At 40.1% G+C, this 70,515-nt stretch overlaps 8 protein-coding genes across 9 annotated transcripts in view; 5 read left to right on the forward strand and 3 right to left on the reverse strand.

Moving 5' to 3' along the window:
• Positions 1 to 1,962, forward strand: part of isoc1 (isochorismatase domain containing 1) — a 5,663-nt gene extending 3,701 nt beyond the window's left edge. Inside the window, exon 5 of the mRNA XM_079449286.1 lies at positions 564 to 1,962. Coding sequence (XP_079305412.1) covers positions 564 to 710 — 147 coding nt within the window. The 3' untranslated portion in view covers positions 711 to 1,962. The remainder of the gene's footprint in view (positions 1 to 563) is intronic.
• Positions 1,963 to 3,484: 1,522 nt separating this feature from the next.
• minar2 (membrane integral NOTCH2 associated receptor 2) lies at positions 3,485 to 7,772 on the forward strand. Its single transcript, XM_079449350.1, has 3 exons — positions 3,485 to 3,931; positions 5,548 to 5,787; positions 6,860 to 7,772. The coding sequence occupies exons 1-3, from the start codon at positions 3,725 to 3,727 to the stop codon at positions 7,043 to 7,045; spliced, it is 633 nt and encodes a 210-aa protein (XP_079305476.1). The 5' UTR covers positions 3,485 to 3,724; the 3' UTR covers positions 7,046 to 7,772.
• Positions 7,678 to 23,023, forward strand: chsy3 (chondroitin sulfate synthase 3). Its single transcript, XM_079449349.1, has 3 exons — positions 7,678 to 8,987; positions 9,457 to 9,740; positions 20,060 to 23,023. The coding sequence occupies exons 1-3, from the start codon at positions 8,471 to 8,473 to the stop codon at positions 21,629 to 21,631; spliced, it is 2,373 nt and encodes a 790-aa protein (XP_079305475.1). The 5' UTR covers positions 7,678 to 8,470; the 3' UTR covers positions 21,632 to 23,023.
• An 8,086-nt stretch (positions 23,024 to 31,109) lies between these two features.
• Positions 31,110 to 33,124, reverse strand: hint1 (histidine triad nucleotide binding protein 1). The gene is made up of 3 exons (XM_079448985.1): positions 32,939 to 33,124; positions 32,216 to 32,320; positions 31,110 to 31,648 (listed from the first exon to the last, which is right to left on the reverse strand). Exons 1-3 carry the CDS (start codon positions 33,047 to 33,049, stop codon positions 31,484 to 31,486), a joined length of 381 nt encoding a protein of 126 aa, XP_079305111.1. The 5' UTR covers positions 33,050 to 33,124; the 3' UTR covers positions 31,110 to 31,483.
• ubxn8 (UBX domain protein 8) lies at positions 32,805 to 36,527 on the forward strand. Its single transcript, XM_079448984.1, has 8 exons — positions 32,805 to 33,464; positions 33,709 to 33,834; positions 33,914 to 33,987; positions 34,066 to 34,188; positions 35,270 to 35,398; positions 35,552 to 35,593; positions 35,828 to 35,902; positions 35,980 to 36,527. Exons 1-8 carry the CDS (start codon positions 33,383 to 33,385, stop codon positions 36,148 to 36,150), a joined length of 822 nt encoding a protein of 273 aa, XP_079305110.1. The 5' UTR covers positions 32,805 to 33,382; the 3' UTR covers positions 36,151 to 36,527.
• A 4,356-nt stretch (positions 36,528 to 40,883) lies between these two features.
• On the forward strand, positions 40,884 to 45,955 carry ppp2cb (protein phosphatase 2, catalytic subunit, beta isozyme). Its single transcript, XM_079449033.1, has 7 exons — positions 40,884 to 41,305; positions 44,094 to 44,303; positions 44,383 to 44,556; positions 44,632 to 44,721; positions 44,903 to 45,064; positions 45,144 to 45,262; positions 45,356 to 45,955. Exons 1-7 carry the CDS (start codon positions 41,204 to 41,206, stop codon positions 45,426 to 45,428), a joined length of 930 nt encoding a protein of 309 aa, XP_079305159.1. The 5' UTR covers positions 40,884 to 41,203; the 3' UTR covers positions 45,429 to 45,955.
• Positions 45,956 to 50,137: 4,182 nt separating this feature from the next.
• tex15 (testis expressed 15, meiosis and synapsis associated) lies at positions 50,138 to 58,740 on the reverse strand. 2 transcript variants are annotated; one of them, XM_079448003.1, is made up of 9 exons: positions 58,619 to 58,740; positions 57,287 to 57,419; positions 57,003 to 57,168; positions 56,666 to 56,897; positions 56,444 to 56,587; positions 56,218 to 56,362; positions 51,523 to 56,120; positions 51,244 to 51,290; positions 50,138 to 51,106 (listed from the first exon to the last, which is right to left on the reverse strand). In XM_079448003.1, exons 2-9 carry the CDS (start codon positions 57,396 to 57,398, stop codon positions 50,458 to 50,460), a joined length of 6,093 nt encoding a protein of 2,030 aa, XP_079304129.1. In that variant the 5' UTR covers positions 57,399 to 57,419; positions 58,619 to 58,740; the 3' UTR covers positions 50,138 to 50,457. The 2 variants fall into 2 exon arrangements, with proteins under 2 accessions (XP_079304129.1, XP_079304128.1); XM_079448002.1 differs by having other exon boundaries at positions 51,523 to 56,126.
• A 6,063-nt stretch (positions 58,741 to 64,803) lies between these two features.
• purg (purine-rich element binding protein G) lies at positions 64,804 to 69,402 on the reverse strand. Its single transcript, XM_079448012.1, has one exon. It carries the CDS (start codon positions 69,160 to 69,162, stop codon positions 68,218 to 68,220), a length of 945 nt encoding a protein of 314 aa, XP_079304138.1. The 5' UTR covers positions 69,163 to 69,402; the 3' UTR covers positions 64,804 to 68,217.
• Positions 69,403 to 70,515: the final 1,113 nt, after the last annotated feature.

The following is a 70,515-nucleotide window of genomic DNA, read 5'->3' on the forward strand; positions in this document are numbered from 1 at the left end:
CTTCTACTCATTTGACATATCGCAAAACCTCTCTGGGCCAACAGGGTTAGGTTTTCTTCTACTACCTTGAATCGATGCTCCCAGGACGCTCTTGCCACACCTGGTGGTTAAACTAATTACTGCAGGAAATGTGTTGCATATGCACAACCTGCGCATACGTGGGGTGACAAAATTCCAGCAGTACGCATGTACAGTACAGCACACTATTCTGATAACAGAATTTGAGTCACACGCACTGTACACTGTCCCTCCATTACGTGTAAAAAGGGAACCGTACTTCAGCCTTAAGTGTCCTGTAGCTCAGCGGTAAGAGCGTTGTGTTAACAATGCAAGGTTGTGTGTTGGATCCCAGGGGATTGCAGATACCTGTGTATAAAATCTGTAGATTTTTAGGTTTGTATATAAATGAACACACACACAGTCAGGGAGGACACAGTCCACACAAACACACGGCCCCCTCACTGTTGGGATTCATTTCAATACCATCTGCATCCTTGCTAATAATCATCATGTATAAATGATAATCACTCCGTTGTTGTTGTTGTTGTTGTTTTTGTGTGAAGCGTCTGGCTCGCACTGGAATCATCATCACCACCAGTGAATCTGTCCTCCTGCAGCTGGTGAATGATAAAGAACATCCCAAGTTTAAAGAGATCCAGAACATCATTAAAGTCAGCGCTCCAGAGTCAGGCCTGCTGTCCAAAGTCTGATCTCACGCATCACTGATGACTGAAACATGTGTGTGTGAGACGCTACTGTACATTACTGATGTTTCTCTGCAGCTGGAGTCTCAGTGGATGGACGGGTCGTTTCTTTGTTCTTTTATTGTACAGACATCACACGCTACACCTTCACTACACTACACGTACACATAATGAAATCTAATCAAGCAAGCTTACTCAGAGATATTATGAGAGGTTTTTTTTGCAAATCTTGATTTAGTTTCTTTCCCTCACCGTATGTTTAAAGATGCTTTTAAGACTTTTCTGTGTTTGTGTTGATTTGGGCCTGTAGTGTGATGATGATGAGGATGTGTGTGTATTTGGTGATGAATGGATCGTAATGAGATGCGAATACATGTTCATGACATGGCAACATTACTTTGTGTAAACATGATTTCTATCACAGTTTTGTATCTGCTGTGACATCTGAAATAAATGTTTATATGCCCTTAATATTGAAAGTATGAAGTGTTTCATGTATATTGTCATCCAACATGGTAAAAAGAAGATGTTGCTTTGAATAATATTTGTAACTAAACTGCTTTCTTGCACCCGTTGACTGTTTGTCAAATTCATGTTTTGTCGGAGCGTTCAGATACTGATAATCTAACTCTAGTCTTTATTTTTGGTGGCAAGACCTGAATCTCATGTTCATGTGGGGAAACACTTCAATTTGCTTTTATTTATATAACATTACAGAAAATAGTTCATATAGTAAAGAGGTGTAATTATGAATTCATTCATCCTGATGGTTTCACTTGAAAGCCACACTCCCATCCGTGAGGTTTATGCAACATGATAGCAGGATAAACAGTATATAAACTCCATCTGTATTCATCTGAAAGTAGAAGGTCAGACACACCTAGAAAGCCTTGAGGGAGAGTAAAATTATAGAGATTATAGAGTTTTTTGGCCTTTGAATTATTTTCATCTTGTAGAGGTATATGGGCCACATCTTGAATTCTTTTTTCCCCAAGATTATTTTATGTAAGCAAGTTGTATAATTTCAAAGGAGCACATTTCTAGTATTTGTGCAGTTAAAATTTTCATATTGTAATTTCATAAAGTCTTGAAATATTCTTCCTCTTGCCAAATTTTGTAACTACAAAAACACAATAATATATAATTGAATAAAAAGGATTATATTAACACATCAAGATTTTGTTGAAATCTACTTTGTAAATATATGTTTTGCTAAATAAAATGTTTTCACGTGTAAATTACAAGTTACAATTGTCACAATATCTCAAGTGTAATGTATCAGATTTGTTGTATTTTTAATCCAATCTCTCTCTGTAAAAGGGAATTGATAATACTGATTTCAAAGTTAAGGATTCATTAGTTTACACTGTAAATGCATTGAATGATTTAATATACTTCATTTTTGACAAAAAACATCCCATGTTTGGGGTCGTGGCGCATTTTCAGTAGTGATGATAATGTTTAAGTAGGGACCACAATATTTCATTTGCACAACTGAATCAGACTTTCAACATGTTAATACAAATAACTAACTATGTTGCACATACAGTATAGCAGACACACATCACATGACAGTAAAAATAGATTAATAGATTATTTACAGCATCACTACTGTAAGACGAATGATTTGCAGAACTGTAAGGAGTTTTGTTTATTTCCCCAAATAAAGTGTTAAGTGTTCCTTTTTCTCACAACCGAAACAATGATACCCAGTGATTTGTTTGGGTCGTGACTGTTGTGATTTGTTAGTGACGGTTAGCAAGCACAGTTCTGAACAGATGAGTACAGTACACATAATAAAAACTACATTTTATGGAATAATGCAGAAAAAAGTTTGCTTAATTGCAGAAAAGAAGATGTGTGGTAGTGACATTCCTTAAAGTTACAGACAGATTTTCTGACTTTTGAACACATTTACTTTAAATAAATGTGATATGACCATGTACAGTACACTGCCCTCCACTATTATTGGCACCTTTGGTAAATGTGAGTAAAGAAGGCTGCATTGTGTCTCTGATGAGGTTTGAGAATATACGGCATCACTCCTTCATACAGAATCTCTTCAGATCCTTCACATGTTGGTTCTCTCTCATCTTCAGTTCATCCCGCTCATGTTCTATAGTGTTCAGATCAGGGAACTGAGATGTTTATGGCAGGATCTTGATGTTTGTTTTGAACCAGTGTGCTGATGGAAGATCTAACCACGACCCTTTTTAATATTTCTAGCAGAGCAAGTCAGGTTTAGGTGTTTTATCTGATGGTATTCCGTATAGAACCTGATGCCATGTATCTGATCAAGATGTCCAGGATTTAAAAACTATGGTATATTAATCCAGCGGTATATTAAACTGTGGACATGGGTCATTTTTATCCCTGTGTGCGCCAAACTTATCTTGTGTTATTGCTGCTCTTTTTCATTTCATACGGACACAGACCTCAGTCCTGTTGTGGCAGATTAACATTTACATTTAGTCATTTAGCAGACGCTTTTATCCAAAGTGATTTACACAGAGTTCAGGGAGCAATAAGTGATATGTCATAATAGAGCAATAATACATTAGGTGCTAATACAAAGATACTGGTTTCAACAAAAGCTAGAACACTACCTGTTGAGAGAAGAGAGAAGAGAGAAGAGAGAAGAGAGAAGAGAGAAGAGAGAGGGTTATCATTTGTTTTTCATTTGTCTGTCCAGTATTCACAGAAGAGGTGTGTTTTAAGTAGTTTTTTGAAGGTTGTGAGAGATGTGGTTGACCGGACCGAGTTAGGAAGAAGGTTCCACCAGGAAGGAGTTGAGAAGGACAATGAACGGGAAAGAGATTTAATGCGCTTATGAGAAGACATTACAAGGCACCGCTGGTTTGCTGAACGCAGGGATCAGATTGTTCATTTTGTTCACGTCTGTGGGTTTATTTCATCATTCGATGTGAGATGTGTGGGAATGTGTCACATTATTAAAGCCTGTGCTGAGTCAGCGTGTGTCATGAGCAGGTTCAGATAGAGTTACAGCGAGCTGTGTCTTCATGAATAAATCAACTCTCACGCTGAGATCACACTCACGCCAGCCTCACAACACTTACAACATGGACATCACAGTCCTGCCCAACAACAATCATCCAGAGAAATTCCTGCAGCTGGATGTGGGAATTCTGCCGGTTACACATGGGATGTTTCAGATCGGTTCTGCGCTCTCTCGACAGAGACAATGGCACAACCGTATGTATTCACAGGTAAATCATGTCTCTTATCATGACGGAACATGGCACTGTTTGTCATCATTTCCCTGTCAGATACAGGTGTAGTCTGAAAAATGAATACATTTCTTGAATGTAAACTGTTGAGAACACAAGAATATGTTGTCATTCTGTAAATGTGTTAGTTATACAGCTTTCAAGTCCATTTCTGATTCTGTAAGTAGGAGGCATAAAATAATCATTTCAACAGATTGTCTTTGACTTCAAATGTAGGCCTTCACGTCAATATATCCTCATTATTGATTTATTATTTGATCTCCCGCGGATATAACTGCGATTCGGCTTCACTAGACAACACAAGTCACTCTTTAGCTTGCAGATCAATTCTAGCTGTTTTCACTTATCCGCGGTCCTCTGACTTTCAGTGAATGATGTCTGATAGTATATTTGACTAGATCCTTTACCTTAAAGCACTTTGAGCACAAAAGCAGTTTCTTTACGGAAGTCTGAATAAAGAAGTTGCTTTTGAAAGACTCTCGTGAGACGTTAATGTCGTACGTGCGCAGCCTCAGAGTAATAACAGACAGTCGGACTCGGTTGAAAAACCATCCAAACTTCTCATTCAGCTGGAGGGGTGACCCGCGCTTTGACTCATCCAGATGTGTGTTATCATTATGGCTCATTTACAGAATCAACAGGAATGTGTTGCCCTTAAATGACCACAGCACTTTCTAGTGTGTGTATAGAGTTAAACGCAAACTGCACAGTATGTTTTATAGACTCTGTATTTATTTTCTCCTCTATGGCAGTAATACGATCTGACATTATTTAATAATATCGTCTCGTGTGTTCAGCAGAACAAAGACATTAATAACAAATAACTTGGTTTTCTGTGAAATATGAATTTATCAATATTTCTGCAACATCTTCTGTACATTATGGCCAAAAACATCTTCACTGGTCTTGTCTGTCCAAAAGACAGATTGTCCCAGAAGTCTTGTGGTTTGTTCAGATGTAAAGCATAAGCTGTGAGCAATGTTGTTTTTAAAGAAACTCCCGGAAAACCTGTTCAAACAAGTCAGAAACATGAGCTTAATTCACTAAGGGTGCTCACGCACACAAGGAATTTGTTCTGGTTAGATGAGCTCTATTGTTTTAAACACACAGTATATACAGTACATAATAATAAATATAAATTATAGGATGAACATGAGACTGAATGGAAAGAAACATATGTATAACCCAACTGTGTACTGTAACCATGAATATAAGAGTCCCACTTGTTAAGCCTTTTTCTAATTCTACCGTCCTGAACTGTAGTCCTGTCCAGAGTCTGACATGTACAGGAGCTCTTGGGCGTTTGACCTGAATTCATCCCCTTCAGAGAAGATTTGAACGTGTTTATCCTCTTTATTCCTGTAGACGCAGTAAGGTTGTTCTTTGTTTGTTTGTTACAAATGGCTTCTCCATTTCTAATACGCCTATCGACCACCTGAGCGTTAAAGGACGTCAATGGTTTTCTATCATGGTCTGTCTGAGTACTTGATTCTGATTGGCTGGGAGGTTTATGGATTCTTCCATACATCATACACATAGAACTTGAAAACTATAATAAATAAATAATGCTTCTGAAGTCTGTCTGTGTTGTGTAGGGACGAGAAGGGGGGCGCGACGATAAGCCGTCAGCAGATGGCGGTGGTGTGTTCAGAGACAGAGATCTGGAAAAACACATCACTCCACAAACTCTGAAACCCAACATCAAACAGAATCCTCTATATGCCCACATCAGCATCATCAACAGCACAGAGGAGAACATCAAATCCAAACCATCCTGGACCATTCAGGAATACGACGGGCACACTGCACACGGACCGCTGGGAGACTACATGAAGGTATTGAATATGAATACACACCATTGTTTGGGGGGGTGAGGGTTGCTTTTCCATCCTCCGATCGGACAGGTGAGTCTGAAGAGATGGGAAGGAGGATTGGGATCTAAGATTCGGTTCACCCGAGCATCACCGTCCACACGCCACGGCCACAGGCTATCACACAGAATTTGGCTTAAGCTTATTCTCTCATCATTCATTCTCTCTCATGTGGTCGGACATCTGTATGTGAGTCTTTCATCAGGGAACACAACAGAACATATTTTGAGAAATATCATCACGAGCGATCTTCTTTTGTCTTCTGAAGACTCCAGAAGGTTTGACATGACATGACATGATATTTGTCTTATTTTACTTTTTAACACTAAAGTACATGAAAAGTCTGCTTGAGTTCTGTTCACGGCGTTCATCCCTTTTTAAACTTCACGTGGCTTCACAGGATCCACACTGACATATCCCAGCCCAAGAGTTGAGATAAAACTATAAAATAATGACAAGATCAAAATCAACCATAACTTGAAAGTATAATAATATGAACAATTTGTTTCTCTATTTAACATTTGACCATTTTTTTCACATATTGTGATCAACTTGAATCAGAAATCTCTATTGAAATAATCTGTATTTCAGCTGCAGTGATAACACCATACAGAACAGATTTAACATCTTCAATATTTCACATTAAACAAATGAGATTTACACACAAATTTACTCACAAGGATGAAATGACAAATCAAACCAATCACAATCTTCAATATTCACCTTTTACCTCTTTAGACAGTACAAATCATACACATGAAATATATAAGGTCACTGAACGTATGTGAAACCATATCTGACTGACACCATAATAAATATATAATAGAAAGATGTTATTGGCCATGACATCATTGGTTCATGTCAATATTTCAATCTGGCATTTCTATAGCTTTGAAAAGATAGCACATAAGTAAAGTATGAATATAAATTCATCACAGAAGGAAAAGCAGAACGTTTTTTCTGTTGTAGCTAAAACATTTCAAAGACAAAACACATTTCTATTGGAATGAAACTGAAGGTCAATCTGATCTTTCAGGAAGATCCAAGAGATCTAAACTTCTGGCTGGAAGATCTCTACACCCCCGGCTACGATTCCCTGCTCAAGAAGACACAAGCTGAACTGAGAAGAAAGAAGATTTGTAAAATATTATCATTCATCGTTTTGTTGGTTTGTGTTATTGTGATCATTATTACTGTGCCAATTGTGATAACACAACCTTAATGATCATTATTTACATTGTCTAAAAGCATTTTTATATTTGATAAACACTATAAAATGTCAATTTGATTTGCTGTTTTTGTAACATATTAATAAGGGTATTCTGTGTAAAAAATGAATTTTCTGTTAGCTGGAGAGAAATCAGAATATAAGAATGTATGATTAATTGTTTCCTGTTTTTCTTGTAAATTAGCTCTTTTTCTGCAATTTGACTCTATTTCAAAATAAACTGTAAAAAACGTTTTCTGGGGAGCGATGCAGAAACATTTTTTTTCCTGTAAAATTATTTTCACATGTATCGTATAAATCTGTGTTTTTTCCGTAATTTTACGTTTTTTAATGTATTTTCAAAATCAGCTTCAAAAATAACAGACAGAATTCTGTAAATGACATTTACAAGTTAAGGCTACAGAAATAAATATTATTAATATTAAGAAATAGAAAGATGATTTTGTATTTCCAGATATAATGAAATCTATGAAATGTTCAGTTTGTAAACCATGTCCATTATTATAATGTAATGCATTATGTTGTCCTCATGCAAACACAAACTTTTCCGTACAGTTATGACTTGGAGAACATCATCTCTACATGTTACAATATTCTGGCATAATTAAGGTTTCATTCGTCACATTTGAATGATTCTTTTATATCTCATTAATAATGAATACAAAAACATGACATGTAACCATTAAAAACATTGAAGTATTTATTAAATGCTGTCCTCCTGAACATGCAGTGTACGGGTCAGATTCAGATGCGACACGCTTCTGTGTGTGTGTGTGTGTGAATGAATCCTCTTGTGCTCTTATTGATGATTATCATGAAACTTTAAAAAGTCATCTTGTGTGTTTTTAACGTGATTGAACCTGCTGTACTCAGATCATGTGGAATCTCTTTCAAGAATCAATGTTGGTCACTCAGATCCAACACACATCAGCTCTTTGGTGTTTGTTCCAGTTGTGTATGTGGATCGTGCAGATGAGGGTCGCTGGTCTGGTCTGGTCTGGTCTGGTCTGGTCTTGGTTTAAGGACGGTGGTCTTGACTCAGACACATAATAAACACGTGTGCGCTAAACACTCACGTCAATCACGCCGACTGAAGACCGCTCGGCTCCGCCCCGCCCCGCCCGTCCCGCTTATATAGGCACGAGAAAGCGCCAGAGAGGAGCCGAGAAAAAGAAAAGTTTCGTCGCGTCGCGTCGCGTCGCGTCAGACTGTGAGGGAAATGGCGAGTGTGTTGAGCGGGCTGTCGTGAGAAACCCGTGGAAACGATGCGTCAACTTCACAGACGCTTGACCTTCCGCGGACCTACTGAAAACAGGTTCGCTTCATACTCCCTCAATACCGGCGAGAGACGCTGAGCTCGCGCTTAACGGGACAACGGCACCTCCCGGTCGCGCGCTCTCCGCAGATGTGAGACCGACGATGGCACTCAGGTCCAGAAGACCGTGGCTGCGCGTGATCGTGGGGGTGCTCTTGGGCTTCACGGCCACGTCGTGGCTGCTCGTGCCCAGGCTCGTGGAGCTGAGCGCGAGGAACAGAAGGTCCTCCTCGGCGTGTCCGAATTACAGTGACGTCAGGAGTAAAGTTTCATTCAGTGACGTCAGACAGCAGGAGCCCGGCGATGGTGACGCACGCGCATCTCCGGCTCAAAGCTTTCTGTATGTGGGGGTCATGACGGCTCAGAAGTATCTGACCACCAGAGCCGTGGCAGCCCACCGGACCTGGAGCTCCAGCACACCGGGCAGGGTGGAGTTCTTCTCCGGCGAGGGCTCCGAGGAGGCGGTGCTGCCCTCTCCGGTGCCCGTCATCTCACTGTCAGGCGTGGACGATTCGTATCCGCCACAGAAGAAGTCGTTCATGATGCTGAAGTACATGCACGACCATTACCTGCATCAGTACGAGTGGTTCATGAGAGCCGATGATGACGTCTACATCCGGGGTGACTATCAGGAGAGCAGGGGTTCTGGGAATGTCCTTTTCATGACGTTTTCACTAAAACAACATTTGAATGCGATAGAAAGTTGTATTCAGAAGATGCTTTAATAGGTTATTTTGGTGAATATAATACAAATGTAATGAAATCAATAAACGATAATAGATATTTATAAAGCATACATTGCCTTAATCTCATTCTCATTGTATACATTTATAAGAATGTATTGTGCGGTAGCATTTGTCTCATTTATTCATATACCTTCATTTAAAGTCGTTGTTTTACAGTTAATAGAATAGAGAGATTTATTGAGAAATGTAATAAAATATTGAGTTTTTTGTAGTTTTGGGGGTAAAGTTTGACCCACTCACCTTACAAATGACCCGCATGAAAACATATGTGCGATGCATTGGGTATTTTATTTGACATTGTCCAGGTGTGTTCTTCTCTTAACTTCGTTTGTGTTTCTGTGTAGGTGAGAAGCTGGAGTCATTCCTGCGCTCTCTGAACAGCAGTAAAGCGCTCTATCTGGGTCAGACGGGTCTGGGTACTACAGAGGAACTGGGTAAACTGGCCCTGGAGCCCGGAGAGAACTTCTGCATGGGCGGTCCGGGGATGATCTTCAGTCGTGAAGTTCTCCGCAGGATGGTGCCACACATCGGCGTCTGTCTCAGAGAGATGTACACCACACATGAAGATGTGGAGATCGGACGCTGCGTCAGGCGATTCGGAGGGACTCAGTGCGTCTGGTCATACGAGGTAATGTCTGTTCACATCCCGCTGTGGTATTTTCAGGTTGGTCTTCAGATGCTGTCTGGGGTTTCACAGCTCATTTCTCCAGTGATCGTGTTTGTACAGTTGTGCGGTTTCTGCACGGCTAAACATTTCCTGAGATTTCACAAACCCATTTATATGACTGAACCACAGAGATCTCTTGCCAATGTCTGAATTTCTGACCATCTTACCTTGGCTGTTTATGTGTTTTTAACCTGTGCACATGAGGAAAAGCATAACAGTCTCTGAATCATTGGGTTTCTGAGAGTTGCTTTATGTTGATCACTAAAGCAATGATTACATTACAGCTTTCCTGTATCTCAGTGGTAAGAGGTTGTGTGTTGGATCTCAGGGGATTGCAGATACCTGTGTATAAATGTATAGAATAATGCAATGTAAGTCGCTTAAAGCGTCTGCCAAACCAAATGTAAATTACTCACTGAAAGGCCAAACGATCTAACCCTGATTCACAGATTTTATTTTGCGACAATTCTGTATCATGCACTTATTCTGCAAACTGAAAGTAAAACAGAAGATTTTGAGGATCAAATGTAGGAAGAGGACTTACATTATTCAATTTAGGCAAATGGGCAGATGTCTGCTATGCGATGAAATGATACTCCTTCTCCACCCACTCTTCTAAAAATGTTCATTTCATCATCTCCCCTCATTCTACAGGCAGAAACACATCAGATAAATGAAGCTTTCCGTTAAGACATGCCAAACGATTCTCTTACGTTTGTCTGTCTCTGTCTGCATCAATTTAAAGGAGTAGGTCACAAATCATTTACTCACCCTCTTGTCATTTCAAACCTGTGTGACTTTCTTTCTTCCGCAGAACACAAAGATATTTTGAAGAAAGTTGGCCCCCCGTGAGCTTCTATTGTTACCAACATTCTTCAAAACATTTTCTTTTGTGCAGTATTTCATCTGCAGTATTTCCTCATTTAGCGAATTTTTTCCTGGCGATCAAAGTGTGTTTTATGCAAGACGGATACTGACAGATGTGTTTCTGTGGTGTGTCTGTAGTGTGAATGCAGAATTGTGCTGTCAGTCTCTGTGGACCTGGACTCATACAGTAAAAGAGTTGATGTGTGTCAGGGACCGGATGGTAGAGGGTGACACGGCAGTGGATTTTTGTTTCAGTAAAAATACAGTAAGAGTGCACAGAAATGTCGGTGAGCATGACAAGTCAACGGTTCCATCTCCTTGAATGGTGAAAAATCACAATTAAACAGCATATTTGCGATCGGTAATTCAACCCAATATAGATGGCACAATAACTCTGATTTGCTAAGCTTAAAACTGCGCTACAAATAACCATTTTCAAGGTCGCTTCAGCTACTGTGCACAGGCTGGCAAGTGCCTCTCTTAAGCTCCTCCCCAGAGAATCATCAGTCTTTATCCATTGACGATTGGATCGTCTATAATTTATAGACCTTCTAATCTATTCTAGAATCTATCATTTGTTTATTAAAAAACGTTTAAAGAATCTTGAATTAGTGTAAAGTCGGCTTAGTACATGACTTTCAGGGGAAAAAAATATTTTTTCAGTCTCAGAAAATATTTATGTAGCCTACTGTATATCGGCCAATAAATCAGTTATCAGCTTCCAATGGTCAAGATTTATTGGTTATAGTTATCGGGCAAAATGTAGATATCGGAGCATCCCTCTGTATTGAATAGATCAGAATAGCCACAGCTCTTCCAATAGCTGAACAGCACATCACTGTAGGGATACAGCAGACAGGTGGAAACGGCCACATCAGACTGTACATGTTTCACAACAAGTGCAGTGTTTCCCATAGGATTTTAACAGACTTGTGGCGCTGGTGAACTAATTAGCATATTTGTGACGTCATCACGTCAAAAGCAATTTTTGGAAAAAATAAAAAAACAACACTTGCAGGGTATAGCAGCCGGACGCCATGACATCACACTCGAAGGCAGCTAAGAGAAGCATAGGCAGCGAAACAGAAGTCTATTTGAATTATCAACAGAGAGCGTCTTTGCAATAACTGATCACATATTTAAAAACTACAATACTCATTTCTCAAAAGAAATGCAATCAAAAGTGGTTGAAAGTGGAAATGAAACGTACATTTACAGTGCATCCGGAGAGTCATAACATCGCTTTACTTTTTCCCATATTTTGTCATGTTACAGCCTTATTCTAAAATGGATTCAATTTCATTATTTTCCTCTAAATTCTACAAACAATACCCCATAATGACAACGTGAAAATCTTTGCAAATTTATTAAAAATAAAAAAGGAAAAAAGCACATACTGTATATAAGTGATCACAGCCTTTGCCAAGACACTCAAAATTGAGCTCAGGTGCCTCCTGTTAAAATCTGTTTGAAACTTTACAAAACATACAAAGAAAAACAGATTACACATAAATAATCCTGTTGTAATAATTGTGCTTAAAACTTACCGTATGTTTGTGTGTGTTGGTTTTGTTCACGTCACATGAGCTGTAAACACATTAACAGTGCTCAGTGTGTGTGTGTGTATGAGCACCTGGAACATTCCCAGAACATCTCCAACTGTCTGGAAACATTCCTGAGCGTCTGATAGAGAAAGAGTCTGTCTGTACAGATGATGAGAACATCAGACCATTATACAGTATGTCCCAAAACAAACAGAAAAGTCATGAATCTGAAAGTTTAAAACAAATCCAGTGTCCATGTCTTCATCTGAAAGTGAAAGGAAGAGTTCCTTAGAGACATTACTGCTATCTGTTATTGAATTATTTTACAACTAACATAAAATCAACACAACCACAAAAACGCTTACATTACAACAATAACATCGAAAAAAAATTAAGATTCATCAACAACTGAACATATTGCATCATTATAACACCACTGTGTCGAAAAGAACATTAGGTCATTCATCATCTTCTAAAACTTCAAATCAACCCAGACTTTTGCTTTTATCATATTTTTTTAAATAGATATAACTTCACCTCCTTCTGATCCCTCAATTATATTTCTCCTACTTATATAAATAACCATTTTTGCTTCACCTATAATAAAGTTCAAAAGCTGCCATTTTATTTTCTGATTTGTACTGATACCCAATAATGAAACCCTGAATGCTAAAAAGTACATTGAACTTGCTAAAAAACAAACCCCAAAAATCTAATAAATAACACAATTTTGTACATTCCGAAAAGAAAAATAGTTTCCCTTTTTTCCCCATAAAAGAGACGTATATTGCAAAGACATATATAACAAAATCATTGACAGGAACTCCGCTGTGTAAAATCCTCCATTTATAAAACACTTGCCTTGTCGGATTAACATCATCATTCAAATGCAGTTTTTAAATTATATAATAACTGCTGGTGGGCCTGAACTAGATAATTGGTAAATATGGCCTCCGCCGGCCGCCAGGGTGCGGAGGAGGATCGAGCAGTCAACCGAGCGACCAGTACCGTCGCATGGCCCCGCGAGGAAGAGCTCCTCGGCTGGTTTATGACCGAGCGACAGTGTGTCAGGGAACCGTACCAGGATTCTTTTTCCTCCTTCTTTATTGAACTTTGCTACAAATCTGATTCAAACTTTAACACAGCATCTATACAATTTCTTGCTGTCAACCTCACAAAAATGTAATTTTTCAAATCATGAAGACTCTTAACAATTTTCCTTCACAATCTCCAAACCTCGGAGTGATTGTTTTGGAGGATTAATTAAGGACTGTATTTACTGGAATAGGTGGATTTGTATCCGCACTGGTTTGTCGGTAAGAACACATACGACTCAGATTTGAAGCAGAGTTTGTAGTTTACTCTCGATTCAGGTTGAATAGTAACAAAAAGTGGTGACAGTAAGTGGTCTGAAAATAATAAAGAATAACAATAATATTAGATATACAGCTAAATCAATAACATTCACCAAGGCAATAAACTGGTAACGTTATTAAAGTTATTGCAGTTCCTAGATAATCCACAAGGTGGCATTCAAGGGACGCACATAGAGTTAGTTGTTATGTGAGACGCCATTATAGTGTCATTACAGGCAGTAACATCCAATATAAGAAATGGCACATAACGCGATATTTACACAAATATAGGCAAACAACCATATAAACCACCATCCAGAGATATATCTCACTCTATGAACGTACTCATGTATTACTTATATTAAACATAAACGTATAAACATTGGCGCATGGGCGCTAGCGTGAGCTGCCGCGATGGTGAGCAAAACGAGCTCGTGCTAACTCAATAAAGTACACAGATCTACTTTAAACGCATATATAACATCACAGGATAAAGGAAATAAACAACTTACATTCTTGTCAGTAACTCGCTCACATAAACCACTACTAAAGGAAAGATGAGATATCAATCTCCTGCATGGGAGCATTCGTATTTTGTTCGTCTCTTACTGACTGACGTCATTTATTAAACGACGCTCTGATTGGATGAAACCTTCTTATCATTGCCGCCCCCAAATATGCCAAGCATATTTGCACTCTCTAAATTAATCAGTCTGAGGAGCTAAGACGAGTTCCCTTTGATCTGTGAATGCAGGAAGGGGGATCAAGCGAGAAACAGGCCGGGTATAGGTCTTATCCTTAACTTGAATCTCAGAAGATCTGATATGGCCATCAGAACCTGGGAAGGTCTTCGCAACTTTGCCTACCAACCACAATGCTCGTGGTAGTTGTGGATCAACCAGCATTACCACTGTTCCGGTAGAAATGTCACTGGCATATGTGTGCCACTTGTTGCGGGTCTGTAGTGTAGGCAGGTAGTGCTGGATGAAACTTGACCAGAACTGGTCGGCCAGAACCTGACTATGCTTCCACCTTCTTCGACCCATGAGCTCTGTAGCAGGATAAACTACGAGTGGTAGTGAGCTATCTGGCCGCCCCATCAGCAAATAATTTGGTGTAACAGGGTCAAGATCAGCTACATTACTGGAAGTGTAACCCAGGGGCTTGCTATTAAGCATTCCCTCAACCTCAATGAGGACTGTTTGGAGAACTTCCTCAGTTACGACTTGGGAGCTGACTGTGATGCGAAGAGCAGTCTTGACCGACCTAATTTCTCTTTCCCACACACCTCCAAAGTGGTCCAGGTGGGTTAAAGTGAAAAGAAATCTTTTGTTTAGCTAAATTTAGCTGGATCTGTGGAGTAAGCGATGCAAAGGCTTCTTGCAACTCTCTCTGTCCTCCGTGAAAGTTAGTGCCATTGTCTGAATATAACTCGCGAGGTGTGCCACGGCGAGCTATAAACCTCCTTAAGCCCATAAGAAAGGAATCAGTATCGATGGCTGTAAGGAGGTCTAGATGAACGCTTCGTGTCGTGAGACACTTAAAGATGATTCCCCACCTTTTCTCACATCGTCGGCCAATCTTAACTTGGAATGGCCCAAAACAGTCCATGCCTGTACTGTAGAATGGGGGTTTGAGCAGTCTGAGTCGAGCTGGAGGTAGATCTGCCATTCGGGGAATAACTGGTTTGTTCTTCCATTTTTGGCAGTCTTTGCACAAATGTTGTTGTTTGCGTATAGCTTCTCGTCCTCTCAATATCCAAAAGCTTCTCCTTATCTCTCCGAAGACTCTTTCAGGTCCTGGATGGCAGAGTTTACTATCAAAGTCTCGGATCAGTAACTTGGTAACCCAATGATGTGGGTCTAGGACTGCAGGGTGTATAGCTGGCATCTCTAGTCCTTCAACTCGACGTAAACGGCCACCAACTCTTATGAGCTGACAAGAGTCGTCAAATTCTGGGGCAAGAGCAAGTAGTCAACTAGTGGAAGGTACAGATTTGCCGGCTTTTAGCAATTTGTATTCATCTGGAAAACTATCAATTTGAGATTTCTGCAAGATATGCCATTCTGCAGTTTGGTAGTCCACTGCTGACGGTGGTCCTGTATCTTTCAGACCCTGAACCGTGGCCTCTACTAACTCATTCCAGGTGTTGTGTGTGGTAGGGTCAGGGATGTCAGGAACAACAACTTCTGTCATAAGGCCACAGAAAATTCCTTTACGCTGCTCTGTTTTGATTTCCGGTGGTCGTATTGGAGGAGTGACAGGCCATACTGACTCAGACTTAAGCAGGAATGATGGTCCCTGACTCCATCTGTTGGGCACTGATAACTGAGAAAGAGTTTTACCTCTGGTGAGGTCGTCCGCTGGATTACTGCTGGAATCCACATATCGCCAGGAACATTCTGCAGTCAGCTCTTGAATTTCGGCTATCCTGGTTCCAACGAACACCTTGAATCTGTATGATTCAGAGTTGAGCCCGGCTAGAACAGTAGTGGAATCTGTCCAAAGTGTCACTGTATTGATCTTTAGAGTGAGCTCAGTTTGCAAGAGTTTGGCTAATTGGGCACCATTCAGGGCAGCACACAGCTCTAATCGTGGGATGGTCAGACGTCGTTTCGGGGCAACCTTGGATCTTGCTAGTATAAAGGCTAACTGGACATGACCACTGTCCTCCTCAGTACATAGGTATGCGACAGATCCATATGCTTGCTCGGATGCGTCGCAAAAGATGTGAATCTGTCTGGTGGTGTGAGTCTGGTCAACCTCTAAGGATGTGACACAGCGGGGAAGTGAAATACTCGCTAACGTAGGGAGTTCTCCCATTCCTTCCAGGATCTCAAAAGGTCATCAGGTAGATTTGGGTCATCCCATTCTCGTTGCTTGTCCCATAATCTCTGGACTAAAACCTTGGCCCGTGTGGTGAATGGGATTATGAAACCTAGGGGGTCGTACTGGGTTGCAAGTACCTTGTAGATGTGTCGAAGGGTACATGCTCCAGACTTGACAGGACGATTATTATACCCAAGGAGATCTGATTTGCAGTGCCACCTTAATCCTAATGCAGATTCTTGCACATCGATACGATCTGCAGATATCAATCTCCTGCATCGGAGCATTCGTATTTTGTTCGTCTCTGACTGACTGACGTCATTTATTAAACGACGCTCTGATTGGATGAAACCTTCTTAACAGTGATGCAAACTCCCGGAAGGGATCATACATATTTGGAAGCATATTTCCTTAAAAAAACTCTCCTGTGGGAATCCTACAGGAAACATACAGGAATCCTTCAGGGATGCTACAGGAAAGCTAAAGTGTTCAGTTCCTACTGGACTTCTAACAAACTATTATGAATACTCATTCTGTTGGACTGCCGAAATTATTTTCAGAGCCTCCTTTATAACAAAACACTTAAAAATGAGTCTCAAATTTAAATAAAAACAAACTCGAAAAATCTTAATTGTGTATTGTTTAGTGCCCAAACGGGTTTGGAAAGATGTGAAGTCTGAAGAAAATGAATACTCTGAATAAACGTGGCCCATCATTCTGTAGAAACCAGTATGTCTGGACTCTGGAAATAGAGAGACATTTGTTGCCTTAACTTCGCTAATAAAACCTGTATAAATATAATGACATGGATATGTGGCCCTCACCTCTCATGTCCACTCAGTGTTGCAGTGTAACAGTGTCCTTCTTATGTAGCCTGAGACATATAAGTATACAGTATATATATAAAGTACTGTAAACAGGAAATGATCATCTTAGTTGATATGTAAAATATCAAAAAGGACAAGGCATTTGTTTAACTAGGATATATAAGTCACTTTCAAAAAAATACCTGAGTGCATCTTGAGGCAACAACAATGGAATGGACTTATTTTACAATATATCAGTGTTATTTTCAATTAATACATTAGAATGTATAACCTGCTAAGGAGTTGTCAAGTTTTTCAAAAAAGCTTTTCTTTTACACCCACAAATAGCATGGTCCATTCTCTCAAATGTGTCATCAATCAGAATCCTATAGGATGAATTTCATCTCAAAACTATAAACAAATGTATGCGCAGTCATGATACTCTCGTTTGCGATTTTGCGTTGGAAAATCCACACACAAATAACTTCTGATCCACACACAACCGTTGCCTAAGAAAAGCAACTACCACTAGATGACAGTCTCACTGAGCTTTACAGTACCCAGTGGCATGAAAGACTGCATATATTTGACATTCGGTTGACGGAATCTTTTTTTTATCACATAATCAACCAATACATACAATATTTATATTCTATGACATGATAGTGTATATTCTAAGATTTCATTGTAGAGCATGCTGATCAACCGCCACCCTTAGGCTGAATTGCATATAGACACAAGACGTCTGTCCAATGTGTTTTGTGCGTGTGCTCAGGCACACTATTCATATAAAGCCCAGAGTCTGATACACCTAAATTTGTAGTCATATTTACACAACAATGAACAATGGTCTGTGCTTTACATCCACTCTGGTCAAACTTTTCTGGTCAACCACTCTGGTCCGCCTTTCTGTGTCTTTGGTGTGTTATAAGCTTTCCTGTATCTCAGTGGTAAGAGCGTTGTGTTATCAACGTAAGGTTGTGTGTTTGATTTAAGGGGATTGCAGATACCTATAGGATAATGCAATGTAAGTCGCTTTGGATAAAAGCGTCTGCCTAATGCCTAAATCTAAATGTTATAAGTTGCCCATGCATGTATTAAACACTTAAAATAGCAAAAATTAAAGTGTCAGAAGAAAAGATGCGTTCTATGTAAAAGCGAATGCTCACCCAGACCTGACCGAAACGCCTCGTGTAGCCACACCCCCACAAATCTACATCAGCTCGTGGTATGATTTGACTAAGACCGCCCAAATGTAAACACAAGTAAGGTGGGTGTATCTATCAGTACAATTGAAGATGAACCTGATGTTCCAAATATGGTGAGAGCCGTTACATTCCCTTCATACGCTTGGAGTATTCCACCAATCACTACACACTAGTGAACTGGCCAATCACAGCACACCTCGCTTTTCAGTGCGATGAGCTTTGTGAAAAATCTGCACGTTTCAGAGAGGCGGAGCAAAGAGGAGATACAGACATGCACGTGTGTGGAAAACAGCGTTTTTGAACCTTAAATCATGTAAACACATTACATTACATCTAAAACAAAGGTTATATTTTTTCTGTCCTGAATCAGACGCTTACATACAACATACAGCTCACTTTAACTTAAGTCTTCAACAACTGATCTCTCTCTCTCTGGGTAAAAGTACTTTTTTTCTCTGAACTTGAATGAGACATTAACCAGATAAGTATACTTTTTTGAGAAGCAGACCGCAGACATGAAGTAAATAAAAAATAAAGTTAAAATAAATATAGCACAAGGGCAACTTTTCCTTTAAAGACACAGCTCATTTTCCATGATTACAGAGGCCGAACACGTTTTATAAACTGCCACAAATACGTAAAAGTGCAGTGGAGTGCTATATGGAACACAAGATATGATAGCCAATGCAAGGGTGACGAAAACACAATAATGTAAATCAGGAACGTTTGTGTCATGTAGCACATGGGTTTAAGACTTGTTTTATACGATGAAACTCCATTTTCACCTCGATTAACCAACAGTGTCTGGAAACCGTTAGGACTGCACATACTGTATCTTAGGAAACACAGAAAAAATCATAGTAATATCCATTCATAATGAGGTAATGGTCTATTCAACGCAGTTGAATAGCTGACAAAGAGTAAATCCTAAACTGAGTTACTTCTTTTTTAATAAAATTGAGGAATCAGGAAATTATTACAGCTGTGCAGCCGGCAAATAAAGAATTTACTCATACACATTGTAACAGAACCCAAGGTGAACAGCTTCAGTTTTCCACTGAAACTGCACAGAAAGAGCTCCCAAAACTGATCGAATCAGCCAAATGACACTATTCACAAAAATCTACTAAAAGAGGTCAATTTTAAAAATGACATACATCTAGGGTTAAATCTGGAGTGCCAGAGGGATCCGTTTTAGGCCCCATTCTTTGTTCACTGTACATGCTTCCTTTTTGAGACATTATTGGGAAACATAACATCAGTTTCCATTGTTTTGCTAATGATACTCAGCTTTACATTTCCTGGCCAACAACTTTCTTATGCAAAATTATTCTATTGAATGTATTATTACACCAAACGCCGGGAAATATAAACAATGTCCAGTAAAAGAGGTTTGAGAGTAGAGTCCTTAGATGATTGTTCAATTGTGTCGTCCCCCACAGTTAGACACCTGGGTGTGTTGCTAGATCTCAAATGTGTGTCGGACAGCATTCTTCCATTTAAGAAACATCTCTAAACTGTGGCCAATGCTTTCTGTTTCAGACGTGGAGAAACCTATCCATGCATTGATGACCTCACAAATACATTATTTCATATGTATTGGATGTTGAAGCATATGTGCTAATGGACTGAAATGAAAATACTGTCTATTTTTCTTCTTTCTCTCTGCAGATGCAGCAGCTGTTTTATGAAAATTATGAACACAACAAGAAAGGCTTTATTCAAGAGCTGCACAGCAGCAAAATCCACAAAGCCATCACACTTCACCCCAACAAGCATCCGGCCTACCAGTACCGGCTCCATAGCTACCTGCTCAGCCGCAAGATCTCTGAGCTGCGTCAGCGCACCATTCAGCTGCACCGCGAGAGTGTCACCATGAGCCGCCTCGCCAACACTGAAGTTCAGTGGGAGGACCAGCTGCTGGGGGGGACACCATCATACACACGCTACCGGCCCACCGACCGTAGAGATGTCATTGAGTGGGAATTTTTGACAGGTAGGTACCTGTACTCCACCGGTGAGAAGCAAATGCCCCGCCAGGGTCTTGGAATCCTGATCCGCACTGCGCTGGAAGACACTGTGCTTCAAGTGATGGAAATGATCAATGAAAACTCCAAAGGTCGAGGGCGAGTTATCGACTTTAAAGAGATCCAGTATGGCTATAGGCGGGTGGATCCGCTTCATGGCGCTGAATACATCCTGGACCTTCTGTTGCTTTACAAGAAGCACAAGGGCAGGAAGGTGACGGTGCCGGTTCGGAGACATGCTTACCTACAACAATCCTTCAGTCGTCCATTCCTCAGAGAGGTGGAGGAACTGAATGTTAGCGAGCTGGAAGACGTCATCAACAGTGAATCTCATTCCCTCTCCTTTCTCTCTAGTTCTCTCAAGATTTTCTCTTCCTTCCAGATCTCAGAATCCACAAAAGAGATGCACAGCCGAAGTCAAAGAAAGGTCCACTTTCTTGTACCTCTCAGTGGCCGCTATGAAATATTTATGCGTTTTATGGAAAACTTTGAGCGAATCTGCCTTATTCCAAATCAACATGTCAAACTGATAGTAATCCTGTTTGATAATGATGCAAACCAGGATAAAGAGAGACACCTGGAACTGCTTAAGGAATACCACAGCAAATATCCTAAAGCAGATATGTCCTTCATTCCCATGACCGGAGTCTTCTCTCGAGGTTTGGCTCTTGAAATGGGCTCTTCACAACTGAGGAACAACTCACTGCTCTTCTTCTGTGATGTGGATTTGGTCTTCAATACTGATGCCCTACAGAGATGTCGAGACAACACTATTGAAGGAAGTCAGGTGTACTTCCCTGTTGTTTTCAGTCAGTATGATCCCAAAGTCATCTATTCTGGTGAACCTACGGATGAAAGCAACTTTATTTTTACGAAGAAGAGTGGATTCTGGCGGGATTATGGGTTTGGTATCAGCTGTATATTTAAAAGCGATCTGCTCAAATCTGGAGGCTTTGACACGTCAATACAAGGCTGGGGTTTGGAGGATGTTGATTTGTTTACTAAAGTCATTCATTCTGGTTTGAAAGTGTTTCGCTCTCAAGAAGCAGGTATTGTTCATATTTATCACCCTGTCCACTGTGACTCACATTTAGAGCCCAAGCAATACAAAATGTGCCTTGGCTCCAAAGCCAGCACGTACGCCTCTACAACGCAGCTGGCAGAAGTGTGGTTGTCGAAACATTTAGGTGTGGGCTATAACAGAACTTCATCCTGATGTTCCAAACAATCCATCAGCATCATAGTAGTTAACATCACTTCTGCCAGGAGCGAACAGCAGTGAACTCACTGTTTGTGTGTGCGTGTTTAAAGATGCTATTTATAAAAACCAATCTCATGCAAATATGTAGACATGTCTCCATAATATCAAAAGTAGAAAGAAAGGAACGCATTCCGTTGCATTTCTTCTTTCACCAATGTTTTTATGGCAGCCCATAAAACCGTATGGTAAAAAGTTATAGAAATGTTCACACAGATAGTGAACAGTATGAAATGATACCAAATCAAATTTGGAGCCTTTAACTCAAACCCTGTTGTACCACCAACAGTCCAAAGTTTAAAGCTGTATCTGAGGTCTCCCCTTACGGTTTGCCCAGGTAAGAGATGCTTTGAAAACCACCATGAATAACTTCTATCCTAATAACTATCCTTAGCTGTTTTACTGTATATCACAGTGGCCGAAAATGCAAAAAAGAAAAGTTTGATATGGATTTGTTTTAATGCTTTTGAGATTAATTATAACTTCTTAATGAAATGCGATACTTTTACTATATTTGATACAATGATTAATGGGCAAAGTCTGAGAACAAGTGAGGAAAAGTGTGACCCCATAACTTAGACTTGCAACTATATTTTTCATCATTTACATTAATGCATTTGGCAGACGCTTTTAAGCGACTTGTATAGCATTATCCTATAAATCTGTTGCCAAGTACAGTATGTGTAATCCCCTGGGATCCAACCCACAACTTTGGCATTGTTAGCAGAATGCTCTTACCACTGAGATACAGGAAAGTAGCTCTAACTACTAATTTATGCTGCACAATTAATGCCATCATGAAGAACAAACACTATGAGCACTATGAGCAAAACATTTGAAGAACATTGACAATGCTTTTCTAAACAACAAATGAAAATACCATTACCATCTTATATATATGCTCCATGTTTAAACAAAGAAACTTTATTGTCATATTTATTTGAAATAACATAAGGATGAGACACAAATTAAATTTCATTGTCTCTATAATTGCTTGAAAATGATGTTACGATTTGTAAATATTAATGGTTATAAAATGGGCTATAAAAGAATTTCTTTAAGTTTTACATTATTATTATTTTAAATATGACTTTTCAGGTTTTCAGGCATGACTCACTTTTACATACTCACAATTTTGGTGTAATTTCTCTGTCTATTTCTGCATCCTCCAAAGCTGATTTATTACACAGACCTGAGCTGACAGTCACTGTAAAGCTTTTGTATACTGTATTTGGAACTACTTCTTAACAAGATGACATCATCCACCAAATACTGTTTATAACCTCAGGAGTCCTCTTCAACAGAGTATTTTTTATGTGATGAAAATAAAAGCGGTCACATTGCAATTATAATATTTTTGCCTTTTTAGTTTTGTGATGTTATGTACAGGTTACCATTATACATCATGTGCTTTAACTGTATGTGCTTTAATGAACATCTTGTTTTCCATTTACCTTCGGAAAAATCCTTCAGCAGAGCGAAGACATTTCAGATCATTATCTGGTATCATGCTTGCTTCAATACCCAATGGTGGCAAATCACTTCTAGTTACAAATATTGTAGAACAATAACTTCGACTACAAAAGGTGCGTTTCTTGATAATCTGCCTGAATTGTCTCAAATCTCTAGCACGAGTAATAACGTTGAAGATCTTGACTTTACCATTGAACTTTTGAATGCCACGGCCGACACCGTGGAATAATGAACTCACTCAGGCTCTAAAGAAAGCGGCACAAAAAATGGAGCGCAACTTTAAGAAAACTAAATTAGAGGTATTTCGTACTGCCTGGAAGGATAGTGTTAAAAAATACAGGAAAGCCCTAAAAACGTCTCGATCCGCCTACCTTTCATCACTAATAGAAGAAAACCAGCATAACCCTAGGTTTTTATTTGATACAGTGGCTAAATTAACCAAAAATAAATCGTCAGCGACTTCTGATTCTGTATACCAGCATAGCAGTGATGATTTTATGAACCATTTCACAAATAAAATCCAAGATATTCGAGAAAAAATTATAACTATGCAACAAGAAGTGAATCCCGCTGAACAAACGACTAACTACAGCGCCTCTAGGAGAAATTACATTTATTTTCTACTATAGATCACGATGAACTCTCTAAAATCATTAGATCATCTAAATCAACTTCATGCATGCTAGACCCTTTACCTACAAATCTACTGAAAGAGATGCTCCCAGAAATTAAAGATCCTCTACTTAGCATTATTAACTCATCTCTGACATTAGGACATGTGCCTAAAGCATATAAGGTGGCTGTTATAAGGCCCCTTGTCAAAAAAAACCCATCTGGACCCTGGAGAACTAGTTAACTACAGACCTATTTCGAATCTTCCTTTCTTATCTAAAGTTCTGGAAAAAGTATTTTCAACTCAAAAATGTTCCTTCCTCCAAAGGAGATGAGATCTTAATACATTTCGTTGCACTGTACTTGTATGTGTGTAATGACAATAAATTGAATCAAATCAAATCAAATCAAATAAATGAAGATTTCCAGTCTGGATTTAGAGCACATCACAGTACAGAGACTGCTCTGATTAGAGTTACAAATGATCTGCTTATGGCGTCTGACCGAGGTTGTATCTCCTTATTGGTGCTGCTAGATCTTAGTGCTGCATTCGACACCATTGACCACAGCACGCTCCCATATAGACTCGAAAATGATGTCGGTATTAAGGAAATAGCTTTGAAATGGCTTAGATCTTATTTATGCGACCGTTTTCAATATGTAGCAATAAACAATAAGGTATCACGCAAATTGAAAATCCAGTACGGTGTACCACAGGGCTCAGTCTTAGGGAATATGCTCTTCGCATTATACATGCAACCTCTAGGAGATATAATAAAGCGACACGGAGTTAGCTTTCACTGTTATGCTGATGATACACAACTTTATATTTCCAAATGAATAAATGTAAATGTAAATATGCTGTCACCATCAGACGCAGAGAAGCTTATTCATGCCTTTATGACATCAAGACTAGATTACTGTAATGCACTATTAGGTGGTTGCCCTGCAGGCCTGTTACAAAAACTCCAACTGGTCCAAAATGCGGCAGCTTGAGTTCTTACACGTACAAAAAGTATGAGCATATTAGCCCGGTTCTGTCAACCTTGCACTGGTTACCAATAAAGCATCGCATTAACTTTAAAATCTTGCTTATTGCCTATAAATCCTTGCATGGTTTAGCTCCTCACTACTTGAGAGAACTTCTCACGTATTACAGTCCATCACGTGCACTGCGCTCCTGGTGTCAGGTCAAGTGCAGGCAGCAGATCCTTTTCCTATCTAGCGCCTAAACTTTGGAACAGTCTTCCCTGCACTGTCCAGGAGGCAGACACACTCTGTCAGTTTAAATCTAGACTAAAGACGCATCTTTTTAATCTTGCGTACACTACACTATCATCATCATCTTCTTCCGCTTATCCGCCGCTGGGTCATAATATAACTATCATAATATATATATTCAGAAGGTTTAGGCTGCACTAGTTAGATCAACCGGAACCAAGAACACTTCCAATAACAACTGATGCATTTGTTGCATCAAAGAGTGCAGAACAGTACTCTACTCTCAGCCAGTCTTGTCTCATTGTTCCAAGGTTACTAGAACGGGCAGGACGCAGTCCATGCCCAGACCTGACAAATGCTGTGATGATAAAGCTGGACGAAGGACGTGGAGACTCTACAAAATTATTAATGACAATCTTAAATCTAATTTTTTTTATTTTGCCTTGTTGTGCAAGCACTGTCGAGCTTGTGCAGAGGGTGCAGCTTTTGCCAGAACTGGAATCCCCTGGTTAGGCCTGGTTTCCCTCTGAGGTTTTTTTCTCCTCCAATGGAGTTTTGGGATCCTCGTCACCGTTTGCATACTGTCTTGCACTGTTTGCCTGGTCAGGGCGGCTGGTAGGATTTTAAAATTTTATAGTTTTATTTAACTAACACTGCATATAGGAATTTATAGTCTTTCTGATACTAACCTGTGTTTTGACTTGCATACCTTATATGTTTTGCTTATAGACAATGTTTTCTTGTACAGCTGCTTTGTAACAATGAAAATTTTAAAAAGCGCTGTATAAATAAAGCTTACCTGACCTGACTTGACTTGCCTTGTACAGCTCCTACCATTTGACATCAGTCCCACCTTTAAATCAGTTCGCTCTTCCTACTGGTCCTCTGCAGTCACATTATAAGGGAATAGAAGGCCCTTAATTTCCTTATTTCACTAGCGAAGATGAGAGCCTATATATGATGTTAAAAATGGCCCTTTCCAATTTGTTGGACCCAGGAGAGTCAGAACAGTATAAATGACATTGACATGACATTTATTCATTTGGCAGACGCTTTTATCCAAAGCGACTTACAAGTAGTTTTTATACAGTGACACATTACTGCAGAGCAATCAGGGGTAAGGTGTCTTGCTCAGGGCACTTCAGTCATGACCTGCTGGCACTGAGATTAGAACCGGCAACCTTCTGATCACAAGCCCAAAGCTCTAACCATCAGGCCACAGCTGACTGGATCATTTAAAGGTAGATCAGGCAAGGAGACTTGCATTAGCTTATGTTCATGCCCCAGTTCCTTAAACTCAGTCTATACGAGCCTTAGATGAGTGTTAGGGTCAGCGTAGGTAGCTTGATTGAAAGAGCTTCGAGCTATAATGGAACTGCCTGCTATTCGCATAGGTGATGGTAGGGGGCTAGATCAATTTGCTTTTAGAGGGCAAGCCCTAGTTAGTCTACTCAGTCCATGGGCTTGGAAGGTCGATCTGAGCTTACCTGTGGCTCACATGTGGAACGACTTCTGGAGAAACTTCCTAATGATCAGTTTGGCAGTTTAAGAGGAATGCGAGTTAACATAGGTCAGGCCCCCTTTCTTATAACCTCCTAGATTTTTCCAATAGGTTACAAAAAGAAGCCTGTTGCAAACCTAGAAGACAGAAGATACCACAGATCGTCCATCAGAGGCCATTACCTTCTCATGTAATTTTCCCTAAACCTCAAATTGCTCCGTTTAAAGTTAATCAGTCTCTATCCAACAATTCATCTGGACACCTCACAGTGTGTGCTACTGAAAACCATGTTAGTAAGTGTAATGGCTTTAGACCACTTTGCAACCCGCTGTGACTTAAAGGGATGTTGCAGTCATTGTAGTGGGAGACAATATACAAATTCTGTGTAAAATCATGGGATGACCCAAATCTTTCTAGTGAACTCTTGGAAGCCTGGCTTTCATGGGAGAATTAGCTCTCTGCTCTCTCTACCATCACATTGCCTCGATGCATTACTTACTCCTCAGTTCAGATCTGATGTGGCTGACCTTGACCCTGTGACCCCTAATTTGCTGCTTATGGGGCGGCATGATGCATCCCTTCCATGGTAACATATCCGATTTGAATTACATAGCCGCCGTCAGTGGCGTGACAGTCAAATTCTCTATGGCCACTTTTGGGCCCATTTTATTAGAAAACATCTTCCCTCCCTACACTCTAGATGGAAATGATGCACTAATTCTCCAAATCTTCAACGTGATACTGTTGTTCTAATCCTTGATCATTCACTCCTTTGATCTCTATGGCCAGTGGGTAAAGTAATTTCGCTCCTGCCCAGTAAGGATGGCCTTTGTAGGGTTGCAGATGTATCCCGAAGCCCCCCCCCCCAATAAAAACGAGAACAAGGGTATGACATTTCACCACAGAACATGACTTGTATACAGAAATACAGTTGAATATAACAACAATGAATGAATAAAATAACTATTTACACACACTGCAAATCTAGCCTATGTAGGCCTATTTCCTACATCATATACCTTTTACTTTTCTTGCAAGCTTTCATTGTACTTTGTTGCTGCTTGCTTCGCAGATTTTTGCAACTTTCCAGAAACCTCAATCACTCTGTGTCAATGAATTTGTGTATCTTGCATCAGATTCACAAGTGTTTGGTGAGACATCTGACTCCTAAATTCTGTCTTGATGTGACGCACAATGCTGAATGCCCTTTCCACATAACAGTTAGAATTTGGCAGCACCAATAGCACCTTCATCAGCTGACAGATCTCCCTGAATCTCAGCTGCCCTGAGCTCACAGATTTTACTTTGGACAGCTTCCCCAGAACTCATCGACTGGTAAATTCTTGTTATTTGGCACCAGTGTTTCCAGGTTGGTTGAGACATAATCCAGGATTTCTATATTGAGTTGTTCTCTGGCATCTGCCTTAATCCCATTTGGAAATCTCTCTGCCAAAGTCAAAATTTGCTCTGGTTTCACATCATCTTGGTTCTCTGGATTGACCACTGACAGATTTGTCAAGATTTGGTCTCTCATTGGGAATTTTTCCTTTACTTTTTGAAAGCTTCTGACATAGAATGCTCTGGCATCTTTGAAGAATTGCTTCGTCTTGTGAGTGGAGAGTGCTTCCTCACTTAGCAAATGCCTCCTTGCCAAGAACTAGGGGTGCTCCGATCAGGATTTTTGGGGCCGATCACCGATTACTGGAAGCTGTATCACCCGATACCGATCAACGATTACAGGGTCTATTTGAAGCCTTCTATTTATCATGTAGCATTATTTATTAAACGATATGTACATTACGTATTACAATTAAGAGAAAACAACTTACCATGAATTAACAACTGTGTATTTATTTACTAGCAACATGTTCAGCATTTTAACTTAGCAGCCTGTGCTTGGTTATTGGGAACAGCTTAGGGCTTGACAAATACAACGTTCATGTAGAATATAAAATAAAGTTAAAGACAGAACATCTAAACACCTTTAAATTTAGCTTTAGACTTTAAACTAAAATCTGCAACAAAAAAGGCTATAGCCAAACTATTGTTTTGAGTCAGTCAGCCATCAGTTTTTTCTAACACTTGAAGGACCACAGGTGCACACTGCACAGCAACAAAAAATACAAATAAGTAAAAACTTCCATATCTGTATCTATAACTTTGTGGGCATTTATAGAGGTAGAGAGAGGGAGAGTGAGGTAGAGAAAGAGAGAGGGGAGATAGATATTATTAGATCTCCCAAAGCTTACTTCTTAAGCATCAATGGCAGATTTTTCTTTATAAATATAAGCATCTCTGCATTTTTGGCTGACAGCTTGTTCCTCTTCTCATCTACAATATTCCCTGCTGTGCTAAAAAGTCGCTCGCTATCAACACTTGTGCACGGTGCATAGAGGTAGGTTCGTGCTGCTTTTGTGAGAGCCGGAAAGCGGCTTTTATTATTCTGCCAATAAACAAGTGGCTGTCCGCTTTGTGGGATAACTGCCTCTGACAGGTACAGATTCAACTGTGATGCCGAGCTGCTGATGTCACTGCCACCACATTCCCGATCTCCACCCAACAACTCAGCATACATAGCATGCAAGGAGCCAGTTCGTGGTACTTTCTCTGGGGGTCCGGACCCGCTTGCAGCCAAACTCGCCCCACCATCCTGCTGCTCCAGTCCAGTGGCCAGGACCTCAGAAAGCAGCCCACGTATCTGGGGCTTTACTGCATCAGAGAAATATCTGTCTTTGTACCTTTTATTAACAAGAAAACAAAACAATCATTAATTTATTTGAATTGAATATGAATTTGTAAAAAATTTGAATCAGATACTTTAATAATGGGGTTTCATTTGCTCCACGCTAGAAAATAAATATGTAGCAGCACAGAGAAATAAGAAAAATTGAAAATCTTTATTAAGAAATATTCATTATTTAATTTTGAAGGTTATGATTGGCTCGTGTTATGATTAGTCAGTCTAGCATACTCCCAAAAATGTTTTTGTTAATCTTATTAATAACTATTAGTTCTAAATGCTTGTGTTTACAGCTAAATTAACATAATTTGAAGGAAATACCAGCCTACACAAAAGAAAAACAATTACACTAGGCCTATTCATTTTAGTAATAGCTCCTTGTATCAATAATTAAGACCAAAGATACATATCCTTGCGATATGAATTAAGGAGCCTGCAAGAAAAGTCAAAATTTTAAATCAATTTTGAATTTAAACTTTTTAAATACTCATTTCATTTGCATGCTCTTTAATTCGCTCTGACCGCCACACAGCGCGCACGCACACACGAATGTGTAAATTCTCACCTTGGATCGATGATTGTAGCGATGCTATACAGGCGCTCGGATTCAATGTCACGGAATCTTTTCTGGACCGCTTCCAACAACGTGGCTTTTGAAGTTTTTACGCCGTGGTCAGTCTCTGCGGTCTTCTCAAGAAGATGAGCTAAAGCTCTGATGGATGGTATAACATCTGCAGTCGATGAGCTGATCTGTTGCGTGAGCTCTTCAAATGGCGCGAGTAGCTAAATAATATTTTCTACTAATTTCCACTGGCTGGCGGTGAACGTAGAGGGCAATTCATAGTCGGCTCCATAAGCACACAGGGCACGTTTTTGTTCTAGCAAACTTTGCAGCATATATACAGTACTGTTCCACCTGGTAGGTACATCTTGCTGTAGTCTCTTGATAGGCTGGCCCAGTTGCTTCTGAACACTTTGAAGTCGGGAATAGGCAAGCGGGGAGTGTTTGAAATGGCCGACGATCCGTCTTCCAGAGGCGATCATATCAGTGATGCTGCGTTGTGACATAATGCCCTCGGTCACGGCGAGCTGGAGTGAATGCGCCATGCACGGCAGGCTGGGTAGATTGCTATCCCTCATGGCCCTTTCCATGTTCTTTGCATTATCCCGTAAAATAACATGCACTTTTTCCTTCCGGATTCCCCATGCTCGAAACATATCGCTGAATGCAGCAGCAATAGCCTCCGCGGTGTGTGATCCTGAAAACTCGAGTGTAGAACAACTTTTTGTAGTTCGAAGTTTTCATTAATGAACTGCGCAGTGAGGCTCAACATGGACATGGGACAAACACTCGCACTCCAAATGTCATTAGTGAAACCAATGGCTGTTATGTTGTCCTTCATAAGGCTTTCGACATATGTAAACACTGTTGGGTATAACTGCGGCAGGCAAACATCTGTGAAATATTTACGCCCTGGCATAGTGTAACGTGAATCTAAATAGGACACGAGTCGCCGAAAAACGATATGTCTTGCAGAAAAAATGCAAACATCAAATGAACGTCTCCCAGATGTATTTGAGCTGTCAGTGCTCACTTGTCTCTTATTGTATTTAAATGTTCCTTCTTTACACTTGTGCTGTGTTTAAAACCCCATAAAACTCTACTCGGCTACCGAAGGTTTTTCAGTTAATACTGGTTTTGTGTTTCTTTTTCAAATGGATTAATCGTAGGCCTAGTTAATCTGAGTTTAGGCAGCTCAGTCTTTGACTGAAAAAAAGCATTTTTTGTGAATAATTTTGGCAATATCACATCAAATGTGACAATCATTTGCACTGATGTTCACACTAGCCTACTTGAATCTAGAATTTGTTAAACCAAGAAGTTTGTTCTGAAATGTTTTAATGGTGTGCAAAATAGCACAGAATCACACTTATGAAATAGATCCACGGTTTGTTACACTAGAGTACTTGCTGAAATGTCTTTGTTCTTGTCAAAATTGCAAAAGGTGACACTTCCTGGTCTAAAATATCTGGGCTTTGAAAGTCTTTGTGAATAAAGTCACCGAATTTCAGAACAAGAACACCACACATGACACACTGAAAGTGAACATGAATACAGACTGCACATATGAGCTTTTCTGTTCATTTTATTGCTTCACCTTAAATTGACTTTTCTGTTTCTCCTTATTGACTGCTTAAAATGTACATGAACAATTATTTTGGTGCACAGCGTTCTGGCTAATAATGTTCTGAGACGGAGACGTTAACCAGGAGGCCAACCCATCTGACGGCCACCCAGGACATGAATGTGAACGTGATAAACAGATTGACCTCCGTCGGGACCCTCATTGACCACCAGCCGGTATCCTCTGGGTAATCCCACCTGCTCAGCACACTTCTTAGCAACAACCATCAGGTGTCCAAGCAACTGTATCCATACAATGAAACAAGTGTATACTTTCACAAAAACAATCTCATATATCCACAATGATTTCACTTTAGTGGTCTAGTTGCAGTATGTACTGTTAATGTCTGCAGGGTAGGGATGTTACGATTCACTATGAGTCGGTTGAAATCAATTTTAATCTGTGACAAACCATATCGGTTGAAATAAATGGCATTACATGTTTTGAACAGTAGGGGGTGATGTGTTTGGAAAGCGAGGATATGCTGTAGCGGTGGGCGGATTGTGTATAGCAGGTCGGGAGGATCAATTGATAAAAATAAACATTGATTTATTTAAACAGCTTACTGTTAGGTGACGTTAGAGCTCATATGCGCATCACTACAGTATATCCAGGTTGGCCAAACACAGCGCCTCCTGCTGTTCAAAACATGTATCGTGATTGATTTCAACCCATGTGGTTATCGCGGATTTATATCGATTTTTAACCGGCACACCGTGAATCATTATTTTCAACTGAATGGTAACAATAAGAGCCCTGTATCCCTGTGTCTTATGCTTCAACAGAATGAATGATTCACAGACACTCACCTCTTTATCCGCCTCCTCTAGTTTAGAGATCTGAGCGATGGGTTTTCTGGGGACCACCAGGAAGTGTGTGGGGGCCTGAGGGGCCACGTCATTGAAGGCGATGCACTATTACACAGACACACAAGAAACGTGTGAATAAAGCACTGAAACAAATAACTGTATGTTTCTACAAATACGTTTTCCATGCAGATTAAAGCCCTCGTGCAGGTGTAAGACAGACAGTCTTGAACTATAACAACACATCATTGATATATCCGCTATAGTAAATACTAAACTATACTTCAGTATTATTTCACATAAGTATTAAAGGAGTAGTTCATTTTCAAAATGACAAGTTACTGATGATCGAGCCACATATTTATGTTTATAAAGTAGCGCACTTTTGACTTTTCTTATGGTCTGGCTAGTCAACACCCTTATTCATCGCCTGGTGTCGTGTAAGTTTGTGCGATGACACCAACAGCCCTTCAAACACTTTCCTCAAAAGCCTCAGTTTGTTTTCAACAGAAGAAATAAACACACGTGACCGAGCGAATCATCGTGAAATGGTTATTTTGAAAACGATCTTCTCCCTCCGTTGCGTGTGCGCAGCTGCCATGTTTGATCTGACACATTAACACATTAACACATGCTTTTATCCCAGACGGATATTTGACAGAACCGAGCAGAGTCCCATCATGCAGCAGTGAACTTCACACATGTGCAGAAACATGACAGCAGCACCTGATCATCTTCATATATGATGTCTGCAGGAATCTCTTTACGGAGGATTTTGCCGAAGATCGTGTCACCGCCCGACTGCGCGCTCTGCGCACGCGACACTTCATCCGCCATGATTACAGCCGCAGACCTCGACAGCTGGCAATCATACACGTCACTCAATGCCCATTGGCTGAGAAGACACACTACGACAACAACCATTGGACAGATGATCTCTTTTCATAATAAAAGCCATAACCAAATTTGCAGCGCACGTGAATTTGATACAACACAGTCTGCACACAATAATTCCCATTATGATATACTGTAACAAGGTGTATCGGTAAACACAAGTCCAGTATAGAATTTACAGTTAATCTGAAATAATAATTAAAATCACATTCATGGGCTTTTTCTTTGTAAACTTGACTTTCGTGTTTATTTTCCGAGTTGTATTGTGCTGCTGACATGTCTAACAGTAACAGATATGTTGTGTTTTGTGTTTTACTGGCTGGAGTTTGCTTCATTTCATGGAAACGATCGTTGATAGGTAACAATATACTTTATTTAAGCGCTGAAAACGACACGGTTATCTTAAAACGCTTTGCTTAACAAGAGCGTTCATTATACGGACACTGTCACTTTAATACAGCAACGCTTCCTGGTTTAAAACCTTATATATTGTCCTCATGGAATCATTTACTGTATGAACATGAATACAGAAATAAATCAGAAAGCATTCCTGCCAAACGGACTGTAGTAGACTGTCTAATGATCCTTTACGGTGTTGTCAGGTGTTAAAGATGCTCTGATGCTGTCTGGACGTGGCCTCATACTGTTGGCCGTCTGTACATTGATGATCTACATGATCCAGAGATTAAAGTCCTTCTTCTCTCCAGTGTGTCAAGAACCTTCACCCAGTCTGTATATCTTTGACATTTTATTGAGCTTGTGTGTGTTTATAATGGTCTTTTTTATTGAAATGTGTCATCTTTGCAGGTCCATTACATGAAACCAGCAGACTGAAACAAGAACAAGCTAGAATAAATCAACAAAATAAACACAATGAAAAGGTAAGAGAATATACAGAAGTAAATGTAGGTCCGTGAATAACACATTTACCAAACAATACACTCACGTTGTCTTTGAAGACATCTGATTACGTGGAGGCCGTGATGAAGCCGAGGCAGAGTGTATTTCTTCAGCAGAAAATGGAGCGTTACCATCGCATGACAGGAGAGACGTGGAAACTCAGTCAGGGTTTTACTGTCGGGGTGAGAACACTGACATACATTTCACTGCATCTCTACCTGTGGGCATGTGTGTGTGTGTGTGTGTGTGTGTGTGTGTGTGTGTGGTGGGCGCCCAGCACTGGATGGGCACGATTACAATGTCTTCCAACCATGTACAATCTGTTAACGTGGGATCCATCAAATTACAACCCCTACAGCCTGTTACATCAAAATCAACAGTTGCTCAAATCTTAAATGGCTGCTGCTGTTATAAAGGACAGGATGTGGCCAGACACCATCGCCTGGTTGATCTGATTGTAAAGGATAACAATACATCAAAACAGTCAGATTGACCAACATACTGCTGTTGAATTGAACTGGTTGCATCCCAACACATTAGAGACTATTTTACCAACATTCCAAACACTCCTGACATTGTGAATGTAAATGAGGCTTTGAACTCTGTATTTGTCATTGAGGTTGGATGTTGTTTTGATCTGTGTTTGGGTTGAAAAGACAGTCATGGGTTGAAGCTTTTCAGCAACGTGATTTTTATTTGTTAATCACCTCAGTGTTTGGAAGTTTAGGTCATGTGCATAAGAATTGTAAAAAAGGGGTTCAGTCTTAGCCACTATAGGGAGTATGCAAATATAGAAATGTAGATGTTTTGTCTACTCTTGATTGCACGAGGTTATGAATATAAGCAGTGGGGATGTATGTCAGCTTCCCAAAGGTATTTAGATTCTGTTTTTGTAGCTTGTACTGTGGATCCAAATAAAAGGAAATGTGTGTTTAGATTGCAGGAAACCACCAATAAATGTTACTAGACTGAACTGTGATATTAAAGGGTCAGTCCAGCTAAACAAATCATAATTATGTCATCATTTATTCTCTCTCGGTTTATTATCCTTTATGTGTGTCTTTGGTGAAACACAAAAGAAGATATTTTGAGAAATGTATTTGTGTTCATACAATGGAAGTCACTGTAGTTCAGTGTTATTTGATTATTAACATTCTTAAAAATATCTTCTGTTGTGAAGAAGAAAAACTCAAAGGTTTGACATGACATGAGGATGATTAACAGTGAACTAAAACTTTAAATGGCTCTGTTTTATTGGTTCAGGAGGATGAGAGTAAAACGCATGATGATGTTGAAGTAGACGAGTCCCCTAATCAGAGAGCCAAAAGGAGGCGGAGACTGCAGACCGCTGCTCAAGTCCCTGTCCAACAGGACGGTCCCAAAGAGAAGAGGGTGAGACATACAGTCACGTACAACTTCATGAAATAATCCTTCAACATGTGATCACAAAACTAACATGAAGAGATGGGCACTGACAACTCTTATTCTTGAATGTCTACTGTAGGTCACATAAGCGATACATGTCATTTGTTTCTCTTGTTGAAGGTGATTGTTTTACCTGATGAGCCACAGCCGGACGCCAAGGGGGTGAATAATCCTTCTGCTTCCACAGCAATACATTTACATTTATGCATTTGGAAGACGCTTTTATCCAAAGCCATTTACATCGCTTTATACTACACAGTTTTTTGTTTCTAAGTATGTGCAATCCCCTGGGATCCAACCCACGACCTTGGCAGTGCTAGTGCCATGCTCTGACCACTGAGCTACGAAAGAAAGAAGTCCTCTTCTGTGATGATGTGTTTGTTTAATTCTCTGCAGATTGTCAAAATAGCCCTCAGATGTCCAAGCGGAAGAACAATCCACAGGAGATTCCTCAAAACCTGGAGCTCTTTGGTAAGTCATTCCTGACGTCTCCGAGCAGCGTTCACTGTAGAGAAGCTGGATATGTTCTTGTTATTTCTTCTCATCAGCTTCTTCTTGACTGGATGATGAAGTCTGGATATCCTCCTGCACTCTACGCGCTGTGCACGTCATACCCCAGAAAACCTCTGCTGACGGCTGCTGATGTGAGTCTGGAGGATGCTGGGATCCTCGTGGACACTGTACTGAATGTTGAAGAGAAAGATCCATCCACTACATAGACGCATACATTCCCTATAAAATTCTGTTACACGGAATGCAGTTAGCTGTGCTTTAAGATTTTATATTTATGTTGTTTTTCTGTACTTCATATACCATGCAGATAGTCTCATTTCCCAACAAATACCTGGATTAGGATGCGTTGTTGATAATTTCATGTTTATGCATTCAAATTGTAATTGGCAAAAGATCCATGTACTTGCTGTACAACTTTATATTTGTATTAATAAATATTTGTATTGATAAAAATACAGTAATTTGATTCATGGAAAACAAAGTTATTACATTATATACATAGTTTAAATTCTAAATATATAGTGTATTTTGGCTAATATACTACACTTGTAAGCTAATATAGGCTCTTTGAGTAATGTCTATTATAATGTTATGATCATTCGCTCTGCTACTTTACTATTATAATCAGAAAAAATTTATTGATCCCATTTTCTTGGCGCGGCGCGTTGAAATCAAGTCAACTTTATGGTAATGAGCTATGACGCGGTTCGGGGGCAACCAATCGGAACGTATAAATCCACCGCAAAGGGGCTGGAAAACCAGATTGCCTACCAGCTTTGGACCCTAAATTGACCTCGGTTGGTAATATATGTTTCGTAACTACAACGAGGAATAATAATCGTAATATTCGCTCTTTATTCCAGAGAGATGTAACCAGCATCCCTAATGTTGTACCTTATTGGTCTAATTTTGTTGACAACCTGAATTGGGGGAATATTTGGAACCTTCCTTACAAATACCTCCTTACGAATAAAATAAGAGAAGTCTCTTTCAAAATTATACATAGGTATTATCCTGCTAAGCAATATCTCCTTGGCCCGGTTTTTCAAAATGTTTAATCCGGATAAAATTGATCTGGAGTTAGTAATCCTTTTTTTGCGATCCATGATCACGTAATCCATTTTACTTTTGGAGCCAGTTTTTTAAAGCAACATCGGATTGGATCAATCTGATCCGGATAGGAACTTTTCAGGATCACCAAATCTGGATAACCAGTGCTGGATAACCAGTGCTCAAACAGGAAAGGAAATATTTACAGATATGTAAAGAGCAAAAAGTAGAATAGCCAGTGTGGGGTCAATATACATTTATTTTTATTTGAAATGAAAACACACGCTCATCTGAGACCTACAACACAAACACTGTACATTGAGGATATTTATAACAAGTATTAAGTATAGATATATTGAATTAAAATAAAAGACTTAATGTCAAATACTCCACAATAATTTCAGACTTCCTCATCTGATGTGGAGAGACCAGCTTGTCTGAGCGTAGCCTTTAGGAGGCGGATCTCAAGTCTGGCCTTGGTTTGCTGCAGTTTGGTCAGAGTCGGTTGTTCCTCTGCCAGAACGAGCAAACAAGGACGTTCAACAAGGGACGCAATAGTTAGACACTATTTCTGATTTGGATTTCAAAAATCAGTGATTGCCATTCTTTGCATTTTTTTGGTTATTCTGTAATCCTTGCATGCATCACTAATAAATATTCTACAAACAAAACTATTTTCGATTGTGATGAATATGTATATCAATTAGTGACAGAATAAAATTGATTGTTTTTGGTCAATTTTGACAGCTGTTTGGAGGCCAAACTCTTTCTACTTTGCTGTAGGCCTGAAAGGCTGAATACGTTAAAGCCTACGTAATCACTGTAGCCTGCCGGATGAACAAATAAAATTAAAACCTTATGAATAAATAGGATATCTTGTAAGATACTGCATGATCCAAATATAGTATTATTTGATACATTTTTAAAGTTTTCATTACATTTTGGGCATGAAATCCACGCTGTATCCACCCTTCTGATGGGATCAGTTTAATTCAGATATTTTGGATCAAAGTGATCCAAATCCTACAAAAAAGTTCAGAAAAACCCAAACTAAAGGTTTGATCCAGATCAAAACCAAGATTGGATTACGTGATCTAATCCGATTATGTAATCCGTTTTTTCTTTTGAAAAACACATTTTCAAGATTTGATCCAATCCGTTATCCAAAATCCTAGTGGATTACTTTTGAAAAACCGGGCCCAGGGCATTAAATAAGGGACCAAATCAAGGGGGACAGCTGCAGGGCTTGAACTAACTAATGAGGAGATGAGAGGGCGGGAACAGAGAAGAGTGTAGGGAAAGCCATAAGGGCCATAACTGCCTCTCCACACAAAACATGAGGTTCTGTCATGATCCGGCCACTAAACCAAGAGTAACATGACATAAGGCAAAATCATGACAACAAGTAGCGGGTCAGGACAATTAATTCAAATCTTGTTTATTGATCATGTATTAACCGTATGTGGTTCTATAACAAAAAATAAAACACAAACATGAATATATAGCATAATATTGCATCAAACATAATTCAACTAGTATTTACTTTTTAAACTATTGAACTGCACTGCAGTTTGACTTTGAACTGCTTTAAGCACTATATAGATGAACTCAAACACAAAGCACTGTCTATGCTGATATGCATGCGTTGTTCACGTGCACTGGTACGTGCTGCTAGACGTGTGCTGGTACAAATGGAGTCAACAACTCTGAACGCTTATGCATTGTTATACTATTAACAAGTAGTTGTGCTTAGAATTAGATACACACATAAAAACATAACATGAATGTTAATTGCCTCCAATAACATTTGACCGGCAATAGCATAGGCACATAACGGTATTAAATGTAATCAAATGTGTACTATAGCACCGAACGTGACAGTTACATGCAAACAACCAAACTGTTACTGGTATACATATTTCAGGTACTTACATCATGATGAACGCACACTATACAGACAATGTACACTTTGAAGGTTAAATCCACCTGTTTATTCGTTAAAGTGCATAGCTGAACTGTCCTACCGTCTGCTGTTTCCATATAGAGAGAATTGCGGAAAATCAGCAAAAACCTGACTTGCCGGGGAACCGTAAGGAACTGGAACTGTAACACAAAAGGTTCGGAGACGCAAGGAATAAAGATCCTTTATTGAAAGCAGATAATAAATTCCACCAGACGCCACAGTCTAGAGACGACCACGTAGCCCGGAGGGGAGAGGGCTCGACCCACCGGGACTACGGAAGAGCAGAAACACCACCTCGTGAGATCCAGGCCAGAAGCACCCTTGATACCTTGAGAGCCCGCGAGGAGAAGACTCGACCTGACCGGACTCTCAGGAGAAGTAGTAGACGATCCAATCCGGGAGATGCGGAAAACAGGAGGAGATTGCGCGGGGGGGAGAGCCTCGACCCGCCGGCTGGTTCCAGACGAGAGCCGATGACCACTTGGTGGAGGGATGACGGGAGTGAGAGCACAGCGCAGAGGTCTGAGACGCCAACGAGGACTGATGGGCGAACAGAACAAAACAATAAAAGCAAAAGAACTAGTTACTGAGGACTGAGAGAACTAAGATAACCAAGACTGAGGATGAAGAAAAGGATGAAGAGAAGGATGAAGAGGAGGATGAAGAGGAGGATGAAGAGAAGGATGAAGAGAAGGATGAGGAGAATGATGAAGAGAAGGATGAAGTGAAGGATGAAGAGAAGGATGAAGAGAAGGATGAAGAGAAGGATGAAGAGGAGGATGAAGAGGAGGATGAAGAGGAGGATGAAGAGAAGGATGAAGAGGAGGATGAAGAGGAGGATGAAGAGAAGGATGAAGAGAAGGATGAAGAGACGGATGAAGAGACGGATGAAGAGAAGGATGAAGTGAAGGATGAAGAGAATGATGAAGAGAAGGATGAAGAGAAGGATGAAGAGAAGGATGAAGAGGAGGATGAAGAGAAGGATGAAGAGGAGGATGAAGAGAAGGATGAAGTGAAGGATGAAGAGAAGGATGAAGTGAAGGATGAAGAGGAGGATGAAGAGAAGGATGAAGTGAAGGATGAAGAGGAGGATGAAGAGGAGGATGAAGTGAAGGATGAAGTGAAGGATGAAGTGAAGGATGAAGAGGAGGATGAAGAGAAGGATGAAGTGAAGGATGAAGAGGAGGATGAAGAGGAGGATGAAGAGGAGGATGAAGTGAAGGATGAAGTGAAGGATGAAGTGAAGGATGAAGTGAAGGATGAAGTGAAGGATGAAGAGGAGGATGAAGAGGAGGATGAAGTGAAGGATGAAGTGAAGGATGAAGAGAAGGATGAAGTGAAGGATGAAGTGAAGGATGAAGAGAATGATGAAGAGAAGGATGAAGAGGAGGATGAAGTGAAGGATGAAGAGGAGGATGAAGAGAATGATGAAGAGAAGGATGAAGAGGAGGATGAAGAGAAGGATGAAGAGAAGGATGAAGAGGAGGATGAAGAGAAGGATGAAGTGAAGGATGAAGAGAAGGATGAAGTGAAGGATGAAGTGAAGGATGAAGAGAATGATGAAGAGAAGGATGAAGAGGAGGATGAAGTGAAGGATGAAGAGGAGGATGAAGAGAAGGATGAAGAGGAGGATGAAGAGGAGGATGAAGAGGAGGATGAAGATGAGGATGAAGAGAAGGATGAAGAGGAGGATGAAGAGGAGGATGAAGAGAATGATGAAGAGAAGGATGAAGAGGAGGATGAAGAGGAGGATGAAGAGGAGGATGAAGAGGAGGATGAAGAGGAGGATGAAGAGGAGGATGAAGAGAATGATGAAGAGAAGGATGAAGAGGAGGATGAAGAGGAGGATGAAGAGAAGGATGAAGAGGAGGATGAAGAGGAGGATGAAGGCCCTTGATCTTTAGTCTTTACTGTTGTTGGTCCTCTTGGTCGCATGGGGCAGCACCTCGTGCAGTTGCGCGTGCGCCTGATTACGTCACCGGCAGCCATTACACGGCGCTTTCATGAGGAAGGTCGGAAGCTCGAGGGGCAAAATAAAATTGAGCGACAGATATCGCGTCAGATCTGCTTTATCACACGCGCGTGGACACGACCTGTTAGAGAATCGCGCGTTCAGCGATCTGATAGTTGTGTTGAAGAGCGGTGTTCGCGGTTAGATGCGCGTCGCGTCGGCCTTGCGCAGCGCGTGAGTGCGGTCGTAATAAGAGAAGTAGGCGCGAGAGAATCCGTGAAGAACCGCGCTCGTGATGGATGATAAAGCTTTTACTAAAGAGTTAGACCTGTGGGTCGAGCAGCTGAACGAATGCAAACAACTGAGCGAGAATCAAGTCCGGTCTCTCTGTGAGAAGGTAACGTATAGACTTCAACAAATGTCTTAAAGTTCATCTTATTGACATGAACTGCCTTGTCTTCTTGAAAAACAACAAGGAATTTCACACTAAATGCCGGAAACGAAACCGGTTTCGTGATGTCGTCATCATTCAAAATATGACTGTACCGTAGAGTTTAAAACATGACATAGCTCATAACATGTGCTTAAGGACATAGCTCATAACATGTTCATAATGACATAGCTCATAACATGTGCTTAAGGACATAGCTCATAACATGTTCATAATGACATAGCTCATAACATGTTCATAATGACATAGCTCATAACATGTTCTTAAGGACATAGCTCATAACATGTTCATAATGACATAGCTCATAACATGTTCTTAAGGACATAGCTCATAACATGTTCTTAAGGACATAGCTCATAACATGTTCTTAAGGACATAGCTCATAACATGTTCATAATGACATAGCTCATAACATGTTCTTAAGGACATAGCTCATAACATGTTCTTAAGGACATAGCTCATAACATGTTCATAATGACATAGCTCATAACATGTTCTTAAGGACATAGCTCATAACATGTTCTTAAGGACATAGCTCATAACATGTTCATAATGACATAGCTCATAACATGTTCTTAAGGACATAGCTCATAACATGTTCTTAAGGACATAGCTCATAACATGTTCATAATGACATAGCTCATAACATGTTCATAATGACATAGCTCATAACATGTTCATAATGACATAGCTCATAACATGTTCTTAAGGACATAGCTTATAACATGTTCTTAAGGACATAGCTCATAACATGTTCATAATGACATAGCTCATAACATGTTCTTAAGGACATAGCTCATAACATGTTCTTAAGGACATAGCTCATAACATGTTCATAATGACATAGCTCATAACATGTTCTTAAGGACATAGCTCATAACATGTTCTTAAGGACATAGCTCATAACATGTTCATAATGACATAGCTCATAACATGTTCATAATGACATAGCTCATAACATGTTCATAATGACATAGCTCATAACATGTTCATAATGACATAGCTCATAACATGTAATCATCTCATTTTCCACGATTGCTTCGTTTGTCAGTCACAGCAGTTTGATTTCCTAAAGCTCTGCTTGTTATTAGATTTGATGCATTTATAAAGTGCTGCTTTGCCAATGAGAGGTTATTAACATGTGACGCAAGCATCACATCCCAGAATACAGCTGATGTTTACCTGAAGGACATGATCATCATCATCATCATCACCACCACACCTGTCTGACATAATCATGACTCGCTTCATATTCACTTCTCTAACACAATCTTGAATTCTTTGCAGAAACAGTGAATATCAGAGACACACTTTATACAGGGGAATGACTATAATGTGTTGGATGACATCACACAATTTCTCTGTGAATAATGAAAGCTGGATTATTGTTCTTATAATGCTGTCATAAACTTTGCACAGTACAGATGCCAAATCGTGGATTTGCTTCATATCTTTTCAAGTGTAGTTTGAAGTAAAAAAATAAAGTTTGATTGATAGCTGAAGGTTATTAGCTTGATAAGGCGTCTTATTCATATTTGATTCATCTTTAAATATAGCTGGACTGCTTGTAGCCGAACTTTCATTCATCTTTCTGTGGACATGTCATGGGTTAGATACTCAAAATAACACACCAAGCCAATTCCACTTTAATGTTTGGATGATACATTTTGAGAATAAGTTCTTTACTTTTGTTGTCGCTTTCTTTCTTACATGCAACGGTTTACTCTCAAAGACATCATTTAGCTTCAAAAGAGTCATGTGACGTCATTTTATGATGTGTATTTATTCACTTTTCTATAGTTTTAGAAAAATGCTCAAATAAGAGATGAATATTTCTACGTTTTTCTCTTGTTCTTCACTTGACATGATTTTGAAAGAATGAAGTTTGTCCGGATGATGATGATGTGGTGTTCAAGGCATTTTGCTGAAGTAAATCCATCATAGCACTTGTACATGCATTAGTTCAGCTGCATGAGTCTGTTGTACACAGTCACCGTTTCAAAAAAGAGGAGAACTGTTTGTCTTTCTGGCGTGTGTTCAAAGGGACCGTGTTCGCTGAGGGTTCAAACATCTTTGTCTGTGATCAGATCTGTCAGACTGCAGTTCTTTCTCTGTATTAATAGTGATCATTCTGTATATTAAAGTAACCAATCATCTGGTCTCATTTAGGGTTCAAAAGAGGTACAAGGGAAACTGAAGCGCAGGTCTCCATGGAAACACACTTGTACGGTCTCCATGGTGACTGAGGTTGTTCTCACAGCAGACGCGTGTTTGATTTCAGTCACACAGATTGAGCATCACATAAGCTGAAATGTGTCTTGTTGTGTTGTGTCATTTTACATAGTAAGACATCAGCAGACACACACTCATGCTGTCATCCGGATCATTTCATAGCGGTCTCATAATATTCATATATCAAGTGTTCTAGATCTCTTCAACAATAATGTACATCCGGCTGCTTTGTATCTCACAATAAACCCAGTCAATGTGATCCGACGACTACCAAATAACTGGACATGATTTCAAACGTTTAAGTAGCTGAACTCTCTGTCAGGAAATACTCTCCTGAGAGTGAAAAATCTCCATCTTGGTGTGACGGCACAGCGTCTTGAGGTGGTGTTCAGGAGTTTTGAGTTTGTTCCTCTCATCAGGAATGCAGAACAGTATGAGGTGATGTTGATAGTTGTGTTTGGTTTGATTGAGAGAACAACACCAGCTGTTCTTGCACCTGCAGGCCAAAGAGATTCTGACGAAAGAGTCCAATGTGCAGGAGGTGCGCTGTCCCGTCACAGTGTGCGGCGATGTACACGGTCAGTTTCATGACCTGATGGAGCTCTTCAGAATCGGAGGGAAGTCACCGGACACAAACTATCTGTTCATGGGTGATTATGTGGACAGGGGCTATTACTCCGTGGAAACGGTCTCACTTCTGGTTGCACTGAAGGTAAGGTATACTGTAATGCAAACTTAGGGAAAGTTCTCAGAGCTTCAGAAATGTTTCATGTGGTCTCCGCCGCCGGCAGGTTCGATACCCAGAGCGCATCACGATATTGCGGGGGAATCACGAGAGCAGACAGATCACGCAGGTGTACGGCTTCTATGATGAGTGCTTGAGGAAATACGGCAACGCTAACGTCTGGAAATATTTCACAGATCTGTTCGACTACCTTCCCCTGACGGCGCTGGTGGATGGACAGGTAAATCACGCTAAACTAAGCGCGCTGGACACACATTTGGTGTCTGTGTGTTAATCTTACTATGTGTCCTGTCAGATCTTCTGTCTGCACGGCGGTCTGTCTCCGTCCATAGACACGCTGGATCACATTCGTGCTCTGGATCGTCTGCAGGAGGTTCCTCATGAGGTCAGAAACACATTCACAGCGCTGACACATCTGCTCTCTCTGAATGAAATGAGCTGGTACATTTTAGCTAAATATATGAAGAAACCCTTCTAACGTAAGACTAAATGTTGAATAATTGAAAAGTTGCTCTCAGAGGTTTATAGCTGAATTGAATAAAATGATGTGTGTGTGTGTGTGTTAGGGGCCGATGTGTGATCTGCTGTGGTCAGACCCTGACGATCGCGGTGGGTGGGGAATCTCTCCTCGAGGTGCGGGTTACACCTTCGGACAGGACATCTCTGAAACCTTCAACCACGCTAACGGTCTCACACTGGTCTCTCGTGCGCATCAGCTGGTCATGGAGGTGAGACACACAGTTCAGTGCTGTATAATACTATTCTTAAACTGCAGGAGAATAATCACAACCCTTTGTTTTCCGTCAGGGATACAACTGGTGTCACGATAGGAACGTTGTCACTATATTCAGTGCACCAAACTATTGCTATCGCTGCGGCAACCAGGCTGCTATTATGGAACTGGACGATACCCTTAAATATTCCTTGTAAGTTATATTTTACTACTTAAATGTCAACATTTACACGCTAAAGTCATTTCACCAAGCAGTTGTTTCTAAGTGAATGTCATTTTTTTTCAGCCTTCAGTTTGATCCGGCTCCTAGACGCGGAGAGCCCCACGTCACCCGCCGCACCCCAGACTACTTCCTGTAAGCGGCACTGGACATGTAAAAAAGCCACAGCTGACGTCTATTCATCTGATGTGTGTAAATATAAAGAGGGATATGTTTGACACAACAACACTAACAACGGACCAAAATGTGCCATACAAGCATTTAATGCCCAAATCCAGTCGCTCTGTCTCCGTACTGCTGCAGCGTGTCTCGTTTTAGCTTCTAGTGCAAATGCCTGCTGTATGTGATGAATAGACATATGTTCCCTTCCTTCTTCAATTGTTCATGACAGCTTTCTCTCTCTCACAATATCACTGGATTAAACCTCCTTTAAGTTGGCATTGCCACGCATGTGGAGTAGGGTAACATTTTATACAAGCGTACATACTTTTCATGCAAAAAAACTGTTGAGAAGGCACGACGAAAGTGACGGATGAGGACTTCATCTGACTGTCCTCTCTAATCTGAAACCTTTATTTTTCTTTTGTGTTGATGATAAAATGATAGCCTCCTCTTTGCTGTATTTGAACTAATAAAGTACTTTTAATCGCAAGATACTCCAAACCAAGCTGCTAGTTGTGCTTTTCTTTCCATGTGCTTATTCATATATGAGCAAGCAGTCGGTGGATGGGAATAAACAGGATTTCAAAGCAAAACATGGTGACCGAATGAAACCTCACCAGCACACACTTCTGAATAAAGTAGAAACATACTAAAGCTCTTTATCAAGTCTGTCGTGTAGTTTATATTTAAAACAAGAAAAAGAGCACGTTTAGGGTTCATGTGAAAATCAGGTTTTGAGCGAGTACACAAAAAATGAATAAAGTCTTGACTGGAACGCAGGTAAAGTAACCTGCAGTTTAATGACGGATGGAGATCGTGAGACAAAATACTGAATACAGACCGCCCCGCCAACTGCCTTATTTACAGAAAATGTATAACGTTAATGCACATCATCAGCAACGCAAACAATCTCAATCTCACGCATCATTTTTGTGTTTATGTCCTAGTACGCAAACAGGGACGCGTTGTGTATAAGTGTGCCACAGCAATAATCGACCCCTCCTCCATCTTGCTTCGGAACTAATGTGGTCGGAACTAAAGTTTACAGCGCTGCGTTCTCTGGAATCCTCTCAAGCGGTGGACTTATATATATTTTTAAAATCTTTATTAGATCTTAATGATACAAACAGTAAAATACACAAATAAAGTCATTAATACAAAACAACAAATAGCAGACAAGAGCAGAGGCAGGGGGAATTTCAAATGAAAACATTAAAGATAACTCAATGCTTTTAGCAGCTTTCTTATTCCTTGAATCATAAATGGATTTGATGTACTGTTCCGTCTCCTTACCAAAAGCAATAAAAGAAGGTTATGAATGACTAAATTTGGCTTTGTGAAAATGATATTTCCCTACAATGATCAAAAGATTAATTAGGTATATTTCTTTCTTTTTATTTTGGTTATCATGGAAACCAAACAGTACATTGTTCCAAAACAAAGCGATAAGTTTAATCGTAATGTATCGGGACAGGTCTTTCCAGAAAGTGATAGTGTAGGGACATTGCCATAACAGGTGTATCATTGTTTCTGGACATATTCCACATAAAGAACAATTAACACATATGTCAAGCTTAAACCTAAGGGCCCGGTTTTTCAAAAGTAATCCACTAGGATTTTGGATAACGGATTGGATCAAATCTTGAAAATGTGTTTTTCAAAAGAAAAAACGGATTACATAATCGGATTAGATCACGTAATCCAATCTTGGTTTTGATCTGGATCAAACCTTTAGTTTGGGTTTTTCTGAACTTTTTTGTAGGATTTGGATCACTTTGATCCAAAATATCTGAATTAAACTGATCCCATCAGAAGGGTGGATACAGCGTGGATTTCATGCCCAAAATGTAATGAAAACATTTTTAAAATGTATCAAATAATACTATATTTGGATCATGCAGTATCTTACAAGATATCCTATTTATTCATAAGGTTTTAATTTTATTTGTTCATCCGGCAGGCTACATTGATTGCGTAGGCTTTAACGTATTCAGCCTTTCAGGCCTACAGCAAAGTAGAAAGAGTTTGGCCTCCAAACAGCTGTCAAAATTGACCAAAAACAATCAATTTTATTCTGTCACTAATTGATATACATATTCATCACAATCGAAAATAGTTTTGTTTGTAGAATATTTATTAGTGATGCATGCAAGGATTACAGAATAACCAAAAAAATGCAAAGAATGGCAATCACTGATTTTTGAAATCCAAATCAGAAATAGTGTCTAACTATTGCGTCCCTTGTTGAACGTCCTTGTTTGCTCGTTCTGGCAGAGGAACAACCGACTCTGACCAAACTGCAGCAAACCAAGGCCAGACTTGAGATCCGCCTCCTAAAGGCTACGCTCAGACAAGCTGGTCTCTCCACATCAGATGAGGAAGTCTGAAATTATTGTGGAGTATTTGACATCAAGTCTTTTATTTTAATTCAATATATCTATACTTGCTATAAATATCCTCAATGTACAGTGTTTGTGTTGTAGGTCTCAGATGAGCGTGTGTTTTCATTTCAAATAAAAATAAATGTATATTGACCCCACACTGGCTATTCTACTTTTTGCTCTTTACATATCTGTAAATATTTCCTTTCCTGTTTGAGCACTGGTTATCCAGCACTGGTTATCCAGATTTGGTGATCCTGAAAAGTTCCTATCCGGATCAGATTGATCCAATCCGATGTTGCTTTAAAAAACTGGCTCCAAAAGTAAGATGGATTACGTGATCACGGATCGCAAAAAAAGGATTACTAACTCCAGATCAATTTTATCCGGATTAAACATTTTGAAAAACCGGGCCCTGGTTGTTTGGGGGTGTTACCTGTCACGACATGGTTTTGGACAGAACCCAGATGCAGGCAGACGAAGGTATAACAAAAAAACTTTATTAAATCAAACACCCGCAATGGGGAAAAACAAGAACAAAAACACACTAGCAAACAAACACTAGAAACAAACACCTCCCACGAGGGGGATAAAAACAAAACAAGAATCTTTAGGAAAGATAAATAATAAGTTCACAAACTGTAAACAGGAACCAGGTAATCCAATAACAGGTGATAACACCGTGCACGCAAGACATCAGTGTTGAGGACATGGACATGGACATGGACATGGACATGGACATGGACATGGACATGGACATGGACATGGACATGGACATGGACATGGACATGGACATGGACATGGACATGGACATGGACATGGACATGGACATGGACATGGACATGGACATGGACATGGACATGGACATGGACATGGACATGGACATGGACATGGACATGGACATGGACATGGACATGGACATGGACATGGACATAGACATAGATATAGATATAGATAATGCACCGACACTGAACAGGGAAACTAAGACTATATAAAGGGAGACACTAACGAGGAGTGATTACATGGGGAGAGCGGTGACAGCTGATGGGAATGAAACCCTAACGAGGTGAATTACAAAACAGACGATGGGAATGAAACCCTAATGAAATTACAGGAGATAGGAGGGTGGGGCTGAGAGACATAACAGGAAGACACGTGGCATCAAGTAACCACATAAAGCCACATGTCTCCACACATAACACAACAGAAACCCGAAAGACGTGGCAATGTCATGACTCTGCCCAGGGAGCTAGAAAGCTCGAGACAGGAAGGACAGAGTCCTAACAGTTACCCTTGCCACCCCCGGCTTGTTTTGTCACTAGTCTAGTCTAGTCTAGTCTAGTCTAGTCTAGTCTAGTTCCTGTTAACCTTTACGTTCTTATCCTTGTCCTGTTATTTTACCCCCTTGCAGGTTTTTGTTTTGTTTTTTGTTTTATTTAAATAAATCTTTTGTTAACCCATCACCCGCTGTCTGCACTTGGGTCCTCTGTCCATGTTCATGCACCATTTCCTGAACTAGCAATATAAATGAAAAAAATTACATACGTATTTGACCACTACACTTCTTGATTGGTATTAGGTTGTGAAGAGATTTCCAACCAGTATGGCACTTTTTTTTTTAACAGAATCTTACATTATGCCTTAAAATATTAGCGGGTTTATCAGAGTAGGCCGACTCTTTTATTGTTTATGGATTATTTGTTAGGAATAAAAATTAACAAACATTTTGAGCATCATTTTGTTATTTACAAAGAAAATGTAAGATCTAATGTTAAAGATCAAAAATGTTGTCAAAAGTTTATTAGTTGGTGGAGAAAGTCTTCATCCCATACCGTATTTTCCCACTTACCCCAAAAAATGACATTTAGAACATTCTGTGGGCTGCAAAAGCTGAGCGAAGATTTCCTTTATCCAGTGATCTCATAATGTTGTGTTTAATGCTAAAGTGGCATATATTTCCGTTTAAAATAACTTACAGGATTTTTTTGCTCCCTATCTTGACACTTAAGTTTCTTAAAGTTTCAAGTATGGCTCAAGTACGACCACCTTATGTCATTCTCCTGCGAGATCCTGTGGACTTGACTGATCATCCCGGCTCCGGCCTAGGCAATCTCCATCAACAACCAAAAGAAGAAATTAACTACTTGTTACTTTAATATCAATACTCACTTTTTGTTTGTTTGTTTAGCTTTTCTGTGCAATGCAACATTGTATAATGCACTATATAAATGAAATTGAATTGAAAACGAGTGAACTTTGTTTTTAATTGTGAAATTACGTTTTCACATTTGTAATTTTTTATTTTGTGATTAGTTTTGCAATTCGTTGTTTTGTTTTGCACTTTTCAGAAAAATAAATAAACAAACAATAAACCTGCTGTGTATAATTATCTCTTTATTTATACTCGAGATAAGCAACAGAAGATACTTTTTTGTAAAAAAATGAAAACATTGTAATTCAAATGAAAAACTATATTTAAAATATACAGTACATTTGTTTCAAAGATTTATAAAACAGGATAATAGTTAGCAAAGACCAGGACATGAAATTTCTCATGTCTTAATAATTTAGCAATAAATAAAAATAATTTACAAAAAGTAAATCTTAATGTCACAGCTGGTAGTTCTAAACGGTGTTAGGATAAAATCTAGTATAAGGATTAACGGCTGCAGTGGAGTCAGTGGTGTATGTTTGTCCGTTCAGAAGAAAGTAAGGATAGCTAATGCCTGGAATCGTGTTGGGTAAAGGGACACATGGGAGAGAATGAGGTGCCACAAAATTTGCATTCAGAGGGAAGTTTGGTAAACTAAACGGCTGTGCCATGGCTAAAGAGGAGCGGTTTGCTTGTTCTTTTGAGGGCACAGGACAATGAGATGCAGTGCTAGTTTGTTGATGTTTAACACTCTGGAATCGTTTTCGTGAAACAAACGAATCTGCTTGTAAAGTTGTTTGGGGAGCCAACATTAAAGGCCACTTCTGCTCCCTGACCGCCTGAACTCTCCGTACGTCTGGTAAAGAGGTCCTCTGGTCAGCGTGTGATGAACTTACTCGTCTTCTAGAGAGAAAAGACTTGATTTCAGACTGTACGTGAGATGTTGAAGGTGCGTTCCAGGTGTTTAACACACTTCTGTTCATCATTCCCCAATTTACTGAAGTGTGTTGATGAGGTGTGTGGTATGGGGTTGAGTTTCCAGCACGAGCTGATGGAGTTTGGTACAGTGGGTTGGCACCATTATCATTATTCGTATGTGGTGTTATGCCTGGATGAGTTTCCCTGATGATGTTGAAGAATATTTAGAAAAAACAAATTTAGGATTTCCAGAGAGCAAAGTAACACTGGTGAATGTGTCCCAAAATATCACAACATTGGAGAAATAAATATTAACATTACATCCTGAAGAAAAATCTCACCTTCTTTTACTCAGTGAATAATCCGCTTCCATTCCATAATTTACGGTCTATATGAGAAGAAATCAAGATATAAATACCGCAGGAAAGGTTTAATTGTTCAAGTTTCATTTTCTCTTACCAAATGCAAGCATTAGAGCAGCACTTTATTTGACAGTCTTGTTCTACATGTATGTACCTGCTCTGTAACTGTGTAATTACTAGTGTACTACATTCTGTAAAATAAAGTGCTGCCCTTGTTTTATTTTTTTCATGCACTCAAACAAACCAAAGAAACATCACCTGTAGAACACTGGATTGAGAAGTTTTGTGTTTCTGGGAGGCATCGGTTTGTTTTTCTGCTGACGTCACTGCTCTGTCCATAGAGAGACAGGGTTGCTGCACTTTATTCACAAGAGTGACACCAGACTCGGTCACCCCAAATATAATTTGAGGATTTGAATTCTTATACATTTTGAGGACTTCATTCGACACCCCTTGACCCGCGTCTTGCCATATGAGGATTTTAGAGGCGTCATAAAGAAGGTGCTCAATCCCAAACCATGACACTTTGGTAGGGGTTTCTTTGCACGACCTTATAAAAAAGGCTTTTTCTTGCAGGTATCTGCATGTGATGGACAGATGCTCTGCTTTCCCCACATCAAATTTCCCTTGCAACTGATCTGATGGTGTTTCAACAAAAGTCATTATAACTTTGTGCACATTTTCTAAACTTTCCAAACTGTCTCCAAAATTGATCATAGTAGTCAGCGGTACGGACAAAAAGAAGTATTTGACATCGTGTGGATTCCTGAGAGCAGCTTCTATCTCGAACACCTCACGCTTGCTCTTCAGATACATGTAGTATGACACATCAGGGTTCACGAGTAACTGCTGGTACATTCTGGAAACATGTGTCATGTAGTACTCATGCAGTTTAGCGTAGCCCTCCTGCCCCAACATCTTCTGGAAAGAGGTAAACAATGACGACTGCTGCTGAAACCCAACCTCCCCCTTATAGAGTTCACCGTAAAGAGAAGGATCGTACCAAAGCAAACTCCGAAATGTAGGCTTGCCTCTCAGAAAGTTCATTTTATTTTCTACAAACTGCCATGCTTCCATCATCATCTGCAACTCCAGGTAAGAATTGACCGCTTCGTATTTAAGATCTACATGTGGAGGTGGATGGTCTAAATATTGCTCTACGATGAGATTCCTTGAAACAAAAGATTGATTGAATGAAATGATCTGATCTTGTTCGAATCTTAAGATGAATTGCTGCAGCATGTTCTTGCATTTAGATCGCAGAGATCCCAGTTCAGATAAGGAGCTTGTTTGATCGGCCATTTTAAGAGTGTTTAAAATGTCGCTGACACTAAAATCATTGGAGACAAGTGAACTGCTGACATCTCCGTCATGAACGATTTCTCGATTCGTATGCAGCTTGCATTCACCATTCCCAGACGTGTCCACTGGGTCTTGAGAGCAGATGATGGAACTTATAGAATCCTTACTTTGCATGAGGAATTGTGGTTTGGCTTCATTACTGAGGGAGATTTCTGTGGGAGCTGCTGTCCCGTTGGTTACAGATGGTTGAGGACTTGTTTCTTCGACTGTTTCGAGAGCGCTGGTACTGTCAGGACTCACACTAGGACACGAGCTCCACCTTGCTCTCTTTGATTTATGCCTGCTGGTTCGTTTGGCTTGAGAAAATCTGCCTCTCTTGGATTCAGCAGGCAATAGTAAATACACATCAGGCCCGGTTTGAGCTTCATCGTTAGGCCTGCAACTGTATTGGCCTTTTTCAGCTAACTGCTGTTTATGAGCTGTGCTGTCAAGAGTTATCCACATCAATGGTTTCTCCCTCAGACCTTCATTCAAAGCTTCTTGTTTCTTGACACTTGACTCAAATTTGGTCAAATAGTCTCTCAATTTAGAAATGAGCTGTGTTTCTGGAGAGTCAACGTCACAGTTTTGGTTCTGTTCTGGTCTGGAAAACTTACAGTTCTCCATTATTATGGCGGCGCTTGCATGTTTGGTATCTGAAACTTTAACATCAAGCAAACTTGTGTTGATGCTGTTTGGGTGTTCTGAAGCCATCTCACATTGGTCACTTGAAGAAGAATTTTCATTAGTAAGATCTGCAAGGTTATTTTTAGTACTTTTCCGAGCCTGTTTAGTGCAGTGCTGTAATTCTGATAACCCCTCTTCCATCAGAACTTCTACTTGACCGTTCGTCTCTGTATCGATAGCCCAAGCACCACTCTTTGCATTGGTAGATGACCTGTTTTCATTTTGTATATTTATTTCAGTGGTTTCTATATAATCCACTTCACTATCACACATCACTTTGGATTCTAGAGTTAAGAATGTCATTGGATTGAATGAACTGAAGTTCTCAGAAGCTTTCACATCTTCTGACAACTCCTCGGAGTTGAGTTCCACTCTACATAATGGATCTGATGTCATGTGTGAAGTCACTTCCTGTAACACACTTTTTTCCTCTGTAAATGTACTCTCATTGTCTTGGCTTATGTCTTCGTTGCTATCAGGTTTGTTTAAAAAGGTCTTATTTTCATTTAACATGTCTTTAACCTGCTCGACTTCGTTCGCTATTACTGGAATTGGGTTTACAGTAACATCATCTGTTGGCTTGTTTGTGTCAGTACAGAATGAATCTGCCAAAAGTGGTTCTGCAGGTTTTGTTTCTTCCTCTTTGGTCTCAGAACTGGTCTTGAATCCAGGTGATGGTATGATGTTATTGATTGGACTTGTTTTGTATAGATTTGTAATTGCAGTAGCCTCCTGACTAACCTGGATGTGTAACTGTTGTTCGTCACAGACAGCATCAGATGTGTGGGACATTTTTCTTAAATTGGGGTCTTGTTCCAGATCAGTACTTTCTTTGAGATCTATCTTAGAGGTATGTGATGGGTTGTCTGATGTTGCAGTCCTATGTGCTGCTTCACGGGAACTCTCAGCTGACACCACATTTGTGCAAATCAATTTTTTTGCGTTCCAAAAATGCTTCTTGACATATTTTGTCTTCAGAGAGCGACCTAGAGCAAGAGCTGAGGTCTGAGGTTTCTTCAAACTCCTGCATTTGGCATGCAATTTAGTCATATTGTACCTCTTTGCTAGTAGTTTCATCAGTTTAACATTACTGGACCCTGTTTCGTTATATTCCTTTACAAGGGCAAATGCTTTTTTTTTACAGCTTTTGAGTTTTGAAAAGCGTTCAGAGAGAGCAATTGGTCTTTCTGTATGGTAAGAGGTATTGTTTGCTTTTAACGTAATTATGAGATGAGGATTTTTCCAGCACCTAATGCCCAGGGGCTCTGTTTTGCTCTGATTTTTGGTGTCTGTAGGTGTAACTCTAGGTGAAAGGTAAGCTCTGGAAGTGACAATCTGCTCGCCATTTTGGCTTGGAAACAGTTCATCAAGTTGAAGTCTTTGGTACAGTCCAATGTGAGTACTGCTGTTTACTTGTAATGTTGCCATATTAAGTTCTGGTAATATTGAGTCTTGGGAAAAAGAACTCCTGTTATTTTGTCCATCCTGTTCTCGCCTCTCTGCTGTTGCAGAGTTGGGATAACTGTTTTCTGACATCCCACAGCTAGAGACTTCAACAAAGCTTGCAATATCCATGGCTGTGATGTTGTCTGCAAACATATTGACTGATTCATGACCAGGTTTTTCAAACAATTCAACCGGACATGATTCATTTCCAGAGTCCTCTCCTGTACATGTGGAGGGTTCACTTTGGTGTTTTATGTTTGGATTACTCGTCTCTCTAAAAGAACAACTTGAAGGTGCAGGTTCCTTGAGATAAATGTTTTCATTCATGAGATTGAGATTCAAGGATCCTACCTCCAAAAATGGCTTTGAAACCAGACTACCATTGAGATGTTGCACATACTCCTGATCCTGCTTGTTCTCGGGTAACATCCCGGCACAATGTTCTGGATCATGTTGATGTTGGCTCCGATTCATGTATGTCTTGTCAGTGTTTCTGCTGCATTTGTTGCTGTCAACAAAACATGTTGTTTCGGATGAATGATTAGCTTTATTATTTGTTGTCTGACTCACATGAGACTGTGACAGTGTCATGTGATTTTCTTGGGGTTGTTTCAGAGATAAACTGGTGGTTTTCTCTGTCTCTACCCCGTTGGCATTTTGATAAAGCAAACCTTTTTTGTACTTCTGATAATAAACCTCGTAGAATTGTATACGGTCTAATAATATGTGCTTTTGCTCTGGTGACATGTTTTCTAGTGACCAGATTTTGTTGTGCCTCTCTTCCTCGTTCAGCCTGAAGTATGTTGCATATTTCTGGAACTTCATCTTAAAAAGCTTTATTGATGGCAGTGTTTCTGCTTTTTGCTTTAGCGCATGCACACATATGTTGAGTGAGCATCGTAGGGAACACTCATTATTTGATGGCTCTTTTGAACTGGACTCTGATGTAGCTGCAACAAATCCAGAATTTGCATCTTCATTTTGAGGGCCATCTTCGTTTCTGGAGGCTGTGCATGATCTTTCTTTGCTCTGGTGGTTTGCATTTCGTCTAGACAGACGAGGATCCCTCACTGAGCGGGAGGAATATACTATTGTGGAAACTTTATCTATTGGACTTTGAGGTGTTGTGTCACATTTGTCCCATATTTCTCGTGTGCCAGAAGTGTTCCGTTTGTGATTTGCTTCCTCTCGCAGCAGGTTTTGGGAGAAAATAGTGTGATGTAGCATGGAGTTGTGGTTGATGGGAATGCTTTGCACATCGGCCTTCTGAAATAGATAGTCGACTCCTGGATTCTGAGTTGTGCCGAAATGTTTGAAAGTGATGGTGGCAGTGTCTCCTTTTCCTTTTCTCTGAGCTACAGTGCACGCCTGAAAACGGTCAGCTGCATCTCCAAGAGTTAAATAAAGCAGACAATTAGAATTATGGGCATTAGTGTATACCATGATCTGTAGTGTTTGGGTTATTTCTGGTGATCTTACCATGACTTGTGGGTGAGAATGGTAAGTTCAGTGATGTGGTCAGAATGACACTGCTGGCAGGAGCATATGAAACAACTGCGTATGGCAGACACTGCCGGGGTCTCTCGTTGAGCTCCTGGTTTTCATTGAAGTCAAACAGAAAAACCTGGGAATACACAGCTTGTAAGAACTCAATCTGAAGTTCAGATTCAGCTGACTAGAACATTATGAGATGATAGCAACTCACAGAAGAGCCAATGACTTGTTGGAGAGAAGTATCTCGAGGGGACACGACATCTTTTGACATGTAACAGTCAAAGCTGACTACGGGATCCTGACATTTCTTCAAGGTCACGTTCAGTGCAATTTTTTTCACCTTTCCATAAAGAACCTGTTGCCCAAAAGCATGACAGTCTTCAACACGTGACACTAAGAAAGCTTAGAATTCTATGAGAAACTATGAACAAACCTTGAAAATCAACAGATGTGTTGCACTTGCGCTGGTTGTTGACTTCAATGCCACATCAACATGTCTAAACAAATACACTCCATGTGATGGCTTTCCCAGGGCATGTTGGACAGAGCTCCCAACCTTCAGACCATCCTGATACATGTGTGGCATGTCTTGATCTGATGCAACCAGAAAACAGAATCTTTCCTCCGTTTCTCTCCCATGTCTTCCCTTGGCACGCATCTCTGCCCTGTCATTGACCACAAGTAAACAAATCTATAAATGCTAAATGATATAACAGCTATAACCCTCGAATTAGTCATTGCAGGTATACTTTACTTTTGAAAGAAACTACCTCTTTTCTGAAAACCTTCGAAGAAGCTCGTCATTGTACACTAAATGAACATCTTTCCAGATCCATGTGTTCACTTGGTCTTTTCTAGTGTCCAACCTGGAATCCCTCAGTTTTGACTGTATGAGAGTGTAATCTCGACTCTCTTCTGGACACCGTTCCAATACAACTGATCCATTAAAAAAGATAGATAACACACATTATATCATAAATACTAAGAACAATACAAATATTGGTGTAATGAAAACAAATAACTATACAAATGTCGATTTGCATTTGGTAAAAACCTTGTCCAGAGGTCCGTTTCTTTCTGGGTATAGTGAAGTTCTTCAGTGCCAGGGTTCCTGTTGTCTGATGTGCTGTGGAGACCTCAATCTCCTCGTGCTTTCTTCTCTCCATTGTTCACAATTGATAGTCACCCTGTAATGAGAGTGAACTACTGTTTTTATTGTTTCAATGTTTTTCATTGCATCGTATTGAATTGAATCGCCTTGTGTCGTTTCGCTTTGAATGGGATCACACTTTATATGTATCTTCAATGCATCGTATCGTTGGCGAAGCATCAAGACGCATATCGCATCAGCCTCAGTATGGAGATGCACATCCCTGTCTGTCGGTGATGCAGTAAACACATCTGTTATCTGCAGAACTGTGATAAGGAAACCCCTTAAACCGTTTCCTTTTATCACTTACAAACAGTTTTCAGCATAGCTACTTTAAAACATCAAATATCTCAAATTCTAAATGGTCTCTAACAAACAAATAAGCAATTCAATTTGAAACGAAACAAAACTAGTTACACCATAGACATTATTTTGCCCCTTTTTGCTCAAATTGTAAATGTTGAACGAGTTTGTCAAGCTAAGCCGTTATAAAGCCTTGACCCACAGAAAGCAGCAGATTCAGGCAGCAATACCAAACTGACACGTCTCTTTCGTGTGAATAACATGAAGAATTTGAATGAAAAACACCACATGTAGTCCAGATGTTTCTCATGTTGTATTGCTTACAGACTTATGTGTAGGTGTGTTAAGCATAGGTTTTGTGCTAGGTACAAGGGCTAAACATTCAAATTCATCTCTTTTCTTCCACGTGACCGCAGAACCATGAAAGCTACAGAGTTTAATAGAAGAAATAAACTGTTAAAATAGCTTAGCTTTACTGTTTCAAAAGCTTACGTATATAAGAACAGATTTAAAAACAATCAAATATAACTTTTGAAAACACAGACAGTAAAATACACTCTTTAGAAAATATTTTGAAATCCACCTCTACAAAGTAAATGTTAAACAAGTTATGAGTAAAAGTGTTCAGTTAAGTGTAACTTGTGTAATGTTATGATCAGAGACTCCATCTGAATGACATGTCTGTCTGTTGTTGGTTTAAAACAGACGGGGGAAACTCACAGTTCATAGTTTACATTCATTTTACTGCAACATTTTTAATAAAGTGAACATACAGTAGCCTACATCATGTGAACGAACATTGACCTCACTTTAACATTATGTACAGCATGTGTTACTCTGAAAACATCAAACAATCTGTAATTAAACCCAAACCATGAAATATCTATAAACTCGTGCGATAGCTTGTTTTAAACACACATTGATAGTACTCACCATCACGAGAAATGGCAGTTAAACCTGTTTGTCATGATGTGTTTGCAGGGAACTGTTTGAAGTTTCTCGCTTCAGTTTGAGGAACATCAAGTGACATACCAAAAAGGAAATCGCTTGACCTCAAACGCTGAACGGCAAAGGCACAGGAAATTACTTAGTACTGTTAACACCACAGCCTCTTCAGACCAAACACCATCACATCATGACATCGGTTCACTCTCTCACTTGGAAGTCTTTTATCTACAGACAGGATTCAATGTTTATTGCGTGTCATTATATATATATATACTGTTTTATATATACATCACTTTATCAACATAAAGGGTTTCCTGTACTGCTAATTCACAACAATGCCAAACAGTGAAGAGCGCAATTGAAATCAAATGTTATTGAAAGCAAAAAGCATCATTCACTTTGGTTATTTGCAGTGTCCATCATTTGTGCATAAACTTTGATGATTTAAGCAAGAGCGGAAACGGTTTAACACTGAGGTCATTCTGAGAAAGAGAAGTTTCTATTCACAGCATTCACAATCCATCACACTTGCGTACAGAGGCACTTTTTTAAGTGCTTCCTTTTTCTGTGGACGTGTTTTCAAGTGTTCTACATTACTTAGTCCTGCTGCTATTGATGATAAAATATATGTTTGATATCATTTCTTAATGTTTTGGACTAACTAGTATGTCTGAAGAGATGACGAGAAATGTTTTGTTCAATCAAAAATCTCAGTCCAGTTCAAATGACCCTGAGTCATCGTAGGGCTATGTCTTCCTCAAATACACATGACTATTTAAGCTTTTCAATAATACATAACTAGTCACACAAAGACAAACATAAATATAGCTGGAAGCAGCAATTACGGGTCAAGCCCTTCAAGGGCACAAAGGGGAAATACACGTGGACATTTCTGATGATTAGTTTTTGCACAGAAGATATGTAAAAGCATAAAGAGCACAATATAATTGCGTACCAAACTTGTGTTATGGGAACAAGATGTTCCAGCGAAGCTAGAGCCACATGACACTTTGGTGTGCTCGCCTTGATCCCGATGAGGCTTTAAATGAGAACCATTTGATCAATCAAAAAGCTTTTATTAACTCTTATTTAGCCGTGTCTCTAGAAGCGAAGTGTAGAAACAAAGTTCAGTGCAAACCAGACAGAAAAGAGTTCGAAAAGGTATGTTTTTGATATAATTCAATGTGACAGACAGGAAGTATGGTGTAATATGACAACTTTGATATCAATGAACTTGGCTTGAGCCAACAAATACACTACTGTGAACAGAATAACATCTTATTGATTCCTCATATGTTTCAAGCATTTTACATTTCATAATTTCTTGACCACTAGGGGGAGCTGGCCTATAACTTTACAGGTCCGCCATTGCTTTTCTAAAATACTGCCTTTTATGTCAAAATTCCAAATGATCGACACCCGCAATTGCAGACAGAGGAAATATTTTGGACATGTTAGATTATCACGTTTTGAAAACCAAGTTTAAAAATTGCTTATAACTTTAGTCCATTAGGTGGCGCTGTCACAAAATTTCTATGGGGCAAACAAGTTGTGCAATATGTTGCTGTTATAGATGTGGACAGAACCCAAGCGCAGGCAGACATGTGTCGAACAACAAGACTTTATTCCAAAGCAAAAACCCTCGATGGGGAAAACAAGAACAAAACAAGACTAAGGTGCAAAGGAAAAACCTCCCACAAGGGGGACAAAACAAACAAAGTCCTTAAAATAACAAACAGGAACACTGGTAATCCAAACGATGCAGGACGGACTATGGCATGAACATATAAACAATGAACAGACAAGGGAACAGAGGGAAACTGGGGCTTGATAAAAGGAAACACTAACAAGGACTGATGACACAGGTGACATGGATGAAACACTAAGGGAAAGCTAACAGGAGGATTGCACGAGGCAGGTGAGGGGACTGAAACACTAAGGGAAAGATGGACCAGGGCTGGAGACAAGACTAACACTAATGGACCGCTAACCGGGGAAACAAGGGGGCGGGACTAAAGGACGTGACACCGGAGAGAGAGCATGGCTTCTCAAACCAAAACAATGCTCCTTCTCCACACAAAACACATGGGACTGACATGATCCTGCCACAAGACTCGAAAACCAAGACAAGGAGAGGCAGGATCATGACAGTTGCAGTATCAATTTAATGTTTTAACATGATGAAAGGCCACTATGTGGTGCAGCCCCACCGATTCAATAGAATTGAACTTTATTTATATAACGCTTTTCACAATTTGCAGTGTTCCAAAGCAGCTTTACAGGGGAAAAATAAAACCCCCCAAGAAAGGGTAAAACACGCTACAGGGTGTTTTATATAGTAAATTAAATTATTCTAGTAAATAATATCTAATGTCAGCATCTACTGGTGGTTTATTTATCATATTTTGCTTTAAGTGAATGCTTGGCTGAAAAGATGTGTCTTTAATCTAGAATTAAATTGGGCGAGTGTGTCTGATCCTGGAATAATATCAGGAAGGTTATTTTAGGTGCTACGTATGAGAAAGCTCGACCCCCTTTGGTGGATTTAGTTATTCTACGTGTTATCAAAAGAGTTTTGAGATCTTAGAGAGCGTGATGGGTTGTAGTGTGATAGAAGCTCTGTTAGGTAGGTAGGGGCTAAACCCTTTAAGGCTTTATAAGTGATTAAAAGAACTTTAAAGTCAATACGATACTTAATGTGTAGCCTGTGACGGGTTGATAACATTGGGGTTATGTGATGGTATTTTCTGGACCTGGTTAGAACTCTGGCAGCTGCGTTCTGAACTAACTGTAGTTTGTTTATTGATGATGCAGGACAAACACTAAGTAGCGCATTACAGTAGTCAAGTCTTGAGGTCATAAATGCATGAATAAGCTTCTCTGCGTCAGCAACACACAGAATATTTCGTAACTTGGCAACATTTCTTAGGTGGAAAAAGGCTGTTTTTGTGACATTTGAGATGTGATTTTCAGGTTGCTGTCTAATATAACGCCTAGATCTTTTACTGTATTAGTTGGAGTAACAGTACATCCTTCAACTTGCAGATTATAATCAGAAATATTCGGTTTGCGTGTTTTTGACTGTGCCCATAAATCAACATCAACTTAAATTCAGTGGAAATATCTCATTTTGTTTACAAGTTATAAGCATATACATTCAGAAAAGCAAAAAACAGCCAAACTCTTCTGCATTTTTTGGCCACTTACCATGGAAATTTTGACATTTGGCTAAAAACCTTTTAGTAAACCACTAAATGTTCCTATGCTGGTTTCGTCTCGATCGGAAAAACGGTTGCAGAGTTATTTTTGCGCTAAATCACACTACAGGCCAAACCGTAAGGCAGGACCGTAAGGCATGTTTGGTATCGTTGGACTTGGCAAGGATTCGGAAATCTAAGAACATGACTCTCACAAATATGAGTCAACCGAAGACAAAGTTGTAGGCCTGTAAATGTCTTCGCCACTAGGTGTTGCTGGTCCGAAACTTTACAGGCTTTTTCAAGGCATGGTGCATTTCGTAAAGATACACTATTCCGTTTGTAAAATACAGCATTTTGCTTCATTATTCAACATGGCCGACACCCAAACTGTCTGACATGGGAAAACTGGATATCGTTCAACTCAGCATGACACCCCCCAACTAACCAGACCAACTTTCTATTTTTAGACCAACCGTTCGGACGTTATAAGCAAAGTTATATAGGAATTTTTCGTCACTTTGGACTACCAGGTGGCATGTTACCTCATGTCGGGCTTGTTATGAGACCTACCAAGTTTCGTGTCGATACGTGAAAGTTTGGCGCAGATACAGCATCAAATCCATTTTGGCCAGCTTTTTGTCAAATTCGGTGAAGCGCCACACGAAAAGGATTTACCAATAGAAAATATTTTAACAACTTTTTGTCAGCACTGTCTCTGGATGATTTAGGGCTTGACCCCAATAAGGATGGCCGTACTTACCATTGGGCTTGACTGGGGCTACAGCCCATAAGCCCTGCCCCACATGCTCTCATTTATTTGATTTGTTTAGTAATAGGCCACAGCTTCTGAAGTTAAAAAAATAGGGAGGGACTTTATTTTGCATTGTTGTAAATTGGGCCAGAAGGGGAGGGCAAAACTAGCCATCCTGTGATGCTCGCGCTGAATGAATTCCCACGTATCGGCAGATGGTTCCAGCAGCATTTCCAGTGTCCAAATTTACTCACTCGTTTTCACCCGCTCCTTAAAGTGGACTTTATTAGAGAATAGCGAATGAGGGTATAGTGGCTGATCTCGGACACAGCCCAGGTCATTGGTCAGTCAGTATAGTCCTACCTCTTTTCTGTGGCTGACATCATTTGGTGAAGAGTAGTTGTGAAAGGAGCTTAATGTTTTTGTTTAAGGATTACATGTGCAAATGAAGAAGAAAATGAATGGTGTGCACGGATAAATCAATTATAATAATCACTGTGTAAAACATTTCAAATGTTCTTGTTGGATTTCATGGTGACTTAGTAGTGTTTATGTACTGCTCAAATGGCATTAATGGCTTGTCATGTGCGTTTAAATAGCACTGTAGTGTTTATCTTATGTTTCACATTAAGTTTACAGTATATTTTCTAACACACAATATCAACGTGCAACTATGTTGCCCTAAACTTTTGGAATGTACATACATTAAGTGTAAATATCCTGTCTTGGTGACCATATCTATCCATCAAAGAACATAATTTTGTATATTAGACATTCTAGATAAAACAAATGTGCATACATTTTATATCGACAGGTATAATCTCTCAAGATCCAATGGACATATGAGAAAACACACACATTCGCTCTTTTTTGAGTAAGAATGCCTCCACTGTCAAAGCAAGAACAATAAACGTGTAAACCAATGAACAAGTGTCCTTGTCGGTCATTGGAAAGAGCATGTACTAATGCTAACAAGCACATGTTAACAAATGATTCCATTTCAACATGAAGGGGGCCCTGAAAATGACTCAGGCCCACCTCCCTAAGCCCTGATAAATAGTCACCTATAAGTGGTGTTTCGGGGATACAATTAAGAAGAATGTAAAAGTTATTGAAGTGAACTCCACACAGCATGAGATGGCGTGTCATATCAAGCTATATCTACAATTTTCTGATTCATGCATAATACCTGTGAGTTTACACTGGACATCTATTCCCTAATGAACAAACAATAAAACTTGTGTAATTCAATAGTGGCCCTAAACCTCAGCTGCCTATACATTTCACAGTTTTGGGTTCTATTCCCAAATTAACCTGAACGGCTCAAAGAAAGAAAATCATGTCAGTATAGAACTCCACAGAAACACACTTTACATGTGTGGAAAGGCAGAAGATACAGTATTAACAAACAGGGTTTATGTTTACCAAAGCAAACACAGATCACCTGTATAATGTCTTAACAGAAAACTACTGTTAACCACAAAACACTACTCCAACAACAATACTCAAACCAGATCCATCACCTCCTGTTAAACAACTATTACCTTCACTTCAAATGAAAGTTCCAATAAAGTTTAGAAAAAAAATGTTTAGGGAACATTTGAGCAGTTTGAGTTGAATTGATCTCAACAGTAAACACTTTCACACACATACAGCTTGAAGGAATAATTCACATTTGAAATGAAAATCCGGTCATCATTTACTCCCAAGATATGTCACTTCAAACCTGTGTGATTTTCTTTCTTCTGCAAAAAAACAAAAAAGAAGATATTTTGATATTTACCAAAAAGGTTGGTCCCCATTCACTTCTATTGTACGAACACAAAACCAATGCAAGTCATTGGGGACCAGTTACCAACATTCTTCAAAATATCTTCTTTTGTGTTCTGCAGAAGAAAGAACAGAATTTTCATTTTGAAGGTGAACTATCATTAAAGAAAATACAAAATCATGCTAGTGATATATGGATTTGACATGTGCTGAAGTTTTAGCTGAAACAGAATTTTATAGTTTTATTTCATTAACACTGCATATAGGAATTTACGTATTGTGTGTCTGATATTTCACCTGCGTTTTGACTTCCATAACCTTATATGTTTTGCTTGTACTCAATGTTTTCTTGTACAGCTGCTTTGTAAAAATGAACATTGTAAAAAGCGCTACATATATAAAGCTGACCTGACTTGAAATGTGAAAAACCCAAGAGACATTGAAACATAAAAAAGTTGTACTTTATTAGATTGTCTGTGGAACGTTTACACACAAATATTGGGTAACTGTAAATTGCACATTGCACATTTCATCATGAACTTTGGTGAAGATCTCCACCATACAGACCCGTGTACAGTCCTGCCGGGACAGTCTGAGTCTCAGTCACAATTCACACGTTTTTAACTTCATGTTTCCAGAAGTTTCACCATCTGTCACTATCCAAACATGTCTGAAACTCACAACCGCACAAACCAGCAGCAGCAGCAGCAGCAGCAGCAGTATGCATGATTTACAGTTACACAAAAAACACAGCTCGCGTCGCCGTTTCCATTCTCATTGGACATGCATGCAGCTGGGGTCCTGTTCAGCACCGTTTGAAGTTCTCGTATAGCACCATATTCTGAATATATTTGTTAGGACCCAACTGTCGGCATGCATGAACGTCATATGTAAAACTTCCTAGGATACGTTTCCTACGTGTTTCCACCTTTTAAAAACATTACAAGGCAAAGAAGGAATATTTATACCGTACCATACATGTTCAACAGAAACCAATACAGTACCCACATGAAAGAAAAGTGCTACTAGACTTCTTGTTTTTCAGTCGTGTTATATATCTGAAGGGTCTACGGGAGGAGGACACACTCAAGTTGTACGTTACGTTAGCGGAAAAAACACCAAAACGTAGTTTTCTTCTTTTGAAATCATTGAACAAACACCGACACTTCTTCACTCCAACTGCAGCTCATAAACACAAAGATAAAAATGTCTGGAAAAATCCATCTTGTTTCTCTTTTCTTTGAAACACATCACGTTACCCACACAACTACAAATGTTGAATACAGAACGAGCTCTATGCATGTGTCATCACACGTTTTGCCCAGATAAGAGAAGAGATTTTGTTTAACTCATCATGATGATCTGTGATTTTCTTTCGGTGGAGATGAAAGCAAGCAACCTTTCCAGTGGTGATGTGAAGGCCTATGGGTTAAACGTTGTGACTCCAGCAGACGTCATGCATAACAGTCCAAATTCATGAATCCAAGTTTCAGCCTTACAGACCAGAGTTATTATAGTTTTGATTCATATTTGAAATGAGCTTTTATGTGTAGACTTTGAGTTTAAGTTTTAGCCATTTTGCTGTATGCTTTTGTCATTTTACAAATGAATAATGCTGTTATACAAGATGAACTCGTTTTTATTTGAGTTTTTGTTGATCATTTTAGTGCTTTATATCCGTTTATTTGATTTTCGTTTCCAAAAATGTTTTCATTTTCCAATCATTTTTATTTGATTTCAATGAACAGAAACTGAATTAACCTGGTTACAGACTGACACGTCATGAAAAACAGATCCTAATCTTTTCTTTAAAAAAAGCTCGTGTACATTTGCAATAAAAGGACATTTACAAAGCAGCCATGAATTAAAGAAGATTATATGAACACTGCTCTCTTCTGGTCATGCATTGCACATACACGTATAACAAGCAGGGTTTGACCGAACAAACCTGTCCTTCAACTCTTAAGAAAAGTGCACACGGTTCATGTTCACTGCTTGGTGGTCCATAACAAAGGGCACTGCAGGACAGACGGGGGAAGAGAGAACGCAGCTAACAGCCCTTGTCATGTTCAATGTGTTGTGTGAAGAAACTCTCCGTGATACTGCACCGGTGAACAGATGAGGGACGTCATGACACATTGTCACGTGGGCCACGGATGAACGCTGAAGCTAAATGTGCTGTTGCAATAAAGTGCTTCCTGTGGGAGGGGTCAGCGTCTAAACGCCGACCAATGAAACGTACCCTTAATTCTTAGATTCTGTTATGAGACATAAACACACACGCATACACACACGCTTGAAGAGAAAGGTATTTCAAAAACTAGCTTTTTTGTCAGCTGGACAGTAATTGCACATGTGAACCTTCACGTCACCAAACCTGTGCTGTGCTTCAACCAGAAACAACATGCCTGTCAATTGCTACGCGGCCAGAAGAAAGGTCTGGTAAAGGCAACTAGTCTCTAGTGTACTGTCTAGATTCTATCCTTGCATAACATATGAAATCATATATTGTGAAATATGTAATAGAACACATTTGAGCTTAAAAAGAACACGGCTCATCTGGAAAGACGGCAGTTTATGGGTCATTATATTTATTACAGCATATACTTATATATTATTTCTCTCTGCAATTTAAGTGCATGTTTGTATCAATTTTAAATCTTAAAATGAATATCATTGTACAGCCCTGAAAACAAATAGTAGTTTTCAGATTTTTTTTGCTCAGTTCTATACGTAAAGCCGCTGAGCCTGTGCAGGGGAAATATTGCACACGTGATGGCCGTCAGGCATTCAATGCTGAAATGAACTAAAGGTTTTTTGAAAAGTGTCCATTTCCAGGTACAACCAATCAGAGAATCATGGCGGCGGTCCCGGACAGAGAACTAGGCTAGTTTTTACAAACAAACACAATGGCACTGATGTATTTGAGGATATGTCAGTCAGGTTGGACAGCTTAAACATTAATTTTAGTCTTAACCCCTGTCCGGGAAACCAGCCCGTATGTTTGATATATTAATGCACTTTTTGGTGGTTTCTGATTTCAGATGGGGAAAGCACTTTTGTGTGCTTTTTTTTTTAATCGAGGTTACGTCCGACATCACAGCTTTGCTGATTTATAGCTGCACCCTGCTTGAGAAACCTTCTCAGATCATCTTTAGACCTTCAAGTATGAGAAATCTACTAAGCAAATCCGCTATCGTGCACTCGAAGGTGCTTCACGGTGCCATAGAAGAACCTTTTTTGTCTAAACGCTTCCATAAAGAACCTTTCTGTTTCACAAAAGATGAAAAAGGTTCTTCAGATTATGAAATGGTAAGAAAGAGCTGAGCCCGAACGCTTCAAACATGGTTCTTCTATGGCACCACTGTGAAGAACCTTTTAAGCATCTTTATTTTTAAAAGCGTATGGGGAATTTTGACAAGAAAGATAATCAAATCTTTGACAACCTACTAGCTTTTTAATCCACTTGTTAGTGACAAAGAAAGGCCTACTTGGAATAAAGGATGAATTGATTTCAAATGCACCTATAATGTTACCGTATGGTGCGGTTAATTCAGGACTTTGATATATTTTTGGCATTTTGAGACAAAACAAGAGTTTCCGATGTGTCAGTGGAAGCTGTTTTTTAGTCTTAAGCACCCAAAAGCCCTGATCCTGTCAGTCAAACCCTAATATTCACCAGATCACGCGCGCGCGCGCGCACACACACGCTCAGAATAATGACTGCGGCGCGCTTCACCAGCAGTGGGACACACATGATTGATTGATTGATGAAGATGATGATGATGATGATTGACAGGAGGGATGTGAATGTGCTGCGGTATCGCTCGGGTACACGGTTAAACGCGTAAAGTCGTGACGTGTCAATCCTCGTGCTCGTCCGTGTCTGTCCTCTTCTCTTTGTGACAGCTGAAGATGTGGCGCATCTCCTCCTCGTACCTCATGAAGTTCTCGCCGAAGCGGGACCAGGCCTTCAGAGGGACGGTGATGGTGTTCCGGTAGGGCTGGCGGACCTCGCTGATCTTGAGGAACACGCCGAAGCGGTTCGAGCCCACGTCGAAGTAAAAGCGCTTGTTGTCGACGCGGAACGACGCGGCCTCGGGCAGCTCGGGCGACTCGTCGTGGTTGCGCGCGGCCCGCTCGGGCTCGTCGTCGCCGTAGTCGTCGATGAGCTGAGATAGCGCGTCTCTGAACTCGATGAGCCCCTGCGCGGGAAGCACGATGGTCTGCTCGATGCCCTGACCGTAGTATCCCATAGTGCCGTGTCCTCTCGTGACGGTCTGTCGGATGCGCAGGAACCGGCCGCGCTGGTTCTCCTTCAGGTCCAGATAGTACTTCCTGTTGTCCCTCTCGATTAACTCGCTCTTGAGGACGCGGTGCGTCTGCTCCTCGGACGCGGCGGAGCCGGCGGGGGACGCCGGGTGACCCGCGGCTCTCCTGCGCCCGTTGCTCGGCTCGTCCGGCCGCGGCGGCGCCGCCGCGCATCCCCGGAGTCCGACGTGCGCGTAATAGTCGATGAAATCCCCCAGACAGTAGCGCAGGTCCGGCGCCATCGACATGGACAGGGTCAGCTTGCTCTTCCGTATGTTGTCGTGTCTGCCTCGGCCGATCCACACCTCGGCGATCTTCAGGAAACGGCCCCGCGCGCTCTGCTTCACGTCCAGGTAGAATCGCTTCTTCTGGATGTCCACGCGTTTCGACGCGAGCTCTTGTATGTCCGACGCTTTGCCGCTCGCGTACGGCTGCGGGTATCCTGATGTCATCCTTCCTCCGTCTCTGTCCGTCCCCCTCCGCTGACTGTCGGCCATCGGCGTTCACAGCGATCCGCGCTTCATCGCCGCTCTCCGCGCACCGGGCGCAGAATGATCACTGACCTGGAAACGGCAGCAGCGGCTCATCGACGGACTCTCTTTGTCCTCACGAAAGGTCACGCGAGGCGACGCAGAGGCGCGCGCATTTCTTTTCTTTTTTTCTCGTTGCACCGTATTTTAAACGCGCTTGTATTTCGTCTCCATCGTCTATCCGCCACTTACTCCTGCCAGCTGGAGAGAGAGAGAGAGAGAGAGAGAGAGAGAGAGAGAGAGAGAGAGAGAGAGAGAAGCGGATCTCTGTGGAGAACGAGAGGCGAATGAACTCAATGACCCGCTCCCCCTCCCTCCAGCACACACTCCAGAGCTCGCGTACTGCTCCTGCGTACTAACAGCCGTAGTGCGAATACTGTAGTATCCTATCATGTCTTATGAGGGGTTTCAGGTTGTCCTGATATTACTGAGAGTCAAGTGTGTTCTGAAACGAGATGGATGCACTGAGTTATACATAATAGTGATGGCGGGTTCCCTTTCTTATGCTCCTCAGGAAAGGCAGAGCAAATCAACTGCATATTAGTGTGCGGTTGTAATCATCCTTGCGGCGTTACTCCAGAGGATGATGGGAAATGTAGGTTGGTAGCTCAGACGTGTCAGATATTTCTTAAGCCTGCTAGAATATCAACTGACAGTTCTTCATTAGCAGTTAGCAAAATACAAACAAAACCATGTCGTACTGTCAGCATTTACAATTAAGACAACACTTATTTGCTTTCCTCCAGACTCTTTATCTGAATGCACCAGAATCGTCTTCCACTGTGGACTTCATTATGTGCTGTTTCTATCGAACGTTGTTCACAGCGGAAGATTGGTATGCACGTGTATGAAGACATTTTAGACATTTACATTTAGTCATTTAGCAGACGCTTTTATCCAAAGTGACTTACAGAGAGATCGGGGAGCAATAAGCGATATGTCATAATAGAGCAATAATACATTAGGTGCTAATACAAAGATACTAGTTTCAACAAAAGCTAGAACACTACCTGTTGAGAGAAGAGAGAAGAGAAAAGAGAGAAGAGAGAAGAGAGAGGGTTATCATTTGTTTTTCATTTGTCTGTCCAGTATTCACAGAAGAGGTGTGTTTTAAGTAGTTTTTTGAAGGTTGTGAGAGATGTGGTTGACCGGACCGAGTTAGGAAGAATGTTCCACCAGGAAGGAGTTGAGAAGGACAATGAACGGGAAAGAGATTTAATGCCCTTATGAGAAGACATTACAAGGCACCGCTGGTTTGCTGAACGCAGGGTTATTGATGGGGTGTAGGAGTGTAGTAGGGTGTGAAAGTATGGAGGTGCA

This window comes from Barbatula barbatula (genome assembly GCF_947034865.1).
Source record: "Barbatula barbatula genome assembly, chromosome: 24".
Classification (NCBI taxonomy): Eukaryota; Metazoa; Chordata; class Actinopteri; order Cypriniformes; family Nemacheilidae; genus Barbatula; species Barbatula barbatula.

What these genes read in the sequence shown, in the direction of transcription:
- ubxn8 (XM_079448984.1), top strand. Translation starts at nt 33,383, where the DNA reads ATGTCTAACAGTAACAGATATGTTGTGTTTTGTGTTTTACTGGCTGGA. An exon ending in ACGGTCCCAAAGAGAAGAGG is followed by an intron (nt 35,399 to 35,551) that starts GTGAGACATACA and finishes CTCTTGTTGAAG; the next exon opens with GTGATTGTTTTACCTGATGA. An exon ending in CACAGCCGGACGCCAAGGGG is followed by an intron (nt 35,594 to 35,827) that starts GTGAATAATCCT and finishes AATTCTCTGCAG; the next exon opens with ATTGTCAAAATAGCCCTCAG.
- minar2 (XM_079449350.1), top strand. Translation starts at nt 3,725, where the DNA reads ATGAATAAATCAACTCTCACGCTGAGATCACACTCACGCCAGCCTCAC. An exon ending in ACAACCGTATGTATTCACAG is followed by an intron (nt 3,932 to 5,547) that starts GTAAATCATGTC and finishes TGTGTTGTGTAG; the next exon opens with GGACGAGAAGGGGGGCGCGA. An exon ending in CGCTGGGAGACTACATGAAG is followed by an intron (nt 5,788 to 6,859) that starts GTATTGAATATG and finishes CTGATCTTTCAG; the next exon opens with GAAGATCCAAGAGATCTAAA.
- tex15 (XM_079448002.1), bottom strand. Translation starts at nt 57,398, where the DNA reads ATGGAGAGAAGAAAGCACGAGGAGATTGAGGTCTCCACAGCACATCAG. An exon ending in CACATCTGTTGATTTTCAAG is followed by an intron (nt 56,588 to 56,665) that starts GTTTGTTCATAG and finishes TTTGGGCAACAG; the next exon opens with GTTCTTTATGGAAAGGTGAA. An exon ending in ATTCTCACCCACAAGTCATG is followed by an intron (nt 56,127 to 56,217) that starts GTAAGATCACCA and finishes TAACTCTTGGAG; the next exon opens with ATGCAGCTGACCGTTTTCAG.
- hint1 (XM_079448985.1), bottom strand. Translation starts at nt 33,049, where the DNA reads ATGGCGGATGAAGTGTCGCGTGCGCAGAGCGCGCAGTCGGGCGGTGAC. An exon ending in TCATATATGAAGATGATCAG is followed by an intron (nt 32,321 to 32,938) that starts GTGCTGCTGTCA and finishes TCTGTGTAATAG; the next exon opens with TGCATCGCCTTCAATGACGT. An exon ending in TAGAGGAGGCGGATAAAGAG is followed by an intron (nt 31,649 to 32,215) that starts GTGAGTGTCTGT and finishes GTATGGATACAG; the next exon opens with TTGCTTGGACACCTGATGGT.
- chsy3 (XM_079449349.1), top strand. Translation starts at nt 8,471, where the DNA reads ATGGCACTCAGGTCCAGAAGACCGTGGCTGCGCGTGATCGTGGGGGTG. An exon ending in TGATGACGTCTACATCCGGG is followed by an intron (nt 8,988 to 9,456) that starts GTGACTATCAGG and finishes GTTTCTGTGTAG; the next exon opens with GTGAGAAGCTGGAGTCATTC. An exon ending in AGTGCGTCTGGTCATACGAG is followed by an intron (nt 9,741 to 20,059) that starts GTAATGTCTGTT and finishes TTCTCTCTGCAG; the next exon opens with ATGCAGCAGCTGTTTTATGA.
- ppp2cb (XM_079449033.1), top strand. Translation starts at nt 41,204, where the DNA reads ATGGATGATAAAGCTTTTACTAAAGAGTTAGACCTGTGGGTCGAGCAG. An exon ending in TCCGGTCTCTCTGTGAGAAG is followed by an intron (nt 41,306 to 44,093) that starts GTAACGTATAGA and finishes TTGCACCTGCAG; the next exon opens with GCCAAAGAGATTCTGACGAA. An exon ending in TGCAGGAGGTTCCTCATGAG is followed by an intron (nt 44,722 to 44,902) that starts GTCAGAAACACA and finishes TGTGTGTGTTAG; the next exon opens with GGGCCGATGTGTGATCTGCT.
- purg (XM_079448012.1), bottom strand. Translation starts at nt 69,162, where the DNA reads ATGGCCGACAGTCAGCGGAGGGGGACGGACAGAGACGGAGGAAGGATG.